The sequence below is a fragment of the Lissotriton helveticus genome, chromosome 6 (assembly GCF_964261635.1).
Source record: "Lissotriton helveticus chromosome 6, aLisHel1.1, whole genome shotgun sequence".
Lineage (NCBI taxonomy): Eukaryota > Metazoa > Chordata > Amphibia > Caudata > Salamandridae > Lissotriton > Lissotriton helveticus.
The window spans coordinates 1526303348-1526375436 of NC_136067.1; positions in this window are offsets into that span (position 1 = coordinate 1526303348).

Sequence of the window (72089 nt, forward strand, 5' to 3'; positions counted from 1 at the left end):
GTTATAGTTAGCTGGAAATTTTACTCGCATAAAACCATTGAAATTCCCACGTTATAGTTAGTTGGACTCACTATAACTTGCGCGTGCAATGCACTGCTGATGACGTCACATATTACATCACTCATGACATGGTCAGTGACATCACTCATGACATCACTGATGACACCATCCAGTGAATGTGTGTCTTTCTGAAAAATAAATATTAGTGAGTAATGTTTAAATATTTAAATATATGTATTAATGTTTCACTTTGTGTATAAGTGACTGCATGGGTTGGTGAGTAGCTACATGTGTAGGTATATGGGTTATTAGATGTTTTTTTTAATATCAATATGAGTGTCTATATGTTTGGTGGGGTGTTACTTAGCACATAGATGCATGAATTTAATAGGTTTTTTTAATGTTAATTCCTAACTAGAACTGATGTAAAACCTATGGTTTTTTCAGTGAATTTCAATGGTTTTGTAATAGCAAATCTCTATAGGTATGAAAAGTAATATTTTTTATAACAAATTTTATATTGTATAAATATGTAATTTTTTTTGTAATTTTTTTCAAATATTTTTTTACCCGGAGCGCTCCCGGGGCGCTAACCGGTGAACGCACGGGTAAGCGCAATGTTACGGCGTGCCCCGGGGCGCGTACCGGGGAGCATCCCGTTAGCGCTATTCCCACGAACGAAAACAACATCGTGACGATTCGCGTGATGCGTCATATGACGCACTGCGTAAGCGCACCCGGAAGCACGTGATCGCATACGATCGCGCAATGTCTCGACGCGCTTACGCGACGCGCCCCGGGGCGCGTTGCGTAAGCGCGTCGGGTCATGTGATCTGAAAATAACACTTTTCATTGGTGCAAATCAGTTTTGGTTTCCAAATGATTAAAGCCTGGATCATGTGACTTGAAAATAACACTTTTCATTGGTTCAGAACAGTTTTGTTTTCCAAATAATGAAAGCCCCACCTTTTTTCTTTATTCTGACTTTGTCTTTTGACTGAGGAAGACCTGTTTGGAGTTCTATCTGTACTCTTTACTTGAATAACATGGCTATAGTAGCAGCAACAGCTGGAGCATCTGCCCCACCACCACCACCCTAATTTTTCCTGGTTTTTTTTATGCTCCAGTTGAGCCATTTACAATTCCCTGTTTTTTGTTTCTCCCCATTAAAAAAAATAAATAAATATAAAAGTGTTCAGAAAAGCCAAAAAAAGTACAAAATGTTCAAAAAAACATAAAAAAAATATAAAACAACCAAAAGAAGACAAAAAACAGTTCTTTTTAGAACTACCTTTACTTTATAAAAATAAACCTATATTTTTAAAGAATCTCTGTCAATTTTTTTTTCTCAAAAAAAAGAAAAAAAAAATTATGAAGGAGTTAGCATGAGGGAAGAACACAAAGAGAGTAATGTTAAGAGAAAGAGAGCAAGAGGGAGAAACACAGAGGGATTGTTTATCACATAGTAAAAACAAGCATTTACAATGCAAAGGTTTCGCCTTTGGAAAAGTTTGAGCTATTGGCATTGTAAATGACAAAATTTGTATTTATGTGTTGGTTTTGAAAACAGATAAATAAATGGCATTGTCTTTTACATTGCTAATAGCTCTAACTTTTCCAAAGGCGAAACCGTTGCATTGTAAATGCTTGTTTCTCATTTACTTCCAGTTTGATAAAAGATTCTTGTTAACTCGAGGATGTCAGTTGCGACCCAAGAAAACTAGTATGGAAGAACTAACATGGAGGAAGAAGTGTGCCCTAAATAAATTACAATTCTTTATATGCCCATAACAGATAATTGCTTCGAGGTATTTTCCACCAAGAGACTGCTCAATATTTCTACCATATTTTTCAGATGCTTCCCTACCAATAGTCCTAAAATGTGAAAGGTGTCTTTATATATGGCGAATTACCCTCCTTTTCACTTTTTAAAACCACCCTTGAAAAGAAAAAAAAACTGCTTCTTTGCAAACGCAGGCACCCACTACCTGTGCCCGAGCCTGTGCGTGCAGACTCTTCCTCCTCTCTTCTTAGGTGAATCTTCCGTCCAGTTTTCTTTTAACCCATACACATTTACGTCAACCCAAAATATCCATCACCATGTCGGTACAGTTTCAATGTTTATCCCCTACTGAGTATCTGACAGTGTAGCGTTACCCCTTTTCTCAGCTCCCTGCTTGCCTTACATGCCTACCCATCTCAGCATTTCTTCGGCTGGCACCATCATTAACCTTATTGTACACACTGTCATTCCACTCACTATGACATCTGAACGCCTTTTTAGCATGTAGGTATTGTATTCCTCCTGTCATACATACTGCAGGCCTGCTATTTCCTCAGCATCTCTGTATATCGCAACAAACGGGTGTATATCTGTTTGCCAAGTCAACCCTACCCAGATTATGCCCTGCTCTGAAACCAGGCTTTGAACAGCGCAACCTCAGCTACTTCGGGAGTCTAGGTAGAGCACAAAAAAGGAGGAATATTCCGGCCTCCCTCAGATATCCACAAACACTATCCTGTGTAATTACACTAAAAGTTAGGGGTTTTCTCCAATGTGTAGCTTGTCAGCTTTTCAGTAACCAGAAAAGGGGCTCTTTCAAAGATGGTGTACTTTGAAAGGTTACATCTGGCTCTTTTAGACAGGCTCGAGCACGAAGACGGGATGGGCTCCGTAGACAGCAGGAAGCCCAGAGCAGGAACGTGCTTTCAGTTTCGGATTAACAGCAAGTGGTGGCAAATGTACAAAGCCTAGTTCTCAATATCAGCAAACTTGAAAAAGACAGGATTTGTGAAGGAGAAGAAAACGCAAAAACGCCCTTGAATCGGAGCAAGCATAAGACAGATAGAGCCGTCGACCAGGAGCCAGCCCGCCCGCACTCACCGGTTGTCTGAGGCGGCGGCGGCTCCTCTCCGCTGGGCTCTTCTGGGTGACGGTGGCAGGGCTCTCTCCTCGGGAGAGCCTCGCCGGAGGACGGTTCCTTCTTCTTCCCGGCAGGAGCGCGGGGTGGCCTCCCGTCCGCTTCCTGGTTTCTCCTCACTCCAGCAGCCAATCACCGCGCAGGTCACCCGGCGAGCCTCCCGCAGCCTGAACCAATGGCAGCGCGGCTCCCGGGTGACGTCAGCGGTGGTTCCCTCGGCTTCTCCACGGCCCCGGGCAAGCATAAGACAGATAGAGCCGTCGTCTAGGAGCCAGCCCGCCCGCACTCACCGGTTGTCTGAGGCGGCGGAAGCTCCACTCCGCTGGGCTCTTCTGGGTGACGGTGGCAGGGCTCTCTCCTCGGGAGAGCCTCGCCGGAGGACGGTTCCTTCTTCTTCCCGGCAGGAGCGCGGGGTGGCCTCCCGTCCGCTTCCTGGTTTCTCCTCACTCCAGCAGCCAATCACCGCGCAGGTCACCCGGCGAGCCTCCCGCAGCCTGAACCAATGGCAGCGCGGCTCCCGGGTGACGTCAGCGGTGGTTCCCTCGGCTTCTCCATGGCCCCGGGGCTGCGGCGGTGATTTTCACGGCCAAAACGGCTGTGCACAAAAAGCGCTCAGGGGGAAGCACAGCGCTTCGGACTGACTGCGGGAGGGGGCGGGAAAGGGGGAGGAGAGACGCAGAAGACGGCCGGAGCAGGAAGGTGAAAGCAGAACGTCGCGTGACGTCGCCAAAAAGGGGAGGGAACGGGAAAAAACGTAACTCCGCCCTGGGAAAAAATCTCGGGAACGCCCCCGAATCTGGTCCGGCCTTGACGGACAGATCTCTGTTCCAATGGCTAGCCTCCATTTATGGAGCTAGCCAATGGGACAGGGGGGCGTATTCCATTCTCCTTACTGGAAATCAAGAGATTTCTCTGGAGGCGGAGCTAAGAGCTCCGCCCTCCAGCGAAACCTAAACAGAAAAGGTGTAATAGGGTGAAAGTGAGAAAAGGAAAATGAATAAGGAAGCGAAAGAAGGGAAGAGAGAGGAAGAAGACTAAAGTAGACATAGTGAGAGAATGTGAATGGGTGTTGAAAGACAAATAAAGAACAGTAAAAAATGGGGAATGAAGAGTAGTGACGGATCCAGGATAAATGAACAACGGTGAGAGAGGGTAAGGAAAGAGCAGTGAGTATAAGTAAAGAGGGGTGAAAGAGGGTGAAAAATTGAACTAGGATAACACATGGGGAGTGATAAAAAGAAAGGACAGAGACAGTAAAGGAAAGACTGTCAGAATGGGTCTGAGTGACACAGCAAAGAAAGGTAAGTAATGCAGTATGTGTGACTTATAGGGAGTCAGTGGGTGTAGGTCGGGGTCTGGGTGTGTAAGGTGTGTCTATGGGTGTGGGTGTGTGGGGTATTTCAGTGTGAGTGGAAGTGAGGGTGTGTGAGATATGTGTGAGAGGTGTATGGGTGTGGGGGGTATGTGTGTGAGATGTATGTGTGTGTATGGAATGTGTGTGTGTCTGAGAGTAGTGTATGTGGGGGAGGTGTGTGTATGTATGAGGTGTGTCTGGGGTGTGTATGTGGGGTGTATGTCAAAGGTGAGTGTATGTGTTGGGAGGGGGATGAGGTGTGTATGTAGGAGTGAAGTAAATAATTAAAAAAAACAGAATGAGTGAAGAAGCAAAGGAAGGGAACAGAGGGTAAGTGAAAAAGAGAATAGGGACTGAAAGAAGTTGAATATGAGAGGGGAAATAGGGAAAGGGGAGTAAACAAGGAGAATAAGAATAAGTGAGGGAAGCAGAGTAAAGAAACAGGAGTGAGGTTGGTTGAGAAAATATTAGTGCGCTTAAAGCAAAGGGTGATGACAAACTAAATTTTTGTAGTGACACTTACCATATAATAAATGTAACTGTAATTACATTTTTTTACTACACTTTGTATCTGTGAAAGAGAGAAGAAAAAATAAGTTATATTTAGTAAAATATGTATTTTAAATTAAAAGATACAAATGAAGAGGTTAAAAATCATAACAGTGAATTTAGAAATAAAGTAAGAATGAAGGACATAGAAAGGGAAATAAAGTAAAGTAGAATGAAATAAAAGAGAGAAAAAGAAATAGAAGCAGAGCAAATTACTAAGAGTAAGGCATATAGATTCACTGACAGAGAGGAAGACAAGAACAGAGAAATGAGCTGAAGTTAAGAAAGATACTAAAACAATGTGAGTTAGTAAAACTAAGTCAGGAAACAGTAGTAAGTAAAAAGATAATGACAGAGATGGAAAAGAGTCTAATTAAGAATGCATTTAGAAGAATGAGGAATAGAAGATAACTGAGAGTAAGTGAATAACAGTCATAGAGTGAAGGGATGAAGAGAGAGAGAATAATATACAATGATTGAGGAAAATGGAGTGAGGAAGTTAGTAAAGAGACACACTAAGAGAAATACAGAGTGAGGTGGAGTACAATGAGTGAGCAAAGGAAATGAGTAAGGGAACAAAAAAAGAAAACAGAGGAGAAAACGACTCAAACAGTGGTAATGAGAGAAAGTAATTTGGTGATGAAAGTAAAGAGAAGGACATTGAAAGAAAGGAAATGAGGGGTAGTAATGGAACCGGACTAAAAGAAATAGGTTGAAGAACGATGAGAGAGGAGCAGTGAAGTTGTTGTAAGAGAAATGATAGAAGGTAGATAAACACAAGTGAACATAACACAAGGAGAGTGAGGGACTGAGTACATAGAGGTAGTGAACAGAAAATAGAGAGAAGAGGTCAAAAGAAAGGAGGAAACAAAGATAAGCGAGGGAGAGTGGATGATTTATAGTGATAGAGTGCGACAATACTGGTGAGTGAGTAAAGAGGAATTACTAAAAGAGCAAAGGAGGAAAACAAGGAAAAGGAAAGTAAACCAGACAGACTGAAAGCTGAATAGTTATGCAAGGGAGAGCGTGGATGCAGACAGTTGAAATGAGAATGAGGGGTTGTGAAAGAAGTTGATTAAACAAATGGGTGTGAAACAGAGTGAGAGAAAGGCAGTGTGAGTGAGTAAAGAGAGCTGAAAGAGAGAGGAAAAAGGAAAGTGAGTGTCAGAGAATGGGAATACAATTTAATTTACACAATCCAAAGTATAGATTAACTTGTACAACATGTTACATAGTTTATTTTTGCTGTTCTCAGAATATATTGAATTTCACTTAAAACAGTGAGTTCAAATTACTCATCATATGACAGCGGGAAAAAAAGCACAATCTAAAAGATTGTGTTTTAAAAAAAACCTTAGATACTGACAAATGACAAATGTACACTAATCTTTGATTGACTTACTTTTCCTTGAGGCCAAATAGTATATCATGGAGGTCCTTTTCTCGTTGCAAAGTACTCTGCTGTTCACTAAAAAATCAATTTCATCGACTTTCTAGAAGAAAAGCTCCAAGAACATCTGAAATATTTTCATTATTTTCATATACTCCTTTTTTTCAGTCATGACTCTTTACTCATTCCTGTACCTTTCCTTTTGGCCAAATAGTGTCAGATGTATGAGTATATTTTCAAATTAACTCTAAGAAACTCTGAAATTACCTTTTTTTCCGATGTTCTGAAAGAAAGGCTGAAACAACATTTTCATAATATTTAAATTTACCTAATTCCATCTGTGACTTACTCATGTTCATCATTTCCAATAATACTAATATCACTTCCTATAAGATCCACTTACAGTACCTATATAACAAATCAATGATTTATATTTTCTTGATCACTTTTACTCTGAATATAATTTTAAATAGCAAACTAACCTTTATTAACTGCTCCCGTCTTCATACGCCAATTACCTTTACCTAAATTTCAGTTCTAAAAACACTAGATATGAATTTTTTAAGTCAAAAGGCAAACATTGTTTAAAAGTCAAATGAGTATCGTTACAAAGGGTCCAACCTTTGCAACTTTTTAAATAGCATGTGTAATGCCCTGATGTTGTTGAAGGACCGTCATAGCTACAGTTCCAAATGTTCTTCCAGAAATGGATAACTGAGAAGCCACAACATTTTTAATACAAGTTGTCAATTTTGTTCCATCAGGTCTACATCGTTGGAACATTAAAATGACATAGTGACCGTAACTTTGTAGAAATAATGTGGACAGCATTGCAGACTTACATTGGGTACACACCATATTGTGATCAGCTGCTATAACTAGATTATTGAAAGACACTGATTTGCAGTCTGGTAAAGTCAAATATATAAATCTTTCAGTGTCTATTCTAGTAGTACTTGATGAAGTACAGTTATCACAGTCATGTTGCCATTGATAAGAAAGGTTAAAAAGATTTTTTATATCTACTCCTTCATCTTGCAATACATCAAACATATACATTAAAAATTCCTGACAATCCTGCTGAATTATCTGTGAAAATTGATTTTGACCAGAACATATGTCTAGAAGATTTCTAATTTCTGAAACACTTTCTATTTTTGCTCTATCACTGCTACATTTCTCTAACACAGAATTCAATAAACAGCACAGTGTTTGATCCTGATTTTCAACAATCTGTTTTTGTACATTTTGAAGAACAAAAACAACATTAACTACTACATTAGCATAGCAGTTGACACCAGAACTGTTTTCAAACTGAAATCCAACAACATCTTCAACAGAATCCTTTTTCTTTCTCTTTACAATTACACTTTTATCTACTTTTTGCCTTTTTGCTAGTACCTCACTGCAATTAATCTCATTTCTTCTTTTTCGGCCTACCACACATTTTTCAAACAGAGGATATTGAGGCAAATGTGGAGCATGCTCTCTTCTTAACCTATTGTATTCTTTAACACAATCTAGATCAGCAGAAATCTTTGTTTCATGACACTCAATCAAGTACAATCCTGATAAAGTTCTGACTCGTGATAATGCCACATATGCCATACCCTCTTTAAACACAGAACTTCCAATGTTCACCAAAGCACTATCTACACTTAAACCTTGAGATTTATGAATTGTCACCGCATATGCCAAACAAACAGGAAACTGTTTTCGGCGAACATATAAGTGTTTCACAAGCAAAAATCTAACTGAACAACGACAAATTTGTTCTATTTCGTCAATGCCATCAAATTAAATTTTTAAAATTTCAATTCCATCTCTATTTTTGTAATTCACAAAACCAACAACATGACCCATTGCTCCATTTACCAGACCTCTTTCAACATTTAAATTCCTTCTCAAAATGCTACGACAATTTAAACACACATTCAGAGTCTTTTCAAAACCAGCAGTTTTAGATATACTCTTCTCAAATGAATCCAATTTTGATTTCAAATTTTCAGACAAAATAATTGTTGCTCCCATATGCTCTATTTTATCTATAGCTTCCAGTTTTACTATCTCTTCATTTTCTAACTTCAAAATGTTGTTGTTGAACATGGAACATTCTTTCAGAGTAGGCATCAAACATATGCCAGATTTCTTCTCGTTAATTTTCTTAAAAATATTCTCTGGTAGAATGTTTTCATTTGGGTACAAATTAGAAATTAATCGTCCATGTAAAGCTTCTTTCCCATGCTGACTTATTTTTCCGATTCTTACATCTTGTAGAATATTTTTATAATCTTCATCCTTTGCCTGCCGCATATTTTGGAGTAGTTCTGCATATTTGAAGTTTAGCCATATGTTAATGTTTCCAATGCTTCCTAGGCACTTCCTGGTATCTTCATGTGTGAGCATTTTGAACACAGGTTGTCCTTTCACTGGAGTCAACTGCAGTAGATCTCCAAAAACAATAATGTGTTTTCCTCCAAATAAAACATCATAGTCTGTTCTAAGAATTTCTTGCATTCTCAAATGCACAAAAGCAAGCATTATATTTGACACCATGCTTACTTCATCAATGATAAGAAGTTTCATTTTCTTAAGGACTCTCGAAACTTCGGAACACGCATCTCCAGATAGCTTGTGATATTGCAATTTGTTATCATGCTCCACTGGCAGCATCAGTAAACGATGTAAAGTAATCCCTTTAATATTATGTGCAGCCAGCCCAGTTGGAGCGGTAACAACACAAGACAGCGGTGATTCAGTCCTTTTCTGCAGATACGTTGCAATTGCTTTAATCAGAAAACTTTTTCCAGTTCTCGCTTCTCCACTCACGTACAGTTGGACAGGCTTAAATGATGTACATGAGCACTCTTTTTTCTCATGACTGAATCCATGTTCAATCTGTTCTGTGACTTCGTCATATATCTGTTTCTGCTCAAGGTTTAGTTGTTTCACCAAATCTTCTAAGTTAACTACATCATCTTGAGCTTGTTCCATAGCTCTTTCCACCTCATCCATGGCAGTGGCAGCTTCATTTTGTATAATTGGTCCTCCAAGTGGATCCTGACTCAATGAAGCAGAACTCTGACTGTCTTGAGAACTGTCTCTAGCAATCTCTGCAGCAATTGTGGCTTCTTGCTCTATTTCTTCGTTCAAAATTTGCAGATAATTTGGAAAAACAGAGCATTCTATGGTATCCTTGATTGCATTAAAAGAATCTTCGTGACACAGAAAATCTCCAAGTAGTTCCTCTTCTGTACGCCATGGCTTAAAGACTTGCAAAAGAGCCAAATAGTAAAATTCTCTTTTGTCTGGATTTTCACAACTCAATTTTCGATGATTAATCAAATGACCTTTTCTCTGTTTCACTAGACATCCTTCACATCCAATGACAGCATATATTCCATTATTGATATCTTCTCTGATGTTCCTCTTATAAATATATCTTTGCAGAACTTCATAGAGACAAGCGTTTTCAAGATAAGGACTTCTATTTGGATAGTATGTATCCAACATGTTTGTCTTCAAAATATCTGTACTTTCTGGTTCTTTCTCCGCCAAATACTCTATCTCCTGTACAGATTTCAAAACTCGGTTTCGTGTTGCAGCAAGACCTAGACTCACCCAAATGATGGTTCTAGATTTGGCATAGAGACTTGCTGATGACAATCGATCAGAACATTCATATGCTCCAATTTCTCGATGCGACAACATCTTCAAACTGAAACTGTATAATTTCTTGCTTATTCTCTTTTCATGTGAAATGTCCTCCCACATTTCCTTCAGTTCTGTCTTTTCTTTTTTTGTGATGTAAGACGTCACATATCGAGCCACAGCAATAGAGTTGTCAGCAACAAATTGAATATCCATGTTAGCATTCCACATGGACAAAACCACTTGGTTGTAGTCGTTGATGTACTTGGACTCTTCGTTTCTTTTTAAATTGTATGTATTTTTTGGTGACTTCCTCGTCATAGTATGTCGTAGAGAAGACATCAAATTATTTACTCTTCCTTTAGAAATCACTGGTCGTGGAAAGCTGAAACGACATTTTGTGTAGAACTTGTCCTTGTTTCTGAATTTTCGGCGACAGTACTTTCCACAACAATGGGATTGAAAGCGTAAAACTTGTTGCCTTAAACTGTTTTCCTTGGTAGTTTTCGGAACAGAACATGTAGAATACTCTTCAATGAAGCTCATCACGGTCTCATCCGAATCTGTTCCAAATTTGGGTGCATTTTTAATCCACAACAACATATGTATGTGAGGAGCACCGCTCGCTTGATACTCCTTTCTCCATAAGAAATCCAAAACCTCTCTAAGGGGAGGATTTTTTTTGTTGGTAATAAAAGACATCATAGCTTGAAATCTATGGTTAAAATATCTGCATACATTCACTGGATCCAAAGAACACAGTTCTCCAGCAGTTTTGAATTCTATATTTTGTATATTTGCATTTGCCTCTCGTAGCGTCCCATGCATACTCGGCACAGCTAAGAGTGAGGAACCATGTAGGAGTTCCTAAGTTTCTAGGCATACATTTCAATTCCCCATGACGACGGTACCAATACTCATTTGTACCACGCTGACATGCCATGAGATTGATTAGATGTGATTCCAAAATATTATCTTGCAGATTCATTTTCTCCATAAAGTCCCTCGCCGAAACATTTTGCAGATGTGCTCCACTTTTCAGTATATGGTTTACTGCATAAGAAAGCCCAGACAAGTCACTTTTTTTTTTTCGGAGTTTTATATAGCGCGAACTAGAACCGAACCGAATCAGTTATCAGAGCGCTTTACATAGCACCAGTTACGTTACATGAGGACACACTTTCATTTTTTAGGCACGGGGAGATTAAGTGATTTGCCCAGAATCACAGGGGGTTTTTGGCGTCGTTACCGAGACTCAAACCCAGATCCCCAGGTCCGAGGTCGAGCGCCTTAGCCGTTAGGCCAACCCCTCTCCCCCATACAGTAGATGAAACAAATAGGGAATGCATTGACGAAACCTTGGATCTTCAGCATATAATCTTACAGTTCGATATTCAGATGCAGGAATTTGAAGTGGACGATCGTCATATCGTCCACCTCGACCTGTTGGAAATAGCTGTGGAAAACAACGAGCTTCCAAACTTTCTTCCCATACACTAATGGGACTTCCTTTTGCTGCTTTCATTTGAAACAATTCAATTGCATTCCCCATTACTTCTTTGGAATGCAAAGGATGAACAGTATAATGTTCATATATTTCTTCACTTCTAGACACATCAACTTTTTCAATTTGGCCGCCTGAACAATCACTGTCTTCATCTGCAGCTGTTTCCTCTGCTGCAAGACATACATCTTTGTAATACTCATTGTTTTTGACTAAATACAACGTTGCCTTTTTGACTTTCCCAACATCCACTAAATCTTGCCAGATTTTCTTACTCTTTGTCGGAACCCCATTAACTAGAATAATTAAAGGTTCCTCTTCTACTTTTTCTATACCAATTGTATCAATATTTTTTTTAAATCAAGAGGCAAGTAAACAACTCTTCCCTTTAATCCTCTCTGCAAATCTGTAGGAGGCAATTTCCCTATCTTAGGCTCCATGCGAACAATTGCCTGAAAAGGGTGGACACATTGAATCAAAATAGACTCATATGTATTTAAATCCATCAATTCATGGGGAATGTCTACCAACTCCAGATTATTATGAACAGCTCTAGCAGGCATTCTGTTTTGATTTAATTTATCATAACAATATTTACAAATACGGTGATCAGAACTCAAATCAAAACAATTCTCCACCCACAAATAAGTTGCAAAATCCTTCCACTCATAATTATTCATCTTTTCACTTTTTACGTATAAATCAACTGGTATACAACTGTTACCACGCATTTTTTACAACGCAATACCATAACCACGCATCTTTTACAACGCAAGTACTTTTACCACGAATACCTTTACAACGCATTACACTACAACGCAGATACTATTACAACGCATACCGTTACAACGTAAGTATAGGTAAGTTTATCTTTTTTTTAAACATTTATTAGGGGTATTGGGTTTGGGTTTTGGGGTACAGGGGTATTTTTAGGTTTCAGGGATGTGTTTGGGTTTTGGGGTACAGGGGTATTTTTAGGTTTCAGGGATGGGTTTGGGTTTTGGGGTACAGGGGTATTTTTAGGTTTCAGGGTTGGGTTTGGGTTTTGGGGTACAGGGGTATTTTTAGGTTTCAGGGATGGGTTTGGGTTTTGGGGTACAGGGGTATTTTTAGGTTTCAGGGATGGGTTTGGGTTTTGGGGTACAGGGGTATTTTTAGGTTTCAGGGTTGGGTTTGGGTTTTTGGGTACAGTGGTATTTTTAGGTTTCAGGTTTGGGTTTGGGTTTTGGGGTACAGGGGTATTTTTAGGTTTCAGGATTGGGTTTGGGTTTTGGGGTACAGGGATATTTTTAGGTTTCAGGGCTGGGTTTGGGTTTTGGGATACAGGGGTATTTTTAGGTTTCAGGATTGGTTTTGGGTTTTGGGGTACAGGGGTATTTTTAGGTTTCAGGAATGGGTTTGAGTTTTGGGGTACAGGGGTATTTTTAGGTTTCAGGGTTGGGTTTTGGGGTACAGGGGTATTTTTAGGTTTCAGGGCTGGGTTTGGGTTTTGGGGTACAGGGGTATTTTTAGGTTTCAGGGCTGGGTTTGGGTTTTGGGGTACAGGGGTATTTTTAGGTTTCAGGGTTGGGTTTGGGTTTTGGGGTACAGGGGTATTTTTAGGTTTCAGGGTTGGGTTTGGGTTTTGGGGTACAGTGGTATTTTTAGGTTTCAGGGTTGGGTTTGGGTTTTGGGGTACAGGGGTATTTTTAACATATATATTTACAAATTAATAAATAAAAATTTATATAATTAATTAAAATATTTAATATTAAAATAATAAATTAATAATTTTAAAAAATTACATTATTTTAACATAATATATACTTACCTATACTTACGTTGTAATGGTATGCGTTGTAATAGTACCTGCGTTGTAGTGTATTGCGTTGTAAAGGTATTCGTGGTAAAGGGTCCTGCGTTGTAAAAATTGCGTGGTAATGGTCTGCGTGCTAAAAGTATGCGTGGTATCATCATATATCCAAATCAACTAATCTAGTTTGAAGCTTATAATGACTTCATCGACAACACACACAAGTAAAATTCGGCCTTTCACTTGATTTCACCTTAAACGTGGTAATTTCCTGCTCAAACTTTTCTGTACTTGAAATCTGTACATTGTCTTCCACATTACCTTGAATTGCTGTGTCAATTTCTACACTATCCTCTTTTTCACCAAAATAACAAATCTCAATTTCTTCACAAATCTTCTTCACATCTAATTCAGTTCCATGCAAAAGAGCACTGTTTAATTGTTTAAGCTTAAGTGCTGGACTTTTTGCATAAAACAACATTCTCACTAATTTCCTCATTTTGGTATGATGCACTGCTAACATCCTAAAATGATGAAAAACACTCTGACAGACTTTTCTAGAAAGACAAGCCAGTGAATGGCCTTGCAAACCTGTGTTTTCTCTCACTCTGCAAGGATCTAAGTCTTGCAACAACTTCACTTTCTGCTTTAGACTTTTCTTACTATATGTACGTAAGAAATTACAAAACAAATCAATTGATCCCTGTCGCACACTACAAATACGACTACACTTCCAAGTGTACACTGGACCCTTAGTACGTCTCCCTAAAACTTCATCAGTTAACACCTCTTCTGGTTCTCTAGGCACAAGTTTCTCTTTTTCAATCGGACAACCATCTTTCACTTCATACGCTCGGCCACTGGTGTCAACTGCATGCACTAATTTATGGAGGACAAGGGGACCCAACGGGTAGCTATGGACCATGGGTAGCAATTACATTTACAGAGACATAGGTCCTAAGCATCAATTAGATAGTACAACAATGTAATATAGACCACAGTAGGTTCTATAAATTTCTTTTCCTTGTCCAGCCGGACAGGGAACTTTAATAGTTAAATAAATAACAATCTTGTTTTCAATACAAATACACAGCAACAAATCATTGCAGTACAGCACACTCCTGTGCCGTACCGTGGAAAGCGAGAAAGAAGAATAAGATGATAGAAAAGGGTGTATCAGGCAAAAGAGAAGAGCGGACAGGTCACTGTTTTGAGTCGAGATTTTTAACAGTGTATCCTGAGGTGGTGCACACAACAACAAATACACAATGAATATACTGTATGCCCACTTAAAGGAGTCGACGTTTCGATCCCGCGCTCAAATTAACAAGGGATCATCATCAGGACTTAATAAATTGTTTGCCTGGTTTACTCATTATATTAAGCCTTTGGAAAAGATGCACCAAAGGAGGAAAAGTTTCGGCAGTCAGGGACCAGTCAAAATGAACACTCCCCGCAGGTTTCAGCATACGTGGTGCTGAGAGGGATTGACTTGCGCTCAATATTAAAGTATTCAAGGCGCATCAAAGGAGAAACGAGTGACCGTAATCTCCGTCGTGGTTAGAACGGTACGTGGGAACGGTAGGGCGGTATCCTCCGAGTCCTCGTGTTCAGAGTGGGGGTGAGAAACTATCCCTTGCCGTTGTTACGCTAACAATTAGAGGCTGAGGCAGGGCTTGATGATCATTGCCGTGGCAGTCATGAAAGTTAAATGATCCGCTGGTGTGGACAGTGCCACGATCCGCAATGGTTTGCGTGAACGGGCAAACCATTGCGGATCGTGGCACTGTCCACACCAGCAGATCATTTAACTTTCATGACCGCCACGGCACTGATCAACAATGTTGCAAATCACCTCAGCAAGGATGTTTGACCTGCGAATACACCAGCTTATCTGGTGCAATGTTTCTTTAAATGACTTTTTTTAACTATTCAAATTACTTCTTACACAGAACACAACCATGCACCCTAACATACAGTTTTCAACTATCTCAATCTACCAATCATTGCTTGGAGCACTGAAACTCCACAGTTTTTTTTTTGCAAACTCCTACTGTTCCAACTGCCATTTATTCCTACACTTCATCTGACTGCACCAGAACCTCCTCTACCATGTATTCTGTCTGGATTATTGGACATAGCTATATCCACTGGGCTCAAAGGTATGCAGCTACCAGAAATTTTCACAACCTTGATTTACCAAATGTGAACATTAAATGGATTGGCCAGAGAGGATTGAGATGTCACCAATTGATACCATTGGTGAAAACCTTTTTGCATTTGCCACACACTAACCTCATAATTCTGCACTGTGGTGGAAATGACTTAGGCACTTTGACTGGGGTAGGTCTTGAAATGCTTTTAAAGGACACCTTTGAACAATTGATGGCACTTTTTCCTCAAACTGCTTTGGTATTTTCCAATATATGCCAAAGGCAGAAATGGAACTGGTCCAACCAATTTTGTCCACAATTTGAGAAAGCACGGAAACATGTGAATAAATCTGTTTCTGCTTACATGAGAGACTATGGAATGGGTTCAATATACAACAACAACTTGCGTTACAACATGCAAGATATCTACAGAGGAGATGGTGTGTACTTCTCAGATGAGGGGAATAGAATATTCCTCCTGAATTTAAGACTGTGCATTGGTACCTACTTGTAGGTACCTAAATCAGCCACAGAACCCAAAAGCCCTTTTCAGGGCTACCCTATCTCTGATCACTCCAAATGATTATCTTTTTCTAACTTTTTTCACTGTTTTTCACTAAAGTACGCTCCCCGGTATGCTCCCCGGTGCGCGTACCGGGCGCTCCCCCCGCGAAATTTTCTGTTTTTTTTTTTCCGCCTATTTGGGCCTCCCCCGACCCCCGCAGAAAACCTAGAGGGTCAGGGAGTGCCTACGATGCCCCCTTATACCCATTCCCAACGTTGTTTGTCCTCCATTTTCTGTCTTAAATCTACCGAAAACAAAATGGAGGACTCCCGTAGCGCTGCCGGTACGCGTACCGGGGCGCGCACCGGTGAGCGCTCTCCAAAAATGTTTAAAGTTAATTTACATAAAAACCACTGGAGACACTTTCACCACATATAGAATAGGCCATACTATATACCAGTCCCTACCATTTTCCCAAATTTGGTGGAATTCCATTGAGCCATTTGAGCTGTAGCACTGTCTAAATATCCTGAGGTAAATTACATGACAAAAACACATCTGAAGTGTTAGAATTTACAACCAATTAAAATGTTACTTTCATTTTCTACTTTTTTTTCATGACATTTGATTGGTTATGTACATGAATATAAATGAAAAATGAGAGGGAAACACGGCCATTTTGACTACAACTACCTGAGGTACATCTTGAAAGGATTTTCGCATTTTTTCTTCTTCACCTCTCTGTAAAGTAAGTTGATAATTTGTAAGGGGCACTTTAAGTTGATTTGTAAAAACGTTTTCTAATAATTATTTACTGTTCCTCTGCTATAGTTATAGATAGAGATAGGCTCCTCTGTTATATTTATGGATTGACTTAGGCTTCTCTGCTATAATTAGGAATTTACTTACGCTTCTTCACAGGCACTTTTTTATATTTCTACTTCCTGCCTGTTACCATACACGATTCAGAAAAGGGGGTGGTGATGAACAGAGTGCCTGAATTAAGCAGACCACTCTTACCCAGTCCAAAGATCAGGGCTTGATCCATCACCGTTTTTTAGCTCACTGCACCATCCCAGCTCAGAACTTGGCTATATGCAAATTAGTCTGTTCCTGTCCCAGTGCATGATGGGAACAGGGCAAACCAAACTACCAAGCCAATTCTTATACTGGGAAGGAAACAAGCTTCCGGGGACCGGTTTCTGCCATTTCAGGCGTCGTCGGCCGGGCTTGCTTGAATCCTGATGGTGCAATGAGCAAGGGACTCACATCTGAGTATACCCTTCCACGCTTATGGTGGACAAAATGATTCAGAAAAGGGGGTGGTGATGAACAGAGTGCCTGAATTAAGCAGACCACTCTTACCCAGTCCAAAGATCAGGGCTTGATCCATCACCGTTTTTTAGCTCACTGCACCATCCCAGCTCAGAACTTGGCTATATGCAAATTAGTCTGTTCCTGTCCCAGTGCATGATGGGAACAGGGCAAACCAAACTACCAAGCCAATTCTTATACTGGGAAGGAAACAAGCTTCCGGGGACCGGTTTCTGCCATTTCAGGCGTCGTCGGCCCGGCTTGCTTGAATCCTGATGGTGCAATGAGCAAGAAGGGACTCACATCTGAGTATACCCTTCCACGCTTATGGTGGACAAAATGATTCAGAAAAGGGGGTGGTGATGATCAAAGTGCCTGAATTAAGCAGACCACTCTTACCCAGTCCAAAGATCAGGGCTTGATCCATCACCGTTTTTTAGCTCACTGCACCATCCCAGCTCAGAACTTGGCTATATGCAAATTAGTCTGTTCCTGTCCCAGTGCATGATGGGAACAGGGCAAACCAAACTACCAAGCCAATTCTTATACTAGGAAGGAAACAAGCTTCCGGAGACCGGTTTCTGACATTTCAGGCGTCGTCGGCCCGGCTTGCTTGAATCCTGATGGTGCAATGAGCAAGGGACTCACATCTGAGTATACCCTTCCACGCTTATGGTGGACAAAATGATTCAGAAAAGGGGATGGTGATGAACAGAGTGCCTGAATTAAGCAGACCACTCTTACCCAGTCCAAAGATCAGGGCTTGATCCATCACCGTTTTTTAGCTCACTGCACCATCCCAGCTCAGAACTTGGCTATATGCAAATTAGTCTGTTCCTGTCCCAGTGCATGATGGGAACAGGGCAAACCAAACTACCAAGCCAATTCTTATACTGGGAAGGAAACAAGCTTCTGGGGACCGGTTTCTGACATTTCAGGCGTCGTCGGCCCGGCTTGCTTGAATCCTGATGGTGCAATGAGCAAGGGACTCACATCTGAGTATACCCTTCCACGCTTATGGTGGACAAAATGATTCAGAAAAGAGGATGGTGATGAACAGAGTGCCTGAATTAAGCAGACCACTCTTACTCAGTCCAAAGATCAGGGCTTGATCCATCACCGTTTTTTAGCTCACTGCACAATCCCAGCTCAGAACTTGGCTATATGCAAATTAGTCTGTTCCTGTCCCAGTGCATGATGGGAACAGGGCAAACCAAACTACCAAGCCAATTCTTATACTGGGAAGGAAACAAGCTTCCGGGGACCGGTTTCTGCCATTTCAGGCGTCGTCGGCCCGGCATGCTTGAATCCTGATGGTGCAATGAGCAAGGGACTCACATCTGAGTATACGCTTCCACGCTTATGGTGGACAAAATGATTCAGAAAAGGGGGTGGTGATGAACAGAGTGCCTGAATTAAGCAGACCACTCTTACCCAGTCCAAAGATCAGGGCTTGATCCATCACCGTTTTTTAGCTCACTGCACCATCCCAGCTCAGAACTTGGCTATATGCAAATTAGTCTGTTCCTGTCCCAGTGCATGATGGGAACAGGGCAAACCAAACTACCAAGCCAATTCTTATACTGGGAAGGAAACAAGCTGCCGGGGACCGGTTTCTGACATTTCAGGCGTCGTCGGCCCGGCTTGCTTGAATCCTGATGGTGCAATGAGCAAGGGACTCACATCTGAGTATACCCTTCCACGCTTATGGTGGACAAAATGATTCAGAAAAGGGGGTGGTGATGAACAGAGTGCCTGAATTAAGCAGACCACTGTTACCCAGTCCAAAGATCAGGGCTTGATCCATCACCGTTTTTTAGCTCACTGCACCATCCCAGCTCAGAACTTGGCTATATGCAAATTAGTCTGTTCCTGTCCCAGTGCATGATGGGAACAGGGCAAACCAAACTACCAAGCCAATTCTTATACTGGGAAGGAAACAAGCTTCCGGGGACCGGTTTCTGACATTTCAGGCGTCGTCGGCCCGGCTTGCTTGAATCCTGATGGTGCAATGAGCAAGGGACTCACATCTGAGTATACCCTTCCACGCTTATGGTGGACAAAATGATTCAGAAAAGGGGATGGTGATGAACAGAGTGCCTGAATTAAGCAGACCACTCTTACCCAGTCCAAAGATCAGGGCTTGATCCATCACCGTTTTTTAGCTCACTGCACAATCCCAGCTCAGAACTTGGCTATATGCAAATTAGTCTGTTCCTGTCCAAGTGCATGATGGGAACAGGGCAAACCAAACTACCAAGCCAATTCTTATACTGGGAAGGAAACAAGCTTCCGGGGACCGGTTTCTGCCATTTCAGGCGTCGTCGGCCCGGCTTGCTTGAATCCTGATGGTGCAATGAGCAAGGGACTCACATCTGAGTATACCCTTCCACGCTTATGGTGGACAAAATGATTCAGAAAAGGGGGTGGTGATGAACAGAGTGCCTGAATTAAGCAGACCACTCTTACCCAGTCCAAAGATCAGGGCTTGATCCATCACCGTTTTTTAGCTCACTGCACCATCCCAGCTCAGAACTTGGCTATATGCAAATTAGTCTGTTCCTGTCCCAGTGCATGATGGGAACAGGGCAAACCAAACTACCAAGCCAATTCTTATACTGGGAAGGAAACAAGCTGCCGGGGACCGGTTTCTGCCATTTCAGGCGTCGTCGGCCCGGCTTGCTTGAATCCTGATGGTGCAATGAGCAAGGGACTCACATCTGAGTATACCCTTCCACGCTTATGGTGGACAAAATGATTCAGAAAAGGGGGTGGTGATGAACAGAGTGCCTGAATTAAGCAGACCACTCTTACCCAGTCCAAAGATCAGGGCTTGATCCATCACCGTTTTTTAGCTCACTGCACCATCCCAGCTCAGAACTTGGCTATATGCAAATTAGTCTGTTCCTGTCCCAGTGCATGATGGGAACAGGGCAAACCAAACTACCAAGCCAATTCTTATACTGGGAAGGAAACAAGCTTCCGGGGACCGGTTTCTGCCATTTCAGGCGTCATCCGCCCGGCTTGCTTGAATCCTGATGGTGCAATGAGCAAGGGACTCACATCTGAGTATACCCTTCCACGCTTATGGTGGACAAAATGATTCAGAAAAGGGGGTGGTGATGAACAGAGTGCCTGAATTAAGCAGACCACTCTTACCCAGTCCAAAGATCAGGGCTTGATCCATCACCGTTTTTTAGCTCACTGCACCATCCCAGCTCAGAACTTGGCTATATGCAAATTAGTCTGTTCCTGTCCCAGTGTATGATGGGAACAGGGCAAACCAAACTACCAAGCCAATTCTTATACTGGGAAGGAAACAAGCTTCCGGGGACCGGTTTCTGCCATTTCAGGCGTCGTCGGCCCGGCTTGCTTGAATCCTGATGGTGCAATGAGCAAGGGACTCACATCTGAGTATACCCTTCCACGCTTATGGTGGACAAAATGATTCAGAAAAGGGGGTGGTGATGAACAGAGTGCCTGAATTAAGCAGACCACTCTTACCCAGTCCAAAGATCAGGGCTTGATCCATCACCGTTTTTTAGCTCACTGCACCATCCCAGCTAAGAACTTGGCTATATGCAAATTAGTCTGTTCCTGTCCCAGTGCATGATGGGAACAGGGCAAACCAAACTACCAAGCCAATTCTTATACTGGGAAGGAAACAAGCTGCCGGGGACCGGTTTCTGCCATTTCAGGCGTCGTCGGCCCGGCTTGCTTGAATCCTGATGGTGCAATGAGCAAGGGACTCACATCTGAGTATACCCTTCCACGCTTATGGTGGACAAAATGATTCAGAAAAGGGGGTGGTGATGAACAGAGTGCCTGAATTAAGCAGACCACTGTTACCCAGTCCAAAGATCAGGGCTTGATCCATCACCGTTTTTTAGCTCACTGCACCATCCCAGCTCAGAACTTGGCTATATGCAAATTAGTCTGTTCCTGTCCCAGTGCATGATGGGAACAGGGCAAACCAAACTACCAAGCCAATTCTTATACTGGGAAGGAAACAAGCTTCCGGGGACCGGTTTCTGACATTTCAGGCGTCGTCGGCCCGGCTTGCTTGAATCCTGATGGTGCAATGAGCAAGGGACTCACATCTGAGTATACCCTTCCACGCTTATGGTGGACAAAATGATTCAGAAAAGGGGATGGTGATGAACAGAGTGCCTGAATTAAGCAGACCACTCTTACCCAGTCCAAAGATCAGGGCTTGATCCATCACCGTTTTTTAGCTCACTGCACAATCCCAGCTCAGAACTTGGCTATATGCAAATTAGTCTGTTCCTGTCCCAGTGCATGATGGGAACAGGGCAAACCAAACTACCAAGCCAATTCTTATACTGGGAAGGAAACAAGCTTCCGGGGACCGGTTTCTGCCATTTCAGGCGTCGTCGGCCCGGCTTGCTTGAATCCTGATGGTGCAATGAGCAAGGGACTCACATCTGAGTATACCCTTTTACGCTTATGGTGGACAAAATGATTCAGAAAAGGGGGTGGTGATGAACAGAGTGCCTGAATTAAGCAGACCACTCTTACCCAGTCCAAAGATCAGGGCTTGATCCATCACCGTTTTTTAGCTCACTGCACCATCCCAGCTCAGAACTTGGCTATATGCAAATTAGTCTGTTCCTGTCCCAGTGCATGATGGGAACAGGGCAAACCAAACTACCAAGCCAATTCTTATACTGGGAAGCAAACAAGCTTCTTTGGACCGGTTTCTGCCATTTCAGGCGTCATCCGCCCGGCTTGCTTGAATCCTGATGGTGCAATGAGCAAGGGACTCACATCTGAGTATACCCTTCCACGCTTATGGTGGACAAAATGATTCAGAAAAGGGGGTGGTGATGAACAGAGTGCCTGAATTAAGCAGACCACTCTTACCCAGTCCAAAGATCAGGGCTTGATCCATCACCGTTTTTTAGCTCACTGCACCATCCCAGCTCAGAACTTGGCTATATGCAAATTAGTCTGTTCCTGTCCCAGTGCATGATGGGAACAGGGCAAACCAAACTACCAAGCCAATTCTTATACTGGGAAGGAAACAAGCTTCCGGGGACCGGTTTCTGCCATTTCAGGCGTCGTCGGCCGGGCTTGCTTGAATCCTGATGGTGCAATGAGCAAGGGACTCACATCTGAGTATACCCTTCCACGCTTATGGTGGACAAAATGATTCAGAAAAGGGGGTGGTGATGAACAGAGTGCCTGAATTAAGCAGACCACTCTTACCCAGTCCAAAGATCAGGGCTTGATCCATCACCGTTTTTTAGCTCACTGCACCATCCCAGCTCAGAACTTGGCTATATGCAAATTAGTCTGTTCCTGTCCCAGTGCATGATGGGAACAGGGCAAACCAAACTACCAAGCCAATTCTTATACTGGGAAGGAAACAAGCTTCCGGGGACCGGTTTCTGCCATTTCAGGCGTCGTCGGCCCGGCTTGCTTGAATCCTGATGGTGCAATGAGCAAGAAGGGACTCACATCTGAGTATACCCTTCCACGCTTATGGTGGACAAAATGATTCAGAAAAGGGGGTGGTGATGATCAAAGTGCCTGAATTAAGCAGACCACTCTTACCCAGTCCAAAGATCAGGGCTTGATCCATCACCGTTTTTTAGCTCACTGCACCATCCCAGCTCAGAACTTGGCTATATGCAAATTAGTCTGTTCCTGTCCCAGTGCATGATGGGAACAGGGCAAACCAAACTACCAAGCCAATTCTTATACTAGGAAGGAAACAAGCTTCCGGAGACCGGTTTCTGACATTTCAGGCGTCGTCGGCCCGGCTTGCTTGAATCCTGATGGTGCAATGAGCAAGGGACTCACATCTGAGTATACCCTTCCACGCTTATGGTGGACAAAATGATTCAGAAAAGGGGATGGTGATGAACAGAGTGCCTGAATTAAGCAGACCACTCTTACCCAGTCCAAAGATCAGGGCTTGATCCATCACCGTTTTTTAGCTCACTGCACCATCCCAGCTCAGAACTTGGCTATATGCAAATTAGTCTGTTCCTGTCCCAGTGCATGATGGGAACAGGGCAAACCAAACTACCAAGCCAATTCTTATACTGGGAAGGAAACAAGCTTCTGGGGACCGGTTTCTGACATTTCAGGCGTCGTCGGCCCGGCTTGCTTGAATCCTGATGGTGCAATGAGCAAGGGACTCACATCTGAGTATACCCTTCCACGCTTATGGTGGACAAAATGATTCAGAAAAGGGGATGGTGATGAACAGAGTGCCTGAATTAAGCAGACCACTCTTACTCAGTCCAAAGATCAGGGCTTGATCCATCACCGTTTTTTAGCTCACTGCACAATCCCAGCTCAGAACTTGGCTATATGCAAATTAGTCTGTTCCTGTCCCAGTGCATGATGGGAACAGGGCAAACCAAACTACCAAGCCAATTCTTATACTGGGAAGGAAACAAGCTTCCGGGGACCGGTTTCTGCCATTTCAGGCGTCGTCGGCCCGGCATGCTTGAATCCTGATGGTGCAATGAGCAAGGGACTCACATCTGAGTATACGCTTCCACGCTTATGGTGGACAAAATGATTCAGAAAAGGGGGTGGTGATGAACAGAGTGCCTGAATTAAGCAGACCACTCTTACCCAGTCCAAAGATCAGGGCTTGATCCATCACCGTTTTTTAGCTCACTGCACCATCCCAGCTCAGAACTTGGCTATATGCAAATTAGTCTGTTCCTGTCCCAGTGCATGATGGGAACAGGGCAAACCAAACTACCAAGCCAATTCTTATACTGGGAAGGAAACAAGCTGCCGGGGACCGGTTTCTGACATTTCAGGCGTCGTCGGCCCGGCTTGCTTGAATCCTGATGGTGCAATGAGCAAGGGACTCACATCTGAGTATACCCTTCCACGCTTATGGTGGACAAAATGATTCAGAAAAGGGGGTGGTGATGAACAGAGTGCCTGAATTAAGCAGACCACTGTTACCCAGTCCAAAGATCAGGGCTTGATCCATCACCGTTTTTTAGCTCACTGCACCATCCCAGCTCAGAACTTGGCTATATGCAAATTAGTCTGTTCCTGTCCCAGTGCATGATGGGAACAGGGCAAACCAAACTACCAAGCCAATTCTTATACTGGGAAGGAAACAAGCTTCCGGGGACCGGTTTCTGACATTTCAGGCGTCGTCGGCCCGGCTTGCTTGAATCCTGATGGTGCAATGAGCAAGGGACTCACATCTGAGTATACCCTTCCACGCTTATGGTGGACAAAATGATTCAGAAAAGGGGATGGTGATGAACAGAGTGCCTGAATTAAGCAGACCACTCTTACCCAGTCCAAAGATCAGGGCTTGATCCATCACCGTTTTTTAGCTCACTGCACAATCCCAGCTCAGAACTTGGCTATATGCAAATTAGTCTGTTCCTGTCCAAGTGCATGATGGGAACAGGGCAAACCAAACTACCAAGCCAATTCTTATACTGGGAAGGAAACAAGCTTCCGGGGACCGGTTTCTGCCATTTCAGGCGTCGTCGGCCCGGCTTGCTTGAATCCTGATGGTGCAATGAGCAAGGGACTCACATCTGAGTATACCCTTCCACGCTTATGGTGGACAAAATGATTCAGAAAAGGGGGTGGTGATGAACAGAGTGCCTGAATTAAGCAGACCACTCTTACCCAGTCCAAAGATCAGGGCTTGATCCATCACCGTTTTTTAGCTCACTGCACCATCCCAGCTCAGAACTTGGCTATATGCAAATTAGTCTGTTCCTGTCCCAGTGCATGATGGGAACAGGGCAAACCAAACTACCAAGCCAATTCTTATACTGGGAAGGAAACAAGCTGCCGGGGACCGGTTTCTGCCATTTCAGGCGTCGTCGGCCCGGCTTGCTTGAATCCTGATGGTGCAATGAGCAAGGGACTCACATCTGAGTATACCCTTCCACGCTTATGGTGGACAAAATGATTCAGAAAAGGGGGTGGTGATGAACAGAGTGCCTGAATTAAGCAGACCACTCTTACCCAGTCCAAAGATCAGGGCTTGATCCATCACCGTTTTTTAGCTCACTGCACCATCCCAGCTCAGAACTTGGCTATATGCAAATTAGTCTGTTCCTGTCCCAGTGCATGATGGGAACAGGGCAAACCAAACTACCAAGCCAATTCTTATACTGGGAAGGAAACAAGCTTCCGGGGACCGGTTTCTGCCATTTCAGGCGTCATCCGCCCGGCTTGCTTGAATCCTGATGGTGCAATGAGCAAGGGACTCACATCTGAGTATACCCTTCCACGCTTATGGTGGACAAAATGATTCAGAAAAGGGGGTGGTGATGAACAGAGTGCCTGAATTAAGCAGACCACTCTTACCCAGTCCAAAGATCAGGGCTTGATCCATCACCGTTTTTTAGCTCACTGCACCATCCCAGCTCAGAACTTGGCTATATGCAAATTAGTCTGTTCCTGTCCCAGTGTATGATGGGAACAGGGCAAACCAAACTACCAAGCCAATTCTTATACTGGGAAGGAAACAAGCTTCCGGGGACCGGTTTCTGCCATTTCAGGCGTCGTCGGCCCGGCTTGCTTGAATCCTGATGGTGCAATGAGCAAGGGACTCACATCTGAGTATACCCTTCCACGCTTATGGTGGACAAAATGATTCAGAAAAGGGGGTGGTGATGAACAGAGTGCCTGAATTAAGCAGACCACTCTTACCCAGTCCAAAGATCAGGGCTTGATCCATCACCGTTTTTTAGCTCACTGCACCATCCCAGCTAAGAACTTGGCTATATGCAAATTAGTCTGTTCCTGTCCCAGTGCATGATGGGAACAGGGCAAACCAAACTACCAAGCCAATTCTTATACTGGGAAGGAAACAAGCTGCCGGGGACCGGTTTCTGCCATTTCAGGCGTCGTCGGCCCGGCTTGCTTGAATCCTGATGGTGCAATGAGCAAGGGACTCACATCTGAGTATACCCTTCCACGCTTATGGTGGACAAAATGATTCAGAAAAGGGGGTGGTGATGAACAGAGTGCCTGAATTAAGCAGACCACTGTTACCCAGTCCAAAGATCAGGGCTTGATCCATCACCGTTTTTTAGCTCACTGCACCATCCCAGCTCAGAACTTGGCTATATGCAAATTAGTCTGTTCCTGTCCCAGTGCATGATGGGAACAGGGCAAACCAAACTACCAAGCCAATTCTTATACTGGGAAGGAAACAAGCTTCCGGGGACCGGTTTCTGACATTTCAGGCGTCGTCGGCCCGGCTTGCTTGAATCCTGATGGTGCAATGAGCAAGGGACTCACATCTGAGTATACCCTTCCACGCTTATGGTGGACAAAATGATTCAGAAAAGGGGATGGTGATGAACAGAGTGCCTGAATTAAGCAGACCACTCTTACCCAGTCCAAAGATCAGGGCTTGATCCATCACCGTTTTTTAGCTCACTGCACAATCCCAGCTCAGAACTTGGCTATATGCAAATTAGTCTGTTCCTGTCCAAGTGCATGATGGGAACAGGGCAAACCAAACTACCAAGCCAATTCTTATACTGGGAAGGAAACAAGCTTCCGGGGACCGGTTTCTGCCATTTCAGGCGTCGTCGGCCCGGCTTGCTTGAATCCTGATGGTGCAATGAGCAAGGGACTCACATCTGAGTATACCCTTCCACGCTTATGGTGGACAAAATGATTCAGAAAAGGGGGTGGTGATGAACAGAGTGCCTGAATTAAGCAGACCACTCTTACCCAGTCCAAAGATCAGGGCTTGATCCATCACCGTTTTTTAGCTCACTGCACCATCCCAGCTCAGAACTTGGCTATATGCAAATTAGTCTGTTCCTGTCCCAGTGCATGATGGGAACAGGGCAAACCAAACTACCAAGCCAATTCTTATACTGGGAAGGAAACAAGCTGCCGGGGACCGGTTTCTGCCATTTCAGGCGTCGTCGGCCCGGCTTGCTTGAATCCTGATGGTGCAATGAGCAAGGGACTCACATCTGAGTATACCCTTCCACGCTTATGGTGGACAAAATGATTCAGAAAAGGGGGTGGTGATGAACAGAGTGCCTGAATTAAGCAGACCACTCTTACCCAGTCCAAAGATCAGGGCTTGATCCATCACCGTTTTTTAGCTCACTGCACCATCCCAGCTCAGAACTTGGCTATATGCAAATTAGTCTGTTCCTGTCCCAGTGCATGATGGGAACAGGGCAAACCAAACTACCAAGCCAATTCTTATACTGGGAAGGAAACAAGCTTCCGGGGACCGGTTTCTGCCATTTCAGGCGTCATCCGCCCGGCTTGCTTGAATCCTGATGGTGCAATGAGCAAGGGACTCACATCTGAGTATACCCTTCCACGCTTATGGTGGACAAAATGATTCAGAAAAGGGGGTGGTGATGAACAGAGTGCCTGAATTAAGCAGACCACTCTTACCCAGTCCAAAGATCAGGGCTTGATCCATCACCGTTTTTTAGCTCACTGCACCATCCCAGCTCAGAACTTGGCTATATGCAAATTAGTCTGTTCCTGTCCCAGTGTATGATGGGAACAGGGCAAACCAAACTACCAAGCCAATTCTTATACTGGGAAGGAAACAAGCTTCCGGGGACCGGTTTCTGCCATTTCAGGCGTCGTCGGCCCGGCTTGCTTGAATCCTGATGGTGCAATGAGCAAGGGACTCACATCTGAGTATACCCTTCCACGCTTATGGTGGACAAAATGATTCAGAAAAGGGGGTGGTGATGAACAGAGTGCCTGAATTAAGCAGACCACTCTTACCCAGTCCAAAGATCAGGGCTTGATCCATCACCGTTTTTTAGCTCACTGCACCATCCCAGCTAAGAACTTGGCTATATGCAAATTAGTCTGTTCCTGTCCCAGTGCATGATGGGAACAGGGCAAACCAAACTACCAAGCCAATTCTTATACTGGGAAGGAAACAAGCTGCCGGGGACCGGTTTCTGCCATTTCAGGCGTCGTCGGCCCGGCTTGCTTGAATCCTGATGGTGCAATGAGCAAGGGACTCACATCTGAGTATACCCTTCCACGCTTATGGTGGACAAAATGATTCAGAAAAGGGGGTGGTGATGAACAGAGTGCCTGAATTAAGCAGACCACTGTTACCCAGTCCAAAGATCAGGGCTTGATCCATCACCGTTTTTTAGCTCACTGCACCATCCCAGCTCAGAACTTGGCTATATGCAAATTAGTCTGTTCCTGTCCCAGTGCATGATGGGAACAGGGCAAACCAAACTACCAAGCCAATTCTTATACTGGGAAGGAAACAAGCTTCCGGGGACCGGTTTCTGACATTTCAGGCGTCGTCGGCCCGGCTTGCTTGAATCCTGATGGTGCAATGAGCAAGGGACTCACATCTGAGTATACCCTTCCACGCTTATGGTGGACAAAATGATTCAGAAAAGGGGATGGTGATGAACAGAGTGCCTGAATTAAGCAGACCACTCTTACCCAGTCCAAAGATCAGGGCTTGATCCATCACCGTTTTTTAGCTCACTGCACAATCCCAGCTCAGAACTTGGCTATATGCAAATTAGTCTGTTCCTGTCCCAGTGCATGATGGGAACAGGGCAAACCAAACTACCAAGCCAATTCTTATACTGGGAAGGAAACAAGCTTCCGGGGACCGGTTTCTGCCATTTCAGGCGTCGTCGGCCCGGCTTGCTTGAATCCTGATGGTGCAATGAGCAAGGGACTCACATCTGAGTATACCCTTTTACGCTTATGGTGGACAAAATGATTCAGAAAAGGGGGTGGTGATGAACAGAGTGCCTGAATTAAGCAGACCACTCTTACCCAGTCCAAAGATCAGGGCTTGATCCATCACCGTTTTTTAGCTCACTGCACCATCCCAGCTCAGAACTTGGCTATATGCAAATTAGTCTGTTCCTGTCCCAGTGCATGATGGGAACAGGGCAAACCAAACTACCAAGCCAATTCTTATACTGGGAAGGAAACAAGCTTCTTTGGACCGGTTTCTGCCATTTCAGGCGTCATCCGCCCGGCTTGCTTGAATCCTGATGGTGCAATGAGCAAGGGACTCACATCTGAGTATACCCTTCCACGCTTATGGTGGACAAAATGATTCAGAAAAGGGGGTGGTGATGAACAGAGTGCCTGAATTAAGCAGACCACTCTTACCCAGTCCAAAGATCAGGGCTTGATCCATCACCGTTTTTTAGCTCACTGCACCATCCCAGCTCAGAACTTGGCTATATGCAAATTAGTCTGTTCCTGTCCCAGTGTATGATGGGAACAGGGCAAACCAAACTACCAAGCCAATTCTTATACTGGGAAGGAAACAAGCTTCCGGGGACCGGTTTCTGCCATTTCAGGCGTCGTCGGCCCGGCTTGCTTGAATCCTGATGGTGCAATGAGCAAGGGACTCACATCTGAGTATACCCTTCCACGCTTATGGTGGACAAAATGATTCAGAAAAGGGGGTGGTGATGAACAGAGTGCCTGAATTAAGCAGACCACTCTTACCCAGTCCAAAGATCAGGGCTTGATCCATCACCGTTTTTTAGCTCACTGCACCATCCCAGCTCAGAACTTGGCTATATGCAAATTAGTCTGTTCCTGTCCCAGTGCATGATGGGAACAGGGCAAACCAAACTACCAAGCCAATTCTTATACTGGGAAGGAAACAAGCTTCCGGGGACCGGTTTCTGCCATTTCAGGCGTCGTCGGCCCGGCTTGCTTGAATACCATACACTGCCCAAAGTTAACTTCACTGTTAAAAAATCTGAACTACCTGTCTGAACTTAAACCCAACAGTGCCCTAACTCTACTGATATAGTTATTTTGTATGCAATTTACAGAAAAAAAATGGAAGGGGAGCAAGACAATATCAATATTTCCTTCGAGATGACATCTGAGGATATTCTAAATGAAGATTTTTTTGATGAAGAATTAATGGATCAGTCTTTGGATCAACAATTTGTTGAATGTTTACAAGATATTGAAACATGCATGTTTGAGGAGATTCCAGATGATGTAATGCTGGAAGTTTTATTGAACTATGAAAATTCAAACCAATAAATTTTTATTTAATAATTAAAAATTCTTTGAGACATTATTCATTTTTATATCTAATTCATTAAGTACTACCAAAATCATTATGTTTATATTATAGTATAAAGTGAAACTTACAGTATACTGTGCAATTTTAAAACATCATAAGGGAGCAGAGTAGACTATCCATGATCCCCTAGGTCTTCTCAGGGACTACGTAAAGGATCTGTTTCTACTTTCCTGACAGACTATGGTATGCATTCCATATACCACAATAACTTCTATAACAACATGCTAGATATCTACATAAAAAAAGGTGTACATTGAATTTAAAACTCTACATTGGTACCTACATGTTGGTACTTAAATCACCCACACAACACAACAATTCAATTCGAACCTACCCTACCTCTAAGCACTTTAAATTATCATTTTACTGTTTCACTGAGTTTTCCACATGTGTGTGGGGGGGGATGTGGGTGTGTGAGGTGTGTGTGTGGCTGTGGGTGTGTGGGGTGTTTAGGCGTAGGTGGGGGTGTGGGTGTGTGAGCTGTGTGTGGGGTGTGTGTGGGGGGTATGTGTGTAGGATGTGTGTATATGTGTGGGATGTGTGAGTGTGTCTGTGAGGTGTGTGTGTGTGTGTGGGGGGGAGGTGTGTGTGTGGGATGAGTGGGGTGTGTCTGTGAGGTATCTGTGTGTGTGTGTGTGTGTGTGTGTTGGGGGGGTGAGGTGTGTGTGTGAGTGTGGGTGTGTGGGATGTGTGGGTGTGGGTGTGGATGTGTAAGGTGTCGGTGTGGGGTGTGGGGTGTTTGGGTGTGGGTGGAGGTGTGCGTGTGAGAAGTGTGTGTGGGGAGTATGTGGGTGTGGGGGTGTGGGGTTGTGTGCGTGTGGGTGTGTGTGGGATGTACTTGTAGGTACCTAAAACAGCCACGGAACCCAAAAGCTCTTTTCAGAGCTACCGTACCTGTAATCAATCAAAATGATTATTTTACACTATTATTTTCACTATTTTCCCCGATGGTACGCCCCCGGTACGCTCAGCGGTGCGCGTACCGGGCGCTCCCCCTGCGAAAATCGACAAAAAAATTAATTTTGTTTTCACCCGCGGGACCCTTTTATGGCCCCCACATCAAACCTAGGGGGTCAGGGGGGGTCTACCCTGCCCCCTTTTGGTTATTTCCCCCTTTATTTTTACCACCTCTTGTGTCTCGATCCTACCGAGACACAAGATAGCGGCCGCTCAGGACTGTTTCGAATGTTTACAGACACCCGAGAGCCAATCAGCTTTCCGTGCGCAAGTCGCGTAGCGCGCCCGGTGCGCTCCCCGGTGCGCGTACCGGGGCGCGCCCATAAATATATATATTTTTTTTAACCTAAATTACTCAAAATCCACTAGAGCACATATCTTGAGACATAGCAAAGGCACATCGGGCTACCAGTCCCTACAATTTTGCCAAGTTTGGTGAAAATCCATTCAGCCCTTCGAGCTAAAAGTGCGACCGACCGCCCTATGGAAATTAACATGAGGAAAACACGTTTTGGGACCCCCCTTTTATCTCGGTCCTTGCTTGACGAATCCCCCCCAAACTTTCAGGAAAGGAGCGGATCGCCGCGAGGCAAAGTTGCTGAAAAATTCAGGCAGATTCCTCAACCGGCGCCAAAGTTATTCCCAATAGAATGTTGCGAACTCGGACAAGACGGAAGTCCTCATTCTGGGCTCCTCGCCCTCCGCCTGGGACGACTCCTGGTGGCCCCCCGCCCTGGGCACCGCTCCCAAACCAACAGACCACGCACACAACCTGGGCTTCATCCTGGACTCCTCCCTCTCCATGACCAGACAAGTCAACGCCGTCTCCTCGTCGTGCTTCAACATCCTGCGCATGCTACGGAAGATCTTCCGGTGGATCCCCACCGAGACCAGGAAGATGGTCACCCAGGCCCTCGTCACCAGCCGACTGGACTACGGCAACGCCCTCTACGCCGGAACCACCGCCAAGCTCCAGAAGAGACTCCAGCGGATCCAGAACACCTCAGCCAGACTCATCCTCGACATCCCACGACACAGCCACATCTCCGGACATCTGAGAGACCTGCATTGGCTCCCCATCAACAAGAGAATCACCTTCCGTCTCCTCACCCACGCACACAAAGCCCTACACGATCAAGGCCCGAGCTACCTCAACAACCGCATCAACTTCTACGCTCCCAAACGCCACCTCCGATCAACCAGTCACGCCCTCGCCGCCGTCCCCCGCATCCGAAGAACGACAACAGGAGGAAGGTCCTTCTCCTACTTGGCCGCCAAGACCTGGAACTCCCTCCCGACCGACCTGCGCCTGACCCAAGACCACCTCTCCTTCAGGAAGAAGCTCAAGACCTGGCTGTTCGAGCAGTAGCAGCACCCCCCCCAAGCGCCTTGAGACCCTCCGGGTGAGTAGTGCGCTCTATAAATGTCTATGATTGATTGATTGATTGATTTCCCTATGGAAATCAATCCTAAATATAACTACCTACTGGCGACCGCCAGTAGGTAATATAAATATATATATATATCTATCTATCTATCTATCTATATATATATATACATGTGATCAAGGCCTCTGTGAAGGCCGAAACGTCATGCTGTGGTGTGCCGTCTCCCCGAGGTAATAAAATACACTGCTCACCTGCACTTGGGTCTCCTCTCTTCTTCCGCTGCGCTGTGGTATCCAGGATTGGGCTCCAGGCGAGAGCAAGCAGGGACTGTTCTTATATATATATATATATATATATATATTCACTGAAAAAACCATAGGTTATAGACCATATATAGTTAGGAATTAGCATTTAAAAAACCTTATTTTACTCACACAAAACCATTGAAATTCCATATATAGTTAGTTGCACTAACTATATATTGCGCACCCGCAATCCACTGCTGATCATGTCACATATTACATCATTCATGACATGGTCAGTGACATCACTGATGACATCACTGATGACATCTCAAATGACATCACTGATGACATCACTGATGACAACATCCAGTGACTGTATGTTTCTGTAAAGTTAAAATATGTCTTACATATTGAAGAATGAGTGGATGTATAAGTGTCTGGATGAAGGATTTAGTAGGTGCGTGACTGACTGTATGAGTGAGTGATTAAATGTGTCTCACTGAATGCATGGGTTAGTAACTAAACTGTCTTAATTTGTGCATCATTATGTCTGTTGTTCTGTAAACTGCTGCATGTGTTGATCATTAGCTATACGAGAGGCTATATGTGTTATTAATTGGTTGCCCAAGTATTTCTATGGGAGATTGAGTTTGTGTGGGGGTGGCTGGAAGGTGTGTGACTCTATGCATAGATGTGTGAGCAGTTTATTCACTAGGTGTATGAGTTCAAGAGTGCATGTGGAAACAGCTACATGGGCAGTTGACTGTGTGCATGAGTGTATTGATGAGTGAATGGATATCTCAATGCTACATGTCATAGTAAGTACATATGTAAAACACAGTACATGTGAGAGTTGGCATATATAAATAACTGTGCATGAGAGCCACTGAATGAGTGAGTGGTTGTATCGATCATTGTGAACTTGTATCAGGGATTGTATAAGAGAGTAAATATGTGTTAGTATATGTTTCAATAAGTAAGGTGTGTTTAACTGTATAGTTGAAGAAATGGAGGTGAGATTGTTTCTTTGCATGACTGACTGGGTGTGTGAGTAACTCCATGGATGAGTGGCAGTGTGTGAGTGTCTGTATACACTGAGTGTATCTAAGGTTATATTAGAGTCTGAAGAGGTTTATCGTATTAGCACAAGAATGATGTCAAATGAGATGTCATCAGTGATGTCATCAGTGATGTCATTTGAGATGTCATCAGAGATGTCATCAGTGATGTCACTGACCATGTCATGAATGATGTAATATGTGACATGATCAGCAGTGGATTGCGGGTGCGCAATATATAGTTAGTGCAACTAACTATATATGGAATTTCAATGGTTTTGTGTGAGTAAAATAAGGTTTTTTAAATGCTAATTCCTAACTATATATGGTCTATAACCTATGGTTTTTTCAGTGAATTTTCAAGGTTTTGTAAATGCTAATTCCTAACTATATATGGTCTATAACCTATGGTTTTTTCAGTGAATTTCATTGGTTTTTTAACAGCTAATATCTGTAGCTGTAAAATGTATTCTTCTTTAAATCCAAAAATATATTTTATATGTTTATTAATAACTTTTTTTTAAAATATTTTTTTTTCTTCGTTCCCGCTTCGCGAATCGGGAAGCTTCCCGTTAGCTGACCTTGATGCCGCGAAATAGACCACGAGCCGGTAAACGTTTCTTTACCGCAACTGCCGCGTTAGAAAACAACATCGTGACGCCTCCCGTCCGCATGACGTTTCGCGTTGTCGCGTGATACGTCATATGACGTGCTACGTTAGCGAACTCGTACGCTTACCGAGTCGCAAAGCACAGGTTTCTGGAAGCAAACCGGGAGGCCCTGCAAAGCGCGTAACATACACACAGCAGGTCATGTGACTTGGTAATAACACTTTTCATTGGTTCATTTCACTTTCGGTTTCCTAATGATGTAAGACTAGGTCATATGATCTAAAATGAACACTTTTCATTGGTTGAGAACTATTTTTTTTCCCAAATGGTGAAAATCCCTCCTTCTTTCCTCACTCTGACTTTCATCATTGTGAGAGAAAGACCCTTTGTTACCAGTGAGCAATGGCTTCTTTACTAGCTTCAGCTGGTGCTTCCCCACCACCTCCACCACATCCAAGGAAGAGTGGACCACCTGCTAAAGTTATAATTCAGCAAGAAGACGAAGAAGAGGAACAGGACGACCTAGATAATCTCCCTATTATGGCCAGAAGATCTGTTGTACCGGAAGTAACGGGACCAGAGGGCAGGGAGATGGTGCCAAATATACAAACGAGATTTCGTGAAGTAAAACAAGTCTGCCTACATTGCAGTGGATTCATTTGCTACGCAGAAAGTAGCATCACTCTGATCAACAGAGCTATTGACAATCATGCTCATGTTTGTCCGAAACTCCCCAAACAATAAATTCTTTTTTTTTGTTTTCTTGCTCCTGTTGAGCCCTTTACAATGAATCGTTTTCGTTGCCCTCTCCGAAAAAAAAACAAAAAAATTATAAAACTGTTCAGAAAAATTCAAAAAAAGTAAAACAATGTTCAGAAAAATAATAAAAAAAATATAAAACAACAAAAACAATTTAAAAAAAAGTTCTTTTCAGAACTACCTCCCCGTTATTAAAAAATTGGTACAATATTTGCAACTGTGCCAACCTCTATTTCTCTTAGTTCGCTTCCCAGTTCGCTCCCCGGTACGCGAACCGGAAGCGAACCCAAAAATTTTTTTTTAAAAAAAGAACAGTAAGTATAAGGGAAGGAAACAGACACTTATGTTAAAAGAAAGACAGCTATAAGGGAGTAAACTAGAGATACTATTACCCGTAATCCACTGCTGATGATGTCACATATTACATCATTCATGACATGCTCAGTGACATCATCAGCAGAGGATTGCGGGTAACAGTATCCCTAGTTTATTCCCTATAGCTGTGTTTCTTTTAACATAACTGTCTGTTTCCTTCCCTTATACTTACTGTTCTTTTTTAAAAAAATTTTTAGATCAGTCAGAAACAGTGAAAGTAATGAAATATAAAAGACTACGTAGAATATGAGGACTGTATGCAACAACTTTGACACTTACATAAGCCTCACCTTCTCCATGCCTCCTACACAGTTCTACATGTACATCATAAATGCAAACAGAACAGAATTAATTATACATGTTAAATGGTTTATTTTTGCTGTTCTCAGAATGTATCAAATTTCACTAAAACAGTGACTTGAAGGTATTCATCATATAACAGCGGGGAAAAAAAAACACAATCAAAATGATTGTGTTTAAAAAACCCATACAACATTAAAAATCAGAATTCAGAACTCCTTAAAGTTAACTTACTTTCCATGACGGCCAAGGATGTCCTATGAACAGCTTACACTCTGTTGTGCTGTTATTACTTTCAACCCGCCACTTTCTGAAAGAAAACCTCCATCGTTTTCAAAAACATGTTACATACAATAAATGACTTCTTGCTCTCTACCACAAGATTCCACAAGGCCAAATCTTGTCAGAGCCATGTATAAGTCTTGGATTTCTTGTTAGCCAATCCCGTCTTTTCGCATTTCCACAACTTTCAGAATTAAAATGTTGAAGATCATTTACACAATCCTGGACTAGTAATATCTTCCCCTTCTTCCTCAATCATGTTCTACATTTCCTATCACACTGATACTGCTTACTATGAAGCAGACTTACACTACCTTTATGACTAGTACAATTATTTAATTCTCTACATCACTTTTAATCACAAAGCAATGTAAAACAGTAGACAGCATTGCAGACTTACATTCCCTCTACTCCATGTTTTGATTGGCTGCTTCAATTAGCTTATAAAAAGAAACAGTTTTTCTGAACTCATTCAAAGTGCACGTATTTCTCCATAAAGTCCAGTGTTATGGTAAGAAGTAATGTCTCTGTACTACACTTATCCTCAAGGCCAAATCGTGTAGGAGCCATGAGAACTTCTTGAAATTCCTCAGAGCACATCCCGAGATTCTTTCCCTAAAATTTTGGTTTTAAAAACACCAGGTAAGAGTTTTTAAGGTCAAACGGCAATTTTTTTTTGAAAATTAAAACAGAATCATTGCAGAATGACCAGCCATTTCTACACTTTAAATAAGCTGTATAATGTCCTGATGTTATTGAAGGACCATCATGATATATAATTGCTACAGTTACAAAAGTCCTTCCTGATATTGACAACTGTGAAGCCACAACATTTTTAATTAAAGTTGTCAATTTTGTTCCATCAGGCCTACATCGTTGGAACATTAAAATGACATACTGGCCATATGTTCGTATAAATAATGTGGACATCATTTCAGATTTACATTGGCTACACTCCATGTTGTGATCAGCTGCTTTTACTAGCTTATTAAAAGAGACTGATTTACTGTCTGGCAAAGTTAAATATATAAATCTTTCTGAGTCTACACTAGTAGTACTTGATACCCTACAGTTCTCGCAGTCATGCTGCCATTGATAAGAAAGCCCAAACAGGTGATCTACATCTACACCTTCATCATGCAATACATCAAGCATGTACATTAAAAACTCCTGACAATCTTGCTGACTATTTTGAGAGAATTGAGTTTGGCCTGAACATCTGTCTAACAGATTTCGAATTTCAGACACACTTTCTATGTTTGTTCTATCAGTGCTACATTTCTCTAACACAGAATTTAACAAACTGCAAAATCTTTGATCAGAATTGACCACAATCTCTTCTTTTACATTTTCTAGAGAAAACAAAACATTAACTACTACATTAGCATAGCAGTTGACACCAGAACTGTTTTCAAATTGAAAACCAACAACATCTTCAACAGAATCCTTTTTGTTTCTGCTTGTAATTTCAGGTTCATCGACTTTTCGTCTTTTTGCTACAACCTCCCCAGTATTGGTCACATTTCTTCGTTTCCGGCCTACCACACGTTTCTCAAACAAAGGATACTGAGGCAAATGTGGCGCATACTCTCTTCTCAACCTATTGTATTCCTTAACACAATCTAGATCCGCACAAATGTTTGTGACATCACACTCAATCAAGTACAATCCCGATAAAGTCCTAACTCGTGACAATGCCACATATGCCATACCCTCCTTGAACACAGAACTGCCAATATTCACCAATGGACAGTCTACACTTAAACCTTGCGATTTATGAATTGTCACCGCATATGCCAAGCAAACAGGAAACTGCTTACGACGAACATATAAGTCTTTTACAAGCAAAAATCTAGCAGAACAACGAGCAATTAGCTGTACTTCCTCAATGCCATCAAATTTAATTTTTAAAAATTCAATTCCATCTCTATTTCTGTATTTCACAAAATCAACAACATTACCCATTGATCCATTTACCAGACCTCTTTCAACATGTAAATTCCTTCTTAAAATTATACGGCAGTTCAAGCACACATTCAGAGTCTTTTCAAAACCCGCAGTTTTAGATATACTCTTCTCTAATGAATCCAATTTTGTTTTCAGATTCTCAGACAAAATAATTGTTGATCCCATATGCTCTACTCTGTCAATAGCTTCCAATTTTACAATCTCTTGCTTTTCTAAATGCAACATTTTGTTGTTGAATTTGGCACATTCTGCAAGAGTTGGCATCAAACATATTCCAGATTTTTTCTCAGTAACTTTCTGAAAAATATTCTCAGGCACAACATCTTCGTCTGGATATAAATTTGTCAGTAATCGTGCATGTAAAGCTTCTTTCCCATGCTCGGTCACTTTTCCAATTCTAACATCTTGTAGAATAGTCTTGTAAACTTCATCCTTTGCCTGACGCATATTTTCATGCAGTTCAGCATAATTGAAGTTTAACCATATATTGACGTTGCCAATACTCCCTAAGCACTTCCTGGTATCTTCATGCGTGAGCATTTTGAACACAGGTTGCCCTTTCACTGGTGTCAGCTGCAGAAGATCTCCGAAAACAATGATGTGTTTGACACCAAATAACACATCATACTCTGTTTTGAGAACTTCTTGCATTCTCAAATGCACAAAGGCAAGCATGACATTGGAAACCATGCTTACTTCGTCAATGATAAGAAGTTTCATTTTCCTCAAGACTCTTGAAACTTCAAAACAAGCATCTCCAGATAGCTTGTGATATTCTAATTTGTTGTCATGCTCCACTGGCAGCATCAGTAAACGATGTAAAGTAATCCCTTTAATGTTATGTGCTGCCAGTCCAGTTGGAGCGGTGACAACACAAGACAGCGATGACTCTGTCCTTTCCTGCAAATAACATGAAATTGCTTTAATAAGGAAACTTTTTCCAGTTCCCGCTTCTCCACTCACGTACAGTCGGACAGGCTTCAACGACGTACATGAGCACTCTTTCTTGTCATGAATTAATCCATGATCAATTTGCATGGTAAGTTCGTCATATATTTTCCTCTGCTCAACGTTGAGTTGTCTTTCCAACTCTTCTAAGTTAACCGCATCCTCCTGAGCATGTGCCATGGCTCTTTCCACTTCATTCATAGCAGTGGCAGCTTCATTTTCGATAAGAGGTCCTCCTAGTGGATCCTGACTCAATGAAGCAGAACTCTGACTGTCCTGAGAACTGTCTCTGGCAATCTCGGCTGCAATCGTTGCTTCCTGCTCAATTTCCACATTCAACATTTCTACATATTTGGGAAAAGCAGGACATTCTATGGTCTCCTTGGCAGCATTGAATGAGTCTTCGTAACAAAGGAAATCTCCAAGCAGTTCCTCTTCTGCACGCCAAGGCTTAAAAAGTTGCAAAAGTGCTAAATAGAAAAACTCCTTTTTTTCAGGAGATTCGCCACTCAATTTTCGATGGTTTATCAAGTGGCATTTTCTTTGCTTGACCAGACATCCCTCACTTCCTATTACAGCATACACTCCTTTCTCAGTATCTTCTTTGATGTTCCTCTTGAATATGTAATTTTGCAGAACCTCATACAGACAAACATTCTCGAGGTGACTGCTTCGATTTGGATAATATGTATCCAACATGTTGCTCTTCAAAATGTCGGTACTGTTTGGCTCCTTTTCCGCCAAATACTCAATTTCCCGCACAGGTTTCAGAACTCGATTACGCGTTGCAGCAAGACCAACACTCGCCCAAACGATACTCCTGGACTTGGCATAGAGACTTGCTGAAGACAACCGGTCAGAACATTCGTAAGCTCCGATTTCTCGATGCGACAACATCTTCAGACTGAAACTGTACAACTTCTTGCTGAGGCTCTTTTCATGGGAAATGTCCTCCCACATATCCTTCAATTCTGTCTTCTCTTTTTTGGTGATGTAAGATGTCACATACCGAGCCACAGCCATACAGTTATCAGCCACAAACTGTATATCCATGTTAGCATTCCACATGGACAAAATCACCGGGTTGTAGTCGTTAATGTACTTAGACTCTTCGTTCCTCTTCAAATTGTATGTGTTTTTAGGTGATTTCTTCATCACATTATGTCGCAGCGAAGACATCAAACTGTTCACTCTTCCTTTAGAAATCACCGAACGTGGAAAGCCGAAACGACATTTGGTGTAGAACTTGTCTTTGTTCCGGAATTTACGACGACAGTACTTTCCACATCGATGGCTTTGGAAACGTAGAACTTTTTCTCGTAGGCTTTTTTTCTCCTTTGCGTTTGGAACAGCACACGTAGAATACTGTTCTATGAAACTCATCACTGAGTCTTCTGCATCCGTTCCAAATTTAGGTGCATCCTTGATCCACAGCAACATATGTATATGAGGAGCACCTCTTGCTTGGTACTCCTTCCTCCAGAAGAAATCCAACACCTCTCCAAGAGGTGGATTCTTCTTATTCATGATGAAAGACATCATACCTTCAAATCTATGATTGAAGTACCTACATACATTGACTGGATCCAAAGAGCACAGTTCTCCGGGTGTCTTGAATTCGATGTTTTCTACGTTAGCATTTGCCTCTCGTAGAAATTCAAGTAAGTCTTCCCAGCCATACTCAGCACAGCTCAAAGTGAGGAACCATGTGGGAGTTCCTAAGTTCCTTAGCATACATTTTAAATCACCATGACGACGGTACCAGTACTCATTAGTACCACGCTGACACGCCATGAGATTAATCAGGTGAGAATCCAAAATACTGTCTTGGACATTGACTTTATCCATAAAGTCACTTGCCGAGATGTTTTGCATGTGTATACCACTTTTCAAGATGTGGTTCACTGCATATGACAGTCCAGACAGATCGCTTTCAAACAGGAGATGAAACAAATAAGGAATGCATTGTCGAAACCTAGGATCTCCTGCATACAATCGCAAAGTCCGGTATTCAGAAGCAGGAATTTGATGAGGTCGCTCATCATATCTTCCTCCCAGACCTGTTGGAAAAAGCTGTGGGAAACACCGAGCTTCCAAACTTTCCTCCCAAACACTAATGGGACTCCCTTTCGCTTGTTTCATTTGAAACAACTCAATAGCATTCCCCATGACTTCCTTGGAATGCAAAGGATGAACACTATAATGTTCATATATTTCTTCACTAGTACAGGGTTCTACTTTCTCAATTTGACCAGCACACAAATCGTTATCCTCTTCCTCACTTACTTCCTCTTCTGCAACATATACATTTTTATAGTACTTATTATATTTTTTCAAATACAATGTTGCCCTTTTGACTTTCCTAACATCTACTAAATCTTGCCATATTTTCTTATTCTTTGTCGGAACCCCATTAACTAAGATAACAAGAGGTTCCTCTTCCACTTTTTCTACTCCAATTGTGTTAATGTTTTTCTTCAAATCTAGAGGCAAATAAACAACTCTTCCCTTTAATCCTCTCTGTAAATCTGATGGAGGCAATTTCCCTGTCTTTGGCTCCATTCTTACAATAGCCTGAAAGGGATGGATACTTTGAATCAAAATAGATTCATAAGTATTTAAATCCTTCAATTCAGAAGGAATCTCAACCAATTCCAGATTATTATGAACTGCTCTAGCAGGCATCTGGTTTTGATTTAATTTGTTACAACAATAAGTACACACACGTTGATCCAATCCCAAATCAAAACAATTTTCTACCATCAAGTATGTTGTAAAATCCTTCCATTCACTATTATTTTCCCTTTCACTTTTTCCATATAAATCCACTAACTTAGTCTGATTCTTATAATAAGTGCGTCGACAACACACAAGTGAAATTTGGCCTCTCACTTGATTTCACCTCAAACGTCGCAATTTCCCTCTGGAAATTATCTGAACTGGAAACCTGTACACTATCTTCCACATTACTCTCTTCTTCTTGGTCAATTTCAACATTCTCCTCTTTACTTCCAAAGTAACAAAACTCAATTTCTTCACATATATTCTTCACATCTATTTCAGAACCATGCAAAAGGGCAGCGCATAATTGTTTAAGCATAATTGCTGGACTCTTAGCATAATACAACATTCTAACTAATTTCCTCACTTTATTATGATGCACTGCTAGCATCCTGAAATGATGAAAAACACTCTGGCATACTCTCCTGGAAAGACAAGCCAGTGAATGACCATGCAAACCTATCACTTCTCTCACTCTGCAAGGATCTAATTCTTGCAACAACTTCATTTTCTGCTTCAAACTGTTCTTACTAAATGACCGTATAAAATCACAAAGCAAATTGATGGAATCCTGTCGTACACTGCAAATACTACTACACTTCCAGGTGTACACAGGACCCTTAGGACGTCTCCCTAAAACCTCATTACCTAACACCTCTTCTATCTCTGTTGTCACAAGTTTTTCTTTTTCAACTGGACAACCATCTTTCACTTCATAAGCTCGACCACTGGTGTCAACTGCATGCACCAAATCATTATCCTGGAAATAACTCTCCTCATTAAAAAATGCCTCAGAGCTTGAACTATGCATCCATTCTCCAGAAAAAACTTCACAAAAATTACTACGATTAACTATTCTCTTCCATCTACTATTTCTTTTGAAATCATAAATTACCTTGTTTAGCTTCCGAATTCTATTGATTGTCAAAATAAATAACTTACGTTTAATTTCAAATGCCTGATCAATAACTTTCTCAACAATTTTTTTTCTCTTATAAAAAACCACTTTCTGCTGACCTTTCTTAATATTTTTTAACAAATTCCCAATTATCCTGTTGCGGAACATTCGTTTACGAATATCCCTAAACTCTTGTTTCCTTCTACTTTCATGCATAGAGTTATCTCTTACTCTAGCAGTAACATTTCTCATTGGCCTTTCCTTACCATTTGATTTCTGTCTCCTTTTCTGGACTGAAACATTTTCTGTAGTAATATTTTTTTTACTACAGATATTTCTTATGACTGTTTTTCGACTCTTACCCGGTGCTTTCTTGGTGACTTGACAAATCTTTTTGTTAGAGGACTGCTGCATTCTTCCATGGTCCTGCTGTCTTTGACGTTTTGCAGCCTTTCTTACTCTTTCTTTGCTAGGCATCCTAAAATCTTGAAATAATCTGCAGTTGAATCTGTGGTAAAATATAATAAAAAATGTTATTAACCACTATTACCCAACAGTAAATTAATAACAGTCATCAAAAACTTAACACACTACTTAAGTATATAATATACTGAAGCCTATCTCCAATTTTTCACTGAACAGGACTCATCTCTTCTTAACCTTGGATAAACCTCACCTACTCTGTGTCCCCTGCACATAATTAAATGTAAAGGGGCAGATTTATATTAACTAGCACATCCCCAGGGATGCACCAGTTAACGTGCACCGCTGCTCTGCCACCCACGGTGTGCCGCATTTACAATCAGATAGGACAAAGCTACATCAAAACCCTGCGCCTGCTTGAAGCAGGCATAGATCTTGACGCAGGTAGGCTGAAAGCTAAATCAACAACTAAGTATCGTGTGCAGAAGTTACAAAAAAGGAAAAATGGCGTTTAAACCAGTAATGAGCCCATGCTAACGTAACACAGTGTAAAAATATCCAGGATCTACATCAGTTTGGGGTTCACGAACCTGGCAGGTACAAGGCACTGAGGCTTTCCACCGTGCATGTCTCATCCCAAATCATATGTTGTTTGTGAATGAAACAATTTCCCAGACCAAATGCTTTGGATTGGCTACTTCTAAAAAATTAAACACCCCTACTATCCCGGAGTTAGAGGAATATGATGGTTGGAGTAATTTTACTCGTTGTCCATTAAAGATTTACAGGCCCTACTCCGTAATTCTTCCTTTAACATTTCCAGTATAAATCCAAAAGGTTCACTGCTTTGGCAACGTGCCTTATCCACGGTTTAATAACGCTGCCTTTTGCTTTATATAAGTTTTCAAATTGTATGAAATATATACCAATAGGTCGTTATTAACCTTTAGGTAGTGGTTTTCTTCATGAGGTCTGGTCGCTTCCATACACATACAGATTTTCAAAGATGATCAAGACCTTTATCTGAATGGAGAGGAATGCACTGAGACGCCAGATCATTCACTAATGTGTAGGCACATACAGTTACACGGTTCATGCAACAAACACCGACCAAATATGGCTTGCGTGTTGCAAGGCACGCCAGTTCCTGCTATCATCCCCACGTTCAAGTTCTTGGAAAATGGTAGTTATTTGATGCTCAATAATGAAGATTGTTCTGGGTTAATTAAAAGTATTCATTTTATCGTAACAGTAAATGAACGGGTTATTTGCTGCAGAAATGTTCTATTTCCTCCCACACATGAACATAGGGAGTTTTCAATCTGGCCACAAATACCAACCTTGGGAGCACATTTCAACAGCATGGCAAGAATAAGAGCTCTTTTGTCTCAGAGAGAGGTGGCCTTGAGTTCGGCCCGTGAAACTTTCGTGCTTCACATAGCGAACACCCGTACAGAGGTGCAGACCCTTTTAAATACAGATTCGACTTTGCATTTCAGCAAGATTACCCATTCATTTCCATGCAGCAGGAGGCCCATAGGAATGAAGGTGCAATTTGCGATTAGCAATTACCTCATCGCAAATTACGAATTTTTCCGACGGTGCAGGGGTGTCTCAAGAACACCCTGCTGCACCCCTGAAAAAGAAATTTGGGGTCATATGGCGCACATAAATTTTGAAAACATTCCTTTACCTCAAAAACGATTTTCAACTCATAATTTGAAAACACTGCACATGGGGAAATGACTTAAAATGTCCTTAAGACACATAAAAGCATTTTTTGATTGCCTTTGCAGCATGTTTCAGTCACCTTTAACATGCCTATGTAACGGAAACATTCAAAATCTAAATTTGCCATGCACAGGTGGGAGCATATTTACAAGCAATTTGCTCCACAGACAAACTTCTTACATTGAAATGGGAAAAATAACATCAGAGACTCTCAATTACCTTATAAAGAAGCAGACACCATTATGTCCTTCTCATCAATATTAAAACCATTGCTTTTTCTCAAAAACGATTTACAAGTCATAATTTGAAAACACTCCACAGCTCCTATGCACATAAAAGCCCTGTCAGTACTAATACTTCACATGTTCTCCAATTACAATTTCTCAAAGAAACAAAATCTATTTCTGAAACACTTGAGACAAAGCAACATTTGAAAAACACAACTTTCTTCATAATTTTCTCCTTAAAGCACACTATTTTCTATCTAAATTAAAGAAATTTTTTCTCACCTTAGCAAATACTTTGAGTTTCAAAACAGTCTCAGAAACACACCAATTTGTCTTCAGCAGAGCAAAAGGTATGCACTCCAGAGTCTGCAGCTATCAAAAGCACAGAAATGCTGTAATTCCTCACACAGATCTCTCATGTCACCCAATCAAAACTCTTCCCTCACTTTTTTTCAAAGCAAAACCCTTCCCCCCTCTGCCCCCTCTCTGCTTTTTCTGCATAGCAACCACCTCTTGCAAGACCTCTCACACAACAATGTTGCAATTGAACTCTGAACTCTCAGTGCACCTGCATATCCAAAGCATTCTTTCATTTAATGATTTTTTCTTCGCCACTCAAAATACATCTTTCAACGAACTCATCCATGCACACTAACTTTCTGTTTTCAGCAATCAAAATCCACCAATCACTCTTACTGCTTCATTAACACAGAAACTCCTCAGTTTTTTTCATTTTACACTCTCATTTTTTCAACTGCCATTTCATTGCCACACTTCATCTGACTGCAGGAGAACCTTCTCTCGCCATGTTTTCTGTCTGGATTGTTGGACATAGCTACATCTATTTGGCTCAAAGGTACGCTGAAAACAGGAATTTACCTAACCTCAATTTACAAGATGTGGAAATTAAGTGGTTTGGCCACAGAGGATTAAAATGTCACCAATTGATACCATTGGTGAAAACCTTTATGCATTTGCCAAAACCTGACCTGTTAATTGTGCACTGTGGAGGTAATGATTTGGGCACTTTGACTGGGGTAGGTCTGGAAATGCTTTTAAAGGACACCTTTGAGCAATTGATGGCACTTTTTCCTCAGACTGCCTTGGTATATTCAAATATATGCCAAAGACAGAAATGGAGGTGGTCGAACCAATTTTGTCCACAAATTGAGAAATCGAGGAAGCATGTAAACAAATCTGTTTCAGCTTACATGAGAGACCATGGAATGGGCTCCCTGTACAACAATAACTTGCGTTACTACATGCAAGATATCTACAGAGCAGATGGAGTTCACTTCTCAGATGAGGGCAACAGAGTTTTCACTCTGAATTTAAGACTGTGCATTGGTACCTACTTATAAGTACCTAAATGTACCATAAACCCAAAAGCTCTTCTCAGAGCTACCCTACATCTGATCACTCACAATTATTATTTTACTCTAACTTTTTTCACTAATTTTCAAGAAAGTACGCTCCCCAGACCGCTTCCCGGTTCGCGAACCGGGCGCACTCCACGCAAAAAAAACTAAAAAAACGGTATATTTCTTTTTTGCCCTGCGAGACCCTTTCAAAGCCTCCACATCAAACCTAGGGGGTCAGGGAGGATCTACTATGCCCCCTTATGGTCATTTGCCCCTTCGCTTTGGCCTCCTCTTGTCTCTCGATCCTACCGAGAGACAAGATGGCGGCCGCTACGGACTGTTTGGAATGTTTACAGACGCCGAAAAACCAATCAGCTTCGCAAACCTCCGTAACGCGAAAAGTACGAGAAGCGGAGCGCTGTTACAGATATATATCTTTTTTTGAACGTTAATTTCTCAAAATCCACTAGAGCACATATATTGAGACCTAGCAAAGGCACATCGGGCTACCAGTCCCTACAATTTTGCCAAGTTTCGTGCAAATCCATTCAGCCGTTCGATTATTATTATTATTATTTTTTTTGCCCCGCGGTGCCCTTTTAAAACCTCCACATCAAACGTAGGGGGTCACCGACGATCTACTATTCCCCCTTATGGTCATTTGCCCCTTCGCTTTGGCCTCCTCTTGTCTCTTGATCCTACCGAGAGACAAGATGGCGGCCGCTACGGACTGTTTGGAATGTTTACAGACGCCGGAGAGCCAATCAGCTTCGCTTCGCAAAGCTCCGTAACGCGAAAAGTACGCGAAGCGGTGCGCTGTTACAGATATATATCTTTTTTTGAACGTTAATTTCTAAAAATCCACTGGAGCACATATATTGAGATCTAGCAAAGGCACATCGGGCTACCAGTCCCTACAATTTTGCCAACTTTCGTGCAAATCCATTCAGCTGTTCGATTATTATTATTTTTATTTTTTTTTGCCCCGCGGGGCCCTTTTAAAACCTCCACATCAAACCTAGGGGGTGAGCGACAATGTACTATGCCCCCTTATGGTCATTTGCCCCTTCGCTTCGGCCTCCTCTTGTCTCTCGATCCTACCGAGAGACAAGATGGCGGCCGCTACGGACTGTTTGGAATGTTGACAGACGCCGGAGAACCAATCAGCTTCGCTTCACAAAGCTCCGTTGCGCGAAAAGTCCGCGAACCAGAGCGCTGCCCGGTCCGCTGTTACAGATATATATATTTTTTTAAACGTTAATTTCTCAAAATCCACTGGAGCACATATATTGAGACCTACAAAAGGCACATCGGGCTACCAGTCCCTACAATTTTGCCAAGTTTCGTGCAAATCCATTCAGCCGTTCGGGCTAAAAGTGAGGCCAACCGCCCTATGGAAAACTCAATGTTAAAAACACGTTTTGGGACCCCCCTTTTTTCTCGGCCCCTCCTTGACGAACCCCCCCAAAATTTTCAGGGGCTGCTCAGAAACAAAATGTGCCATTTTGCTGAAAATTTCAACCAATTCCGTCCACAAACGCCAAAGTTATTAGACATAGAATTTTCAAAAAACCCATAGAGAAAAAATCCTAACTATATATACCTACTGGCGACCGCCAGTAGGTAATATATATATATATATATATATATATATATATATATATATATATATATACTAATATAATAAAGAGAGGGCCCAAATCTTTGAGGTGGGTAATCTCAGGAACCACAGCACCAATCACAACACCCAATACAGCGTTGGAAAGGGCAGTTGCAGCAGAAGGACATAGGCTATGCAGACGCCCACCATATACATTTAAAAGGTAAAAGAACCGTGCCAGCAATGTAGTCCCTTGTGGGCGTGTCTAGGTTGTGCTGTGGGGGTGTGCTGGGGGCCTGACAAACGCTGGGGGCGTGTGGTACATTCCGCCCTTCTGCCATGTCTCATATCGTGTGCTGTGGGCGTGTGCTAGGGGCGTGGGCGTGTGCGGGGCGCGGTATTATGGAAAAAAAAGCGAGCGTTATGCCCAATATTTCATTGTTTTTTCTTCCCAGGTTCTGTACATTCCAGCTCCGGGTGTCCACCCTGCTCCCTTTAAATACCCCTGCACCCCATAATCATAACCCACCCTTACTCCTTAAAATACCCCAACACCCTTAAACACTAACCCATCTTAACCCTATAAATAAACCCTGTACCCCAAAACCCAAACCTATCCCTAAACCCTAAAAATACCCCTGTACCCCAAAACCAAACCTAGCCATGAACCCTTAAAATACCCCTGTACCTCAAAACCCAAACCTAGCCCTGAACCCTAAAAAAACCCTTGTACCCCAAAACCCAAACCTACCCCTGAACCCTAAAATACCCTTGAACCCCAAACCCCAAACCTAGCCCTGAACCCTTAAAATACCCCTGTACCCCAAAACCCAAACCTACCCCTGAACCCTAAAAATACCCCTGTACCCCAAAACCCAAACCTAGCCCTCAACCCTATAAATACCCCTGTACCCCAAAACCCAAACCTAGCCCTGAACCCTATAAATACCCCTGTACCCCAAACCCAAACCTAGCCCTGAACCCTTAAAATACCCCTGTACCCCAAAACCCAAACATACCCCTGAATCCTAAAAATACCCCTATACCCCAAAACCCAAACCTAGCCCTGACCCCTAAAAATACCCCTGTACCCCAAAACCCATACCTATCCCTAAACCCTAAAACTATCCCTGTACCCCATAACCCCAAACTATATCTGAACCCTTAAAATACCCAAACACCCCAAAACATATACCTCAGTACCCCAAAACATATACCCCTATACCCATACTTACCTTATCCAAACATTTAAAAAAAAACATGTTTTTACCATTCATGCATTTACAACGAATTTCGTTGTAAATGTATGCGTGGTAAAAGCATGTAAAATGTAATGCCATGCCTTATAATGGCATTGCGGAGACATGGTACTTTCGTAATGAAAGTATGCCGAGTGATGTTATGCGGAAAGAAAGTTGCGGAATAATGGTTGTTTACCCTCCCCCGGTAAGTACATAGGTGGCACGGCGGCCCACATTTCCAGCAACATACTCATATTTTTTCACCACCGATTTAAAAAATGCACAGGTCTCTCTCATTGATGGCCAGCACCGACATACACTTTTAGACACACCTCCCGCCACAAGTTCTAGAATTGCGAACTTTAGAGCTGAGGAGCTACGTTCGAATCTCGGCATCAGCTCAACATCCTGTGATTCCAGGCAAATCGCTTTGTCTTCCCGTGCCTACCACAAATGAATGTGTTCTTCTGCAATGTAAATTGTGCTCATGCCATGTTGTCGAGTTCGCGCTATATAATATTGCAAGGAAAAATAAAGTAGGGAAACTCGAGTTCACACACTACTGAACGCGCGCTCTTAAGTGCATCAGCAGTGCACTGTGAATCGGAGCATTTCACAGGCCTGTCACAGATAAGAAAAGCTATCAAAACGAAATCCTACAAAACAATATACTACTGGCCGGCAGCAATTCATACCCGGACAACGTCGGGACGGGCTGCTAGTATATATATATATATATATATATATATATATATATTGACCTGCTGGCAGTCGCAAGTAGCTAGTGGTAGTTAGGACCTTGCTTTCATAGGTGGAGCGTTTCCTCATTTACCAAATTCTTTGATGACATTTGACGAATCTTCTCAAAATTTTCAAAACTAATACAATGCCCCCCTCAGCTGCTATCTTGAAAGTTTTTGGGTGATCCGCCAAGTGGGGGCCGAGAACCAAGGGGTACTTAAAAACATTTTTTACCCATGTTAATTTCCATAGGACCGTTAGACACAGCTACTGCCTGAACTGCTAAATGGAATTACAACAAGTTTGGCAGGAAGGTAGATGTTGGGTCATGGTAGTGCTTATTTGTGATTTGGTGTAAATACGTTCAGTATTTGTGGAGTTATTGAAAGGTTTTCCTGATATACAACTTAGGACACAGTGGACTCGTGACCCCTCCCGAATTCTCATGCTGAGATCTTATTGGCTACCAACACTTCAAACCAGGAAGTGTCGCCAGCCATCTTATGAATCCGTTGAGCCGAGTCACAAAAAAAAGATTACATTAAAAGATGGTGAAGGTAGAAAACCCTGAACCCCTAGGTCCTTTGGGGCGGGGGGCACACTGGACCCTGCAGGTGCAAAAAAGCATGAAAAAATAATTCTGAAGGAGTTGCTCTGGATTTACGAATCCCACTTAATTCATTTTTTAAACAAAGTGCGGGCTCCCTCGCTTCTTTTTTAAATGGCCCAAGTGGGCCAGGTCCCAGGGGCATGTTTAAATATCTAGGAGGGGGGCCCATGGGGCGCCCCTCCTAAAATCCTTTAAGCCTCCAGGACTGCCAACTCCCCAGGGCATTTTTTCATCATTTATGCTGGAGTTGCCCTTGCGGCAACCCTCGTGCCCTGGGGACCACTGCCTCCACAGGGCTACATATAATATTAATGCTGGGGACTCTGCCCCCCACAGCTCCAGGGACCACCACCTCCTCGGTGGTAAAACAAATAAATGAGGGGGCCATGAAGACCCAATTTTGGAGCCCTAGATGACCCTGAGGATTGCCGCCTCCCAGGCCTGGCACCAGCAATGTCCAGGGGTGCCCACCCCGGGACATTGCAACTTGGCCTGTCTTGATGGGAGCACCACTTCCACCAAGCCAAAGCAAATGCTGTTGTGGTTCGTGCAAGCGAGAGCATTTTACATGCAGAGCAGAATTGCATTTTGACAGCTGGAGCATCATGTCAGCAGCTCCCTGTGTTCAAAAGCAATGCCGGCTCCCACAGGATGCGGGGAGCAAGCAGGTACAGTGGGGGCATTCCGGCTCCCCCGCGGTCCCTAGCTAAAATGACTAGATGCCCTGGGTGAGAGATGGTGTCCCCGGGGCCAAAATGGTCCAGAAAGGGCACCGCTTGTACCTACTCCATTTGATAAGAATAAAAAAGAAAAGGATGGGCCCCAGGGGAAGGGTTCCTGGGACCAAATTTGATGTATATCCGTTCAGTATTTGTGGAGTTACCAAAAGGATTTTCAGAAATACAATTTGGGAAGCAGTGGATCCGTGACACCTCCCGAATTCTACAGTTTAGTCTTTTATCAGCCCACTGGTGTTTTTGGAGGAATTTGAGCATAGTGGATGCAGTTTTTACTCAAACCAAGGGCCACTCATCTGAATTCCCAGGATGTTTATGGAAGTGAAGATCTTCCAATACTTCTCCCTGAGGTTAATCCTTAGTGTCAGAAGAGACAAATAACACCAAAGTCTGACCCTGGGGGTAAGGATGATTTAAGAGGGAGAGAGATCGACGGTTCTGGTGTACCTGGAGCTCCTGTGGAAAGAATGGTGGGTGGGTGTTAATCTTTTTGAGCAGGACCCTTTAAGTTCTACTGGTAAGGCACTCTCCTTTTGACAGGAGAGGTACTCTATGACAAAACACCACAACCACTGAAGGCAACCATACATGGAAGCTTTACAATCAGTTTGAGCACGCTTTTCTTGCCCCCTTCTCTTATTTGTGGCTTACCTCCATAATCCCTACCCCCTTCTGGAGAGCACAACTGGGTTTACTATTCTACTCTTCCTAAGGTAAAATTCGACTTCAGCAAATAAATTGATGTTTTTGCAGGTGTGAATCTTTGGGATTATCAAACAAGAATTACTAAAAAAACTTCTGAGTCCATTTGAGGATCCTTTGTCCACTGACCCCTACGCTACGTCTTAAGCATATATTTTTACTTAGTTCACTGATGAATGTAATCCTATTAACTGTTGTTTATGTTGTGTTACCTCACATAACTCACATGATTTGTTCTTTTTTCTTTTTCTTCTGCTGAAACTTTCTCATTTAAATTCAAACTGTTAGGGTGCCTTCAAAGAAAGGAAATACCAAACACAATAGGTGCTTGGCTAGTACACTAACCTGAGGTCTGTGTAATGGGCCGAAGTAGATGGAGCATTGAGTGGCAGTGAGAATGATGGTTATAGTCAAGGGAGGCTCATCGGCACCAGCTGAACAAGTGAGTTCCAGGGTTCAAGGTTGCAGAAATCATCTTAAAAGATGAGATTCCAAGACAGTTTAGAATGTCCTAGCTTCCAAGCAACAGTGTCTAGGTTGCTCTTGTCGTAGGTGGCGGGGATCAGAACACACGGGTGATGCTGGTGTGAGACACAGCTCTCTCTTCAGATGGATTGATGAAGCCATGTAGGCGGCCACACTTTGAATGTGGTATTTATAGCCTGCTATGCATGAGGAGAGTGTTGCCTGCCAATAGGAAACATGGACAGAAAACAGAGGCCCTTGGTTAGCAGTCGCTGTACAAACAAAAATTCCAGACATTCTGGCAGGAATCAAAGATAGTAGGAAACAAAGGCCTTTAATTGATTGCTCAGCAGTGGGCTGCTGTTTTAAGAAAAATCCCAGGCATGTGTACTTCATTAAATAGACATGATTGTAGTGCACACAAAATATAGTGCATAGCATGCCTTCTAAATTAAACTCTTTACAAAGCATGCAAAATAAAGTGCATAGCAGAGTGCTTAGGACCATTCTCTTTTGAAAATAGTGATGACAATGGAGAAAATATAGCACAGGCTGACGAGAGTATGACAATGCCTTTGGATATACTGATAGGTGTGGGTTGTGTTGTCAAAAGGCACAAGTCAGGTTTGCAACCTTCCAAAAGTTAGGGATTTATGGATTTTCAGCACTATATGCTTGTTGGCTGAAAGATTAAATTAATAAAAAGTAGATACAATTTGTTTTCTAAAATGTGTTCTAAAATGAGGTTTACGTAGAAGACACTGGTAGGTAAGCTGTGTTTCGGTGACTATTGCATTAACATGTTCTGATACAGTAAACATGTCATGATCTATGAAAGATGTTGGTTTTTATGAAGACCAGGTTTGAGGACGAAGCTTGCTCCGTGGTTTGAAAATGTGGATAATTCAAAAATAATTAAAAAATAAGGACTGTTTTGGGTATAGTATAAGTGTCATTCTGCAATCCTATGCCCAGTGGTTAGACTTAAGGGCCTTGAAAAGAATTTATGGATACAGAAAGTAAGTGGTGCTAGATCTTAGGAAATGTCTTTTTTTGTTTGCTGATAACTTTACCGCCACTTGACAAATCTTCACAAAACGTTCCCAAAATAATTTCATCAACCTCATCTCCTTCCTAAAAAGTTTTGAGTTGATTCCTGTCAGACGGGAGCTTAGAAAAAAGTGGGTCCCAAAACACAAAATCACATTGCATTTTCCATAGATTTTTGGAAAGCGCTATCACAAACACTGCTGAATGGAATTACACCAAATTTGGCAGGAAGCTAGATCTTGGTCTGGAAAGCATGCTTTTGCGATTTGGTGTAAATCCATTTGGTAGCTTTTGAGATTTAAAGTTTTACAAATATTTCTATAGCTGGACAGTTGGGTTTCAGAGACTCTTGCAAAAGTCCATCGAACCCAATTAAAAAAAAAAAGAGAGTTCTCTTTGTCCGGTGGTATTTTTTTCCTTTGAGCCAATTTGCTCACATTGGAAGCATGCTCTCACTGGAGCAAGCGCCCTGACTAGCTGCCTATAACATGAAGAAAAGTTTTACATACAGCCATTTCATAAATATAGGGCAGGGGGCAATCTTCTTTTTAAAAGACTCTGGGGACCCCATTGCCCAAGGCCAGCTAATATACTGGGTCCCAGGGACACCAACCTGGGGCACAGTATTTTACTTGCTTGTAGAAGGGGTTTCTGGAAAAGCAACTCATCTCTCACCCATTTGATGCATTTTTGTGGTTCCTGCTGAGTGATAGCTGACCTACTTTCCCTGCCTGCACTTCTGTGGGCAGGTAAACTCAGATTGATCCCACCACTGAGGAAACAAACGCAAATAGCTCCTCCTGCTGAGGAGGAGCAATGCTGGTTCCCAATTTACCCAAGATGGGAGCATGTGGTGAGCTGGTCACGTTACCCTAGAACCCAAAGTAGTGTTTTGTGGGTGCCTTCAGTGGGCACCCGAGCACCCACCTAAAAGGAGAGAAGGCCCCAGGGGATGGGGTCCCTGAACCACTAAAGGCTTGGGGAGTGGGTCCGCATAGCCATGCAATGCAGTAATGAAGCTCCCTATGTATCAAAGTCATGCATTTTTGTATTGAGAAAATTAAATCTTGCTTTGAGTGTTTATTTTCTCAATAGGAAAAAGTTGGGCAAGTGGGACCAGCAAAGCTCCCTTCAAAGCACAAACCAGACTGCCAGGCCAGAAAGGATCTCTAAATAGAGTCTGGTGCCTTGGCTTCTTCCCCCAAAGTAGAACCATGACTCGTGGGCCAGCTATAGGGGTCTGAATAACCTTTGCAGTCCTTTTCATAGAGCTCAGTCCCTCAAATGCACTCAATTTTATCTTCAGCATATAAAAAAGCTGTAATTAACTGTTTGGAAACACTCAGGTAAGGACCTAGCATTTCTATACTAAAGTCAAATCAGGAATCTTTTTACTCATGTATCTACATAAAGACATCAAAAATCTTATGGGCTGGAGCTGACAGGGACAAGCAGGGCATTTATCTCTGTTGAATCCTTACAGATTGCTGCGCCTCCTAGCCATATGTCTAAAATGGGATCAGGTGTCCACATCCATCCCTTAGCCCCTCTCTGCTTCATCAGAAGTAATGAAATGGCAGTAAGTCCTCTGCATCACTTAAGTATTATTATTTTATGGTATCAGTGGAATCAATCTGCTGACAGTGGAATGCCAAACATCCATTCAGAAATCTAAAGTGACTCTATAAACTCGCCACTTCAAGTCAAAGCCACCTTAACTGAATAACATCAGCATTATAGTGGATGCACCTGGGATAGGTATGGGCTCTAGCATAAACCATTTTACATAATTAGGTTGGAGTGTAATAAAATGGACGTATAAAGTTATAGTTATTTGTGTTTACTGTTCCTCAAAATCTGTGTGACTCCACTGCAGCACAACTGCTACTGATCATGTTTAAAACTACAGTCAGGATCAGCCTGCCTTTGATTTTTAATCCACATCCGTTGTTGGAAAATGGCCCTCTCTTAAGGGTCACCCCAAACCTTTTGCTGGACCTTCTGTCTGTTAGCTTTAGTAATCTGGGCACATTACCACTGCTGACCAGTGCTAAAGTGCATGTGTTTCTCCCAATACATGGGACTATTGGTGTATGCCTGATTGGCATATTTTATTTACTGATAAGTCACTTGTAAAGTGACATAACATATACCCAGGGCCGGTACTTCATATGCGACTACTGGCTGCAGCACTGATTGTGCCACCCACAGAAGTAGCTTTTCAAACCCGTATCAGGCCTTCCATTGCAGTGCCTATGTGTCCAGTGTTCTGCCACTTTGACGTGACATTTAAAACTACTTGACAAGACTCAAACTCTCCTTTTGATACATATAGGTCACCCCTAATGCAGGTTATAAGTAACCCTAAGTGCCTCTCCCAGGCTAGCATTGAGAAGTCCTTAATGCACTTTGCAGCTGTAATTCCTGATCAGGGAGGAGTTGCTTTTTCATGTTTCCTGTGTTTCGAATGGTAATGATAAATCCTCCTTACTGGTTAAGTTGAATTTAACATTACTGTTTTAGAAATGCCACTTTTAGAAAGTAGACGTTTCTTTGCCCTTACTGGTCTGTGTGCCTGACAGCCTGTCTCCAATACCCATCTGGGTGGGTGACAGCCACACTTTGTGCATTCCCTCTAGACAGTCACAACACAGGAAAGTTATGTGTGTCTGAGTGCCCATTTACATACATCTGTATTCTGATGGCCTTGTCTGGGCAGGAGGAAAGGGAGGGGCTAACACTTTACTTGAATATGCAGTGTTCTGCCCCCACCCAAAGGACCGATTACCCCCTTTCCCCCAATGTTAGCCTGGCAGACAGGTCTGGGTTGAAAGGGATACTTGTGAACTTCAGAGAGCTGCTTTGAAGTCACCCCCCCCCCCACATCAAATGCATGTTTGGTTATAAGCACTGGGTCTCTGAATCCCTAAATCAGACACTACTGTATTTGTAACTGACGCTCTGCCAGAAGCACTGATGTGCTGCTTAAAGGGCTGATTTGGAAGGCCTGCTTTTCTGTTTGTTGCCTGCTGCTCTTTGACTCTGCTGAAGGAGAGCTGGACTCTGCCTTCACTTTAAGTGATCTCCAAGGTCTTGCTGGTTTGCCTCCTGTTGCTTGAGAATCAGGGATATCAAAGTCTCTACCCCAGCTTATGTACCTAGCTTACTGAAAGAGGCCAGATACTGGCAACACAGATTTTAATACATCTCCTGTCTGCATGTAGCAGAATCAGTGCATTGTCCCGGTTGCAGGAGTAAATACAGAGCTTCGCACTTTGCCTCCTGAGATCAACGCATCGGACAGCGTATTGTCACCGCTGCAGTGCATCCCCTCAACTGCATGGCAGATTCCGGCGCAGCACTCAAACCCTCTGGTTTGTGACACCCATCTTTGGAACTGATGTTTGCCTTCACCACGTAGAGAAGACCATCAGATCCTGCACCTGCGGACCTCGACATGGATGCAGCCCACTGTTTGATACCAGTAAAGGTACTTTGTTCACTGGGGCCTGTGTGGGTCCTGTAGCCAGCCAGCGCTCCAATGTGGTCAGCATGAACTTTGACTTTGCCTCAGTCCAGCGTGACTTAAAGTACTCCTTTTAGCACTGCTTGCTTCCAAGCCCTTTACTGCATTTATTCCTTTAACGTTCAATATCTACCCTTCTATACATGTAATTGTTGTTGTTTTGGTCTTGTTTTGTTCAGAATATAATACTCTATTTTTGTAAACCTTTGTGGAGTCTTTTTGTGGTATATTCATTGTGTTACTGTTTGTGTATGTGTTGCACAAATACTTATCCATTGCCTCTTTAGATAAGCCTGACTGCTCTATGCCAAGCTACCAGAGGATCAGTACAGGTTATATTTTAGTGTGCATTTGACTTGCCCTCACTAGGGTGGTGGTTCCTGCCTTGCCTGAGTGCATACCTCAGCCAACCAGGAGTCCCATTTCTAACATTCATCTATTGTATCTATAGTCAGGGCTGAAGCATAGCGGCAGCACCCTAAGAGAAACAGAACTTTTGAGGTCATAATCTAGAAGAATGGGAAACAATTCTGGTGAGAGAATGAATCCTAAATTATTTGAATGAAGCAACAGAGGCTAAAGTAGAGGAAAATATCAAATTGATATGTTCGCCAACTCTTTACATTCTTCCAATGCGTTAAAGCATCTTTTCACAAACAGACATCCCACATCCCACTTGCCTCAAACAAAAATGCTAAAGTATCTTTATTTCCCATGGTTCCAACATGGGAGGGTGCACATGATTATCTTGAGAATAGAAATGCCTTAGAGTCCTGCTATCTTCACCAATCTGTACCATGGAAATTGGCACCATACATGGTTTGAAATTCGGATTGTGGCCTAACACTCTCTGTTCTTAGTTGTTTAAAGATTTCCAACCAAGACCAAGGGCCTGAATTAGAGCTTGGCGGATGGGTTGTTCCTGCACAATGGTGATGGATATCCTGCCAAAATAGAACGGCCAATTATATTCTATGGGATTGATATTTCAGCGACGGGATATCCATCACTGTTGTGATGGAGTAACCTGTCCACCAAGATCTAAATCAGGCCCCAAGTTTCTTTCCATTGCAGAGTGTGAGAGGTGAAGGGAGGGAAGATACAAATGTACTGCAAGCTATCTTTAAGCAGTTTAGTATTATAACTCAAGAATATACACAGATGCGCTTCCCATTCATATGACAAAGCAAGAGCATCTGAACAGACCTTAGGCTGATTCACATTCAAAATAAAACGTGTTAAGTGTGCCCTAGAAGCCTTAAAAATACTTTACAAAAGGGAGGTCAGAAAACTGGAAAATATGTTAGAAACTTGGTAACATTACCATTTTGATCCATGCATTTCTCTCAGAAATCATGGAAGCCCATTCCAGCAGTCAATCTGTTTTTTTCCTGAGTGAGCCATAGTTATCTCTCAGAATTGCCTCACACTCCCGGGGAAACTCTATACATTGTTAGTGAAGTAGTGAGTGTAAATGTTTTGTATTTGATCAAATTAATGCATTTATCCAAAATCCTTCCAAATGTATTAGATAATAGGAACAGGGTCTGATTAGTAAACAAACAAGAGGTATTTTTGTATATTTAGTGACACTAATAGCCCATGAAAGGGGATGGTATTCACGTATCATAGTGAAATTTGATAATGGAGAGACAAATGGTTCCAACTCAATGACAAAAAGGACTGTGAAGAGTGTGCGAACGATCGGAAATAATGTGTATTCTCTTCATTCTAGCAACTGGTTGCAAATAAAGAAATAAAGAAAAAAAATTGATAATGTATTTATCTTTACATATTCGTGCAGTATTTAGAATAGAAAGGTACACTTTCAGGAGTCTAAAATCTTCTCCACATCAAGAAACACCACAGTCAAATGTAACTCAGGGGGATGTATGACATTACAACGCATGCTTTTCCATCGCATGCTTTTACAACGCGGTATTTGCAACGAATACCTTTACAACGCATAGTGCTTTGGGGCGCTGGATAGTGAATAGTTTAATTTACTATTCCAACTCCAGTCCCCTTGGATAGTAGGGAAGGTGTTGGATAGTAAATTAAACCTATTCCCTATCCTAGAGCGCCCCCCAGCGCAATGCGTTGTAATGGTTTGCGTTGTAAAAGTTGCGTCGTAAAGGCACTGCGTGGTAAAAGTTGCGTTGTAAAGGATGTTTCCCAACTCAGGGTATTTGTAATGTAGGAGTGCGAAAAGCATGATACAATTGAGTGATGTCACCCTACTTGGGAGGATGAAGCCAGAGGGCTACAGGACGGGCAACCCTGGCATGAGGGCTTCAGCCTCTTTTGTAATACTCAAGCCAATATATATTTATTAGAGAGACCAGTCTCAAACTGAAGAACTGAGTGATGACTTTTCCTGTGTTTTACAATTTATGAACAGCACTTCTGTAAAGATAGGAGAAAGTACCCATTTCTATTCTGCCTCCTCAAACATGATCAGTAAGTGTGTTTAGGGATCTAAGTTACACTCGCGAACCGTACCCTTACACACTTGCTTTTTTAGTTTTGGGCCTCTACTGTGGGGTGGGACCTCTAATTTAGTCTTCCCAACTGTAATGATCTGCCGAAAATGGATTTTGAGCTGAAACCTTTAGCTCCTATCTTTATAATAAAGTCAGCTGCTGTGAGCAGCTGAGGTAAAGGCTTGAGGGAAGTTTTATGTGAAGCATATACACACGTGTGTCGATATGTGAAGGCTGAGTGAGGAAGAATGTTGTCAGACGGAGTCTGGTATTTGTGAACAGGTTGCATTGTGGCAGATGTGGTACAGTCTTGGAGACTTAAAGGAGTTTCACCCCTCCTTTTGAGTAAAGAGTGTAATATGTAGTCTTTTTCATTTTGGGCACTTGATGTTTAAACTATTTCCATATGTAACTTTGGATTTAAACATGACGTAAGTGTCAGAATCACTGCCTAGTATATATTAGCGTTGGCCAATAATCTATATCAAAAGTGGGATTTACCTTGATTGGGTGCTTCAACCCCTTAAGTGGTCAAACATGCGTCCCAGTACTGAGCCATTTTTGATATTTGGAATTGCGTTTAAGCCTCCCAAAGTTTTTTTGTATGAAACATATCCAAGCCAAATTTCCATTTTCTTTTTCCACATTATGGGGATTTTAAAAGCACCAGGGACTAGTGGATTACTCTTTAGGGAACCGAGAAAATATCCAAAATATAGCAAACTTTCCCTGTTGTATTTGAAAAAAGTGCTTTGCAGGAAAGTGGGTGTATGCTTGCTAAAAATTGAATCAATAGAAGATTTTCCGAGTTAATCTTCACAGTGTTCAGCAGCAGACAGAACTACAAGCAGACAGAACTACAAAAAGAAAATCACAACAGATTTAGCAATTTTGAAACTGCTAGTCAGTATTTCCTATTTATTGCAGTGACTACCCACTTGCTCTTTGGTGAAAAGGGGAAATTGGAGAAAAAGAAAATAGCTATGAGAGCCATGAGAGATGCAACAGCTGAAAGGAAGTGAATAACTTCTGGTCTGCCGTTAGTTAAGTGATTCTGAAACTGGTGCAGTAAATAAAAGATTAATATCCAGTAATGACGAGATGCTTCTAAGACTTATAATAATTAAGCATCAGCTACTACTTTTTTCCGTTGAGCTTTAGCTTTGTTGCAGTTCATCTCGCTAGGAAATTAATTCAATTCCTGGAAAATTAAGAATAGATACTATCAATTATCCAAATGTCTAAAATTTACATCCATGTCACTCCCTACCACATGAATATTATCTACTTCATATTGTTTTTAAAACAGTCATCCCGTATTCAAGACTAATGCCACAGAAGCAGTCCGTAATCATGCAAACCAGTAATACACTGCTTGGAGCTGCAAAACCCATCTTCAAAATGCTTTTTAGAACATGAATTATCAGTCCTTCTGTGATGAAACTCTCCCGTGCACTTGATTCTGTGAGTCACTGTTTTGACTTTTGTGGAAAGCAAGTATTTTAGTGTATGGAACGTTATGTTTAACAGCCCTCCAATATAAGGGTCGAGATTTTCACTGTCTTGCAGGAGGAGACAGAACTACTGGAGGCAATTATGATAGCAAAGAAACTCCTTCCTTGACTCTGTTGAACTCTTCAGTTGCCCTCCAACCCTGTCTTCATGTGCTTATCTGTAGACTTTTTTCAGAAACAGTACGCCCATGATTTATTCCTGATGTACATGCCTGCAAAGGCGGTTTAAGGACAGAGTACTTACTTCTTTTTATAGTCATCAATAATGCATGAACGTATAGTCACTTCCTTCCGAAATCTCCTTATCATGCCGCCTGATAGAATTTGAGATTAGGAATAGTAGTTATTCATATGACCCAATCTTTCTGGAAATGTGGATAGCTGTGGTATTTGATCCCAGCTTCAGATACCACCCAGAGAAACCTACCACCACCAGGTAGTTCAGAAAATTAGAAAGTTGAGCGACTTCAGGAAGGTGGGGCTACAATCATAAAATAGCATAATTTCCTCACAGTTTTAAGAGGGAAAGTTCAGAACTCTGCAGAGATCAACAAAAGTCCTACCTCCCAGGGTCCTACTCTTTTCACAAGAGAAATGGCACCACATGTGTGTGCAAGTCTATCCCTTGTTGTTTCTGACATTGTAAATTCGGGACCACTATTTTGATGGTGGCCTAGTCCTGTAGGCAGAAAGGCCTAAAATTGCATAAAGACTTGCTCGTTGAAGTTACATTTTCCTGGAGATGTGTGTTATTGCAGTATTTGGAGCCAAGGTTGGCCGGTATCCAGGGACATCTACTAACCCCAGGCATTTCTGAAAACTAGACACCCGAGACAGTCCTGATTGGTATGGTGTGTGTGGATAATATTAATAATAATAATAATCCTGTATTTGTAAAGCGCACAGATATCCATAGTAGGTTTCCCGGCGCTGGGGCCATCGGGAAGATTAAGCAAGCTATAGCCCAGAGTCACATGGTGCTGGGCAGACCCCTGCCGCCGGTGCCAGGGATCGAACCATGATCCCCACCGTCCGGCGTCAGTTGCCCTGACTGCTGCGCCACACCTCTTCCACTGGGTCCCTCTACTTTTTCAAACACCGAATTTTCTGCAATCAATCAACTTTGACAGGAACAACCTAATTTCCTTACGTTTCCTTGAGGTAAAGTTCCCAGAAATCTGCAGTGATTGACAAAAGTCCTACCAGCAAGAGTTACCACACTCCTTCTGATAGGAAAAGTAGCTCACTTGTGCAGTTTACTCTATGACCACAGAAAGAAAGCAACACAACGCAATGTAGATCCATGAAGATTTTTACTTGGAATTTCAATCTATCTGGAGATACTAATAGCTCCAGTATTTGCAAACAGACTTAACAGGCAGACCAAAAATCTATCAACCCAAAATATTTCTGAAAACAATATACCAAGGAGAGTCCTATGTGGGTGGCTAGTGGGCAACCCACCACTTGTTTTCCATAGTACTCTGGAACCTTCAAACTTTGGCAAAAGTAGCATTGTTTCCTCATATCCTTGATTGGAACATTTCCAGTATCTGCTCAGATCAAGAATATCCTGACACCCAGCATTCCCACACTTCTCCTTATAGAAATGGGACCCATCTTGTGTGGGTGGGCCTATCACCTGCAGTGGGGAAAGCAAAAAGGAGACATCAATATGTTTCTGTGGCATTTCAATCTTTCTGTGCATGTGGGTAGCTGTGGCATTTGTGTCCAGAGTTTGCCAGCACCCATAGTAACCTACCATCCTGCACATTTCTGAAATCCGTACACCTAGAAGAGTCCAGGGTGAGGGGTCCTACATGGATCAAAAACCTTTTCTTACCAGTGTGCAGTGCAAATATCAATACTTTGCAAATAATACATGATTTTCTAACATTTCTGAGAAGAAATGTTCGAGAATTTATGGGGATCTATAAAAAGTGCTAAAGGTCAGCGATCCCACACTCATCCCCATAAAAATGGTCCCATACATAGGAAGGCCCATCATTTGTGATAGGAAAGGCCCCAAAATGATTCATGGAGACATCAAGATTTTTCTTGTAATTTTTATTTTAAGGGAATGTGGGTTATTGCAGTTTTTGCACCCAGGGTCAGCCAGCACCCAGGGAATCATACAAAAGCCAGATATTTCAAATAACTAGATATCGGGTAGAGTTGAGGGTCAGGTGGGTTACATGGATCCCACCACTTTCTTTTGCCCAGAATGTTCTGCAAACATTAAAGTTTGACTTAAGTAACGTAATTTCTTTACATTTCTGAGAATGAAAGTTCTTAAATCTTCAGAGATAAGTCCTACCACCCAGTGTTCCCACAATGTCCTTGATACATACTGTACCCTACCAGCACGAGTGAGCCTACCAAACACAAAAGGAAATGTTCCAAAATGAACAGTGGAGAAATTTGAATATTTCCTTTGAATTTCAATCTGTCTTGGGATGTGTGTAGCCATGGCACATGGACTCAGGGTTGGAAGGCACCCACCAACGTATCAACCCATGACATTTTTGTAAGCTAGATGCCATAGCCAGGATGGTGTAAATTACATCTGACCAACAACCCAGTGCTAACACTGGAAATAGAAGAAGAAGAATAAAGAAGGTGGTGCATGCACTCCTTGAATAGTTCAGAGGAGTTGATTCAAGAGGGTATCGCTTACTAATCCAACAGCGTAAATAGAGAATAGAAGAAAGCATCACCCCAGGGGTAACGTCCCCCAACTGCACAGCCAAGGTTCCGAAAAAGGAGTAATCCAGTGTTAATCAAAAGTAGGAGTGGTAGTCAAGTCACAAGTATAATTTATTCATCACTGTGATTATTCAATGTTCATATTTTTATGACGTTGTGGGTATATCATGCTTGCGCAAACCCAATGTATTTCGGGCAAGTAAAGCCCTTCATCAGGGGTAAGTGTAACTGAAAGTATTGAAGCGGGAAGCACGAGTCAACCAAGAATGAGGAGTGTATTGACTAAAAAAAGTAATGTTGGAAGTGCCCAAAAGGTGATAAAAAGAATGATGAAGAAAAGCTAGAGCTGTGATGCTTATGATATAAAAGGCAGGTATATCAATAGTGATAATATACGTGAAATCAAATTAAAAGCAGGAAAGAAGAACATTAAGAGTTTACAGCAGGTCCAGTGGCATTCATGTGTGCATTTTATTCGCAAAATATAAAAATAAAAAGTACAAAAAGTCTGAAAACAGCTTTAACGATGCCCTCAAATGCGAGAGTGTAAGGAAGCCGGTACAAAAGCAGTTAATGCCGGTGATTTGCAAAGAAAAGAGGACATATTTATGTTTCTACTACCTAGTAGTTGAACTCTTTGAATTTGTTTGTGGCATTAAGCAAGGCCAGTGTGGGCAGATTAGTTCCTTCATAGTTTCACCCAAAATGCGGTGCAGGAGTGACGACAGTGGGCTGCTTCCATAGGTGTCAGAGGTGGAGGTGTTCAAATATAATCGACAGACGTGAACATCGCCGGTGCCATCTTGCTTAACAAGAGCCACTGCGTGCACGTAAGCAGCAACCATTTAAGATATCTCAGCCATTTCACTGATGGCTAGTCACCTTTGATTCACCCTGACCTCGCAATCATCCCCAGCACCCTGACCAAGCCTGAACACACGTACTAGGGTCATAAAACCTTGTCAGCCTGACAATGCCCCGGAGCCACTTCCCGCCCTAAAACACATTTGTCCTTTCATCCCCTGCACATGAGCAAGGCCTCCTGATAACCCTGTAACCGCACCTGGCCACCCGATCCGGTCTCAGGCACTAACTGACCCCTGCAGACATAGTTTATTGCCCCCACACGGCAGGACTTGTAGCACTAACAAAGACGTCTGATTTAATCAATAACACGAACCCTCAGATCTGACCGATCCCACACACTTTTAGATCCTGTCGGAATGTCCGGCTGCAAGATAGCAATCATCTGTTAGATTTGGGAGGGGGGGCAACAGCTGGTGGGTCTGAGTGGGAACCGGCTGGAGGCAGGAATTCCAAGGATGTTTAACCATCAATAAAATGTCTGTAATACTGTATAAAAGAGAAAGCAGTGGAGAAGTTGTTAGAGCACCTCTCAAAGACATTCTGCGTGTCCGAGTTGACGTGTTCTCCTCTGGAGTAATAAACCTGTACTTGCCTTCCAGTTAACCAGCGCCAGCCTCTTTATTTTGGTAACTATTATTGAAGTGAATTAGAGGCGTCTTGCGCCGGGCAACTTTGGTATTTACAAGAGAAACGCTGTTTTTCTACAATTGGCGTACCAACGTGGTGCCCATCAGCGACACGTGGGTCCAGTGAGAGAGGTCCTAACGACGGAGTGAACATCTGCAACGATCGGGAAAGTGCACCTGCCTGAAACAGACCCTCGTCTGGGCAGCCGATCATTCGAAGTTCACTGGTTCCGAACGGACCTCTCTCAAGTGACCTGAGGTCCTGACTGGGATCCCACAGGAGTGCCGCGGTAAAATTGGAGTAAGAGGACGATCGGGCGCTGGAAGGGGAAGGCGAAGAACTGTCCATTCAGTCCGGGTAAGGTCGTGAAAAAAGACTGATATTTGATTGTTTGATTGATTGACTTGGAATTGTTTGGATTGAATACTAGTATTGCGCTCTTTGGTTCTTTGGTTCTTTGGTTATTTAGTTATTTGGTTCTTTGGTTATTTGGTTCTTTGAGACATTCCCTGCTTGCAAACAACGAAGAATAGGAATATTCTCTCTCTTTGCAGACAGCGAAGGGCAGGTAGTGCGGACCTTTAGTCCACGATCTATTGAGATATTTATTTTGACCGATTGTACGTCATGCCTGTCTTCTCAAAATTGTTTGATTGTTTTGGACCGGACCGTTTATGCGAGGTCAGTCATCTGGCTCCACTGGAGGGCACCCCTAATAAAAAGGACATGTATGTGAAATACAGATTAATCGCTGTAGCTTTTAGCAAACTATGGCATAAAACTCACTAGCAAGAATCGAGAAAATCAGTAGGCCACTGTTGGGATCTTTTGACCCCTCTAAAATGGAAACGCTAGGAATAGCCCGTCAACGAGAAACATGGAATTAGCATTGTAAATATTGATTGATTGGTAGTTTTGAACAATGGTTACTATTTGCAAATAGTAAAGGACAGGTAATGCAGACTTCTTGTCTGAATTTAGTATTAATTGAAAGCTTTGTTTTGACCGATATCCATCATGCCTGTCTTTTCTGAAGTTATTGGAAAATGGTTGTTTAAGCCTGAATTGTTTGTTGAATAAAAAGTATGGTATTTGTCCCATAATGTATGACTCATTGTGGAACAAATACGCAAAGAAGAAACTCGAATTTAAATGGCCAGTTAAATGAAATAACTCGATTCTAAAAAGTTAAAAAGATACAGTACGCAGAAACAACGTCAAGAGAATAGTCAAGATCTGTCTATTTTGCACTCCTACAACGTAAGCAATTGGTAAAGATCCTGATCTTTAGATATATCAATGAAGAGGACAGTAGATCGAACTTCTTTCACTTAACAGCTCCCTCGGAGGAGCAAAAGCGCGCCTTTTTCAAACTAGGAATTTTTGTTTATATTACAGTTGTAAGGTTCCCAAAGAAGTACATTAGCCCGAAATTGGTTAGCTATGAACCCCAAGTGCATTCTGGTTCTTGGAGTTCTAAAACATCGTAATCTTTATTTTGCACACCAGAGGAGTTTTTCGAATGCTCCTGAGCCTCACCAAAGGAATGCCATCCAGTCTAACATCAGGCAGAAGTGAGTTATAAACGTATTAGGTAAAAAAAATAAAGGAGAGAAACATCTTTTCTAAACATATTTGCCTGCATGGCCAAAAGCCAGCGCTCAAAAAACATCGCAAGAAAGCTTTTTTTAAATATTAGCGTTTCATGTCCTTGCACAAGTTATATGATTAGAATGAACATTTTTAGGAAAGTCCTGTTCTGTTTGAACCTCTCGTAAACCTCCTAATGCAGCGGTCATCTGTTTAGATTATATATGAAAAACATTTCTAGACACTGTATTTTAGCAGTCGGGTACAAATGCATATTACCGGTTTTTAGAAAGGCACAGTTTCTTTTGTGTGTTATAGATTGGTATGCCTTACACAAACATTTCAGGCATGGCCTAGTCCGTGTTTGTGGACCCCATGAACCGGTCTGCCAGCCTTGGCAATTACGAATCTGTGATTTTCTGGCACAACTGTGATCCTGCGTTATCGAACTAGAACTGCGCTGTGTCCTCCACCCGCCCGCAAAACTGATCTCCATGCAGACATTCGACAAGTCTGTTAGTGGTCTTACCGTGTAGCAAAAATGCATACCATTGAAACCACGAATGCACCCAGTGAAACTCACTACCTCCTATTGTTTCCATGCTCCACGAATAGGAACGGCCCCAGGCCACTGTAGATCGTTTTTCTTCAATGAAAACATTGATCCATCACCCCCCCTCACCAAATACTGAGTACCTCTGGCCTCTGACTCTTTTCTACACACGGTCCATAATGCCGCACTCGAACGATCTATGTAGTGAGCGTCCTACCATTGGTTATCTTTGCCACACTAACAGTTCTTCTGGGCATCATTGCGGAGTTGCCAAGGACTGCATTCCAAGAGATAAGTCAGATACATGGTAAGTAAAAATATTTTCGTTATAACGCGCGTTGATGTGCTTTCAATGCTGCCCCCTCCCCCTCTTTGTTTTTTCTTTAGGTTACATCGGAGTTTCAGTCGAAAAATGAAGAAGGCTTAAATGCACCGTATTCCACGCGGAAAATAGGCTAGTACTGTAAGATGGTACGTTGTATGCAGAGGCTATCTCTGGGGGCGTGAAACATTTGTATGGTATGAATGAGTGTGTGTCATGATTTGTATGGTATGAATGCGTGTGTGTCATGATGTGTATGGTATGAATGGCTTTGTATCATGTGCGCCTGGGTTGATAAGAGACTGCTTTTTGTATTACTGAGGTGTTGATCGAGTAGTCAATAGGATGAGAAAAATAGGCCTGAACATGATGCCAACATGCAAAGTAACAAATGGCATTTTTGAAATATAGCACATTCCTTACTTAGAAACGAGTCTCTCTCTGAAGCCAGTGAATGGTAGGGTAGCATACATCAGGAGCTTGAAGGACTATGGCAGTACAGCAGGCCGACTCCAACCAATATCCCAAGTGTGCGACCATTTTCCAGGAACACTTCCCCATCCTGGTTAGACCAATATAATGCGCACCAGTGAGCTGATTTATGTACTGACCAAATAGAGAAATGAAGAGTCCCCGGGGTTGGAAATTCATCCAAATCCTCCTCCACCCAGAAGTTAGAGATATTGTCATGTTTTAGATTTACCCCTTCTTCTTCCATCCACATAGAAAGATAAGAACAGTACCGTTGCACTTCTGACTGGCATCCCTCCTTTACCTCAGCTTGGACCATCGTTGCTAGATGTTGGGGGACCCCACCGTGAGTATCAGTACGACTGGGCTAGTGTCCGACCAATTAAAGGGAGTAAGTATTTTCTAAATAGGTCACCCGCTAAAATTATCGACTATTAGGAAGAAGGGAAAGAAGGAGACTAACCCCCGAGTAAAATTAAGTAAAATTTTGAGATGCACAACGTGCATGGAAAAGTCCTTTTTGTCCAAAATAACTCTGTGTTTTGTCTTCGTTTTTTTGTGCTTGGTGCATGTACTGTCGCGTCCTATTCGGTATTGTGTGTATGTAAACTATGCATTTATATTTTCCCTTGGCTTGTGTGTTTGATATGTAAATCGTCCTATACTGTTCTGTGTTGTACGTGTACTTAATAGCCTATTGTTGTGCACACTCTCTCTCTTTCTCTCTGTGAGCCTACCTACGCTGTCCAGGAATGACCATGCTGGGATCAATTCCATAAGACAACTGGGTGGACTCACCCTTAGCCGTTCACTTCACAGAATGTGGTGAATTCACTTTTTGAATAAATAACGACACTGTACCTCTCCGGTAAACGTCTAATTGGCTTTAAATAACGACAGCGTTTGAACAAATTGACAGAGACAAAAATACCATGTTTTGCCATATTACTACCCCTCGTTTCTGTAAAATGATGGAATTTAATTGGCTGAAAATGAGAGGACGGGTAAGACGACTGATGTCCCCATATCTGGCCCTTAAAAGGGAGCTATATGTCAGTGGCTTTTGTTTCAGTGCCTTAGTGACACAACCATCATCGTTTATGTTACCAGGCACATTGCACATAAATAGTGTGACCAAAACGTCCCCGTTTTATCAGGATGGTCCCAGTTTCGTACCAGCTGTCCCAGAAAATTTCAAGAAATGTAGCTCATGTCCCGGGTTTTTAAAGATAAATCGACTAAAATTGGTAGGAGTTAGCAGTTGTTTCAAGAAAAGATTTAATTAACAAACAAAGCTACCAGGTTTGAAATTCGTAATCTATGAAGGTTCTTACTGACCATTCTGTAACTCTCTGCTAAGGAACGCACTCGTCGCTTGAAGTATGATCGTAGTACTTCTTCCAATTTTATGAAATGTCTCTAGTTGTTCTCACTTTAAGATTCCGGTCACCCTATATATTTATTTATTTTATTTATTTAATTTACCCGGAGGCGTCTCGGCGCTTTAAAGATCAAAAACTACATGAACAAGGGCATCTATTCTGCAAACAGCCACGTCTTAAGCTGTTTCCTGAAGCTGAGTAGCGTGGGGCAAGTCTTAATGCCCAAGGGGAGAGAGTTCCACAGTCTGGCTGTGGCCACTACGAAACGTCTGTCACCCCAGTTGACCTTTTTTGTGGGCAGGACGTTCAGGAGGTGGGCTGATGATGAGCGAAGAGTTCTTGGTACCTCTAAAGGTCTGAAAGCTAATTTGAGGAACTGAGGACCAGTATTGTTAATGGCCTTATATGCTATGCATAGAGCCTTAAACTTTGTGCGGCTTCTCGCTGGAAGCCAGTGCAGTTTACGAATGAAGGGGTAAATGGAATTGTGTTTTGGAATGTTGAGCAGAACCCTGGCTGCAGCGTTCTGCACCAACTGGAGCTTATTAAGCACCTTTGCTGAGCATTGAGGAGGAGGGAGTTGCAATAGTTTGTTCGTGAAAGTACAAGGGAGGTGATCAGGGTCTTTGCAGCTGAGGTGGGAATGTAAGGTAGGATTTTTTAAATTTTCCTCAAGGTGAAAAAGGATGAGGAAACAACATTGTTTACATGATGATTAAAGAGAAGCCGATCATCGAAGATGAAGATGACTCCGAGGTTTCTCACTTTAGTGACAGGTTTGGGCGGGGGGCTTAGTTCGCTTGGCCACCACTGAGGGGACCAGCAGGGCTCTAGTTTGCCAAAAAGCAAAATTTCAGTCTTGTTGGAATTCAATTTGAGACAGTTGGCCGCCATCCAGGAGCTGATGGCCAACATTCCCTCCTGGAAGTTGGCGGCCACCCTGTCTCCGTCCCGGTGTATTGAGAGGACTAACTGAGTGTCATCAGCATAGGTGGTGAGGCTGATGTCGTGTTCCTTTAACACCCTCGCTAAGTCCGATACGTAGATGTTGAAAAGAGTCGGACTTAGCGAGGAGCCCTGTGGGACACCGCAGGGAAGGGAAAGGGGAGATGAGTAGAAGGAACCCAGTTTGACAGTTTGGGACCGGTTGTGTAAGAAAGATGCGATCAGGTCCTTGGCTTTGTGTTCCACCCCCATGGCTGCGACACCGTCGATCAAGATGTTGTGATCGACCGTGTCGAAGGCCGCTGACAAGTCCAACAGTATCAGGACTGCCGCTCCTCCTTTGTCTAACGTGTGTCTGATCTCATCCGCTGCTTGAGGAGCGCTGTTTCGGTTCCGTGTGCTTTCCTAAAGCCAAATTGGGTGTCGTCCAATAAATTATGGGTGTCAATGAAGTCTGATAATTGTTGGTTCATGAGGCTTTCAAAAATTTTGGATGCAAAGGGTAGATATGCAATGGGTCTGTAACTGGCAGGGTCAGTGGGGTAAAGGGAGTTTTTTTTTAGAAGAGGCCTGATGATCGCCTTTTTCCACACTGACGGGTAGGAACCTGCTTGGAACATATTGTTGCATATAGTGGCTATTGCAGGTGAGATGGCCTCAGTGATGAGGTTGAGGATGGAAGGGGGACAGGGGTCTAGTGGTGAGCCTGATTTGATAGTAGTGATAAGGTGTGAGGTTAGTTCAAGTGTGACTGGGTGGAAAAAAGAAAAGGACGGAGGATGGGGGAATGGTTGAGAACAGGGGATTTGACAGTGGGCGCAACTTGAGGAGTAAAAGCAGAGAATATGGAGGTGACCTTGTCAGTGAAGAAGTCCGCCAGCGAGTTGCACAGCTCTTGAGAGGTGTTATCTGGTGGAGTGGGAGGATTAGTCAGGTGGTTAACTACATGAAAGAGCTTTTTGGTGGAATTTTCTGCTGATTTGATCTGGGTGACGTAGTAACTGCTTTTTTCTATAACTAACTGCTGCTTGTATTTAATGAGAGCGCTTTTGTATATAAGTTTGTCAGTAAGGCTGTAGTTTCTGCGCCAGTGTCTTTCTAGGTTCCTACAGAATTGTCTCTGTAAGCGCAGATTTTCAGAAAACCAAGGGGCTGAGGGCGAAGTGCGATTTCAGGAAATGAGTTTTGGTGGTGCGAGGGCATCCAGGGCGCTATTGAGGTGTAAATGGTAATTGTTAGAAGCTATGTCTGGATCTGTGTCAATGGTATCTAGTGATGATGCCAGAGTGGCGGATAGGTGCGGGATATTAATGTTTTTCCAGTTCCTGGAAATGACTGGGGACGTGGATTTTGACGGGGGACTGTTGGATTATTAAGCCTGATAGCAAAAAATACCGCTGAATGGTCTGTCCAAGTGAGAGGCAGTTGTGAGGAGTA